The 71,863-nt window shown below is 46.5% G+C and overlaps 3 protein-coding genes and 1 pseudogene across 3 annotated transcripts; 1 reads left to right on the top strand and 3 right to left on the bottom strand.

The window, feature by feature from the left end:
* Positions 1-5,367: 5,367 nt before the first annotated feature.
* Positions 5,368-6,704, bottom strand: LOC142907508 (uncharacterized; annotated as a pseudogene).
* Positions 6,516-16,764, bottom strand: RBMX2 (RNA binding motif protein X-linked 2). The gene is made up of 6 exons (XM_076057093.1): positions 16,650-16,764; positions 14,795-14,962; positions 12,780-12,909; positions 8,337-8,579; positions 7,045-7,051; positions 6,516-6,899 (listed from the first exon to the last, which is right to left on the bottom strand). Exons 1-6 carry the CDS (start codon positions 16,652-16,654, stop codon positions 6,811-6,813), a joined length of 642 nt encoding a protein of 213 aa, XP_075913208.1. The 5' UTR covers positions 16,655-16,764; the 3' UTR covers positions 6,516-6,810.
* Positions 16,765-23,893: 7,129 nt separating this feature from the next.
* LOC116957644 (beta-1,3-galactosyl-O-glycosyl-glycoprotein beta-1,6-N-acetylglucosaminyltransferase-like) lies at positions 23,894-28,166 on the top strand. Its single transcript, XM_076056963.1, has one exon. It carries the CDS (start codon positions 24,775-24,777, stop codon positions 25,465-25,467), a length of 693 nt encoding a protein of 230 aa, XP_075913078.1. The 5' UTR covers positions 23,894-24,774; the 3' UTR covers positions 25,468-28,166.
* A 7,047-nt stretch (positions 28,167-35,213) lies between these two features.
* Positions 35,214-60,177, bottom strand: LOC116957645 (uncharacterized). Its single transcript, XM_076056962.1, has 4 exons — positions 58,825-60,177; positions 56,325-56,732; positions 39,303-39,452; positions 35,214-38,248 (listed from the first exon to the last, which is right to left on the bottom strand). Exons 1-4 carry the CDS (start codon positions 58,883-58,885, stop codon positions 38,127-38,129), a joined length of 741 nt encoding a protein of 246 aa, XP_075913077.1. The 5' UTR covers positions 58,886-60,177; the 3' UTR covers positions 35,214-38,126.
* Between the last annotated feature and the right edge of the window lie 11,686 nt (positions 60,178-71,863).

Raw genomic sequence — 71,863 nt, 5'->3', positions numbered from 1 at the left:
GTGTGGGGAGGGAGTGGGGGGGTGTGGGGAGGGAGTGGGGGTGTGGAGAGTGAGTGGGGGGTGTGGAGAGAGAGTGGGGGGTGTGGGGAGGGAGGGAGTGGGGGGTGTGGGGAGTGAGTGGGGGGTGTGCGGAGAGAGTGGAGGGTGTGGGGAGGGAGTGAGGGGGGGTGTGGAGAGTGAGTGGGGGGTGTGGGGAGGGAGTGGGGGGTGTGGGGAGGGAGTGGGGGGTGTGGGGAGGGAGTGGGGGGTGTGGGGAGAGAGTGGGGGGTGTGGGGAGGGAGTGGGGGGGTGTGGAGAGTGAGTGGGGGTGTGGGGAGTGAGTGGGGGGTGTGGAGAGTGAGTGGGGGGTGTGGGGAGTGAGTGGGTGGTGTGGGGAGGGAGTGGGGGGTGTGGAGAGGGAGTGGGGGGTGTGGGGAGTGAGTGGGTGGTGTGGGGAGGGAGTGGGGGGTGTGGAGAGGGAGTGGGGGGTGTGGGGAGTGAGTGGGGGGTGTGGGGAGGGAGTGGGGGGTGTGGGGAGGGAGTGGGGGGTGAGTGGGGGGGGGGTGTGGGGAGTGAGTGGGGGGTGTGGGGAGTGAGTGGGGGGTGTGGGGGTGAGTGGGGGGTGTGGGGAGGAGTGGGGGGTGTGGGGAGGGAGTGGGGGTGTGGGGAGGGAGTGGGGGGGGGGGGTGTGAGTGGGGGGTGTGGGGAGTGAGTGGGGGGTGTGGGGAGTGAGTGGGAGAGGCAGGGGAGAGAGTGAGAAGATGGGGAGAGTGGTTGTGTGGATTTTCTCAAAACTATTTAACAATTGTTATTACACGCTTTTATTGAACTCACTGTCTGTTGTTGTCGTTGTTGTATCCTCAAATCTTGTAACTCAATTTTAACCCACTTCCCAATGTGGTATCGACTGCAAACTTGGTATACTTATGTCATACTGATGACAATACTATATTATATCATTAAAAACATCTATATTTTTAAACATTCTTTTTATATGTTATGTTTCGGCTTGGGTCTAATTGTCCACGCTCAACTGACGTTGTGGCAAGCTTCGGGGCGGCTTCCTGGAGTTGTGGAGTTCTTCCATTACTTGTACATTTCATAAAAGCGTGTTTTAAAAAAAGTTTTTTATTTATATTACTTATTTATCTTACCAGGTTTCAGTCTCTTTTTTTTTACAGACGCGGCCTGGCTATCACAAATGATAGCTCAACGAAGTGGGCTTTTATCATCGCGTAAGAAATAATAGCAGCCAAATAATGGAAATAATTTTAACGCCTGTTTCTGGAATCATATCTTTTTTTATATTACTGGAGGAATCCAATGAGCTATAATGCTCTTCTTCTTTGGTTCTTTCGGTAAAGTCACGTAGAATGAGAATAAAATAATAAATTTATAAAATAAAATAACACAATAAAATTCTCACGACGTTTCGGCCACAACACAAGCGGCCTTCATCAGGTGAAGGGACGAGACTGTCTGTAGGACAGCGCTGGAGTGAAAAAGCCAAGCTCAGACCGCGACCTTTAAGCTGTGTGAGAAGAAACAGAGCGCCTTGACAAAGGAATTAGCATAGAAATTAGCATTGAAATAGCTGAGTGATTAGCTTGTGACTGGTCACAGAAATGGCTATGTTAAAGTCAAAGCATACACATTCACAGAGGCACCTAGTACAAATCAAACAGGAGAATTTATCATTAAAATAACTGAGGGATTAGCTTGTGACTGGTTATAGAAATAGTTATGTTAAAGTCAAAGCCTACACATCTACAGAGGCACCTAGTACAAATCAAACAGGAGAATTTAGCATTGAAATAACTGAGTGATTAGCTTGTGACTGGTCACAGATATAGCTATGTTAAAGTCAAAGCCTACACATCTGAGCTATTAACAGTAACTGGGTATGCACTACAATATATAATGAATACTATATAGTAAACCAATAAAAAAACTAAAATATAAATTACCTTAATGTTATCAATAAACTATATATATTCTCCTATCAGCTAAGCTACCAACAATACGTCGTTATATATCACAATGCTATATGGCGAAAAAATGGGTGGATTCTTACCCTCAAACTTCAGCACCACGGATAGCTACGAGCCCCGTTCAGACGGACGAGTTCATCCGTGGTCGGAACGGGGGAGAGAGACAGACGTCGTGAGAATTTTATTGTGTTATTTTATTTTATCAATTTATTATTTTATTCTCATTCTACGTGACTTTACCGAAAGAACCAAAGAAGATGAATCCTTGCAGTCACAAAAGCTTTAAATCGAAATTTAACCGCCTCTACGGCGAGGGATTCCACACCACCTCAAGATCATTCAACAACTTCTGAGCTTGGCTGTGTTCGCTCCAGCGCTGTCCTCCAGACAGTCTCATCCCCTTCACCTGATGAAGGCCGCTTGTGTTGTGGCCGAAACGTCGTGAGAATTTTATTGTGTTATTTTATTTTATCAATGTATTATTTTATTATCATTCTACGTGGTGGTGACTTTACCGAAAGAACCAAAGAAGATGAATCCTTGCCGTCACGAAAGCTTTAAATCGAAATATAATGCTCTTTTTCACAGATGTCCCGTAGAGGCACGGGTTAATAACGTTACAACAAACAATACGAACGATGGCAGTGCAAAGTATAGAAAGTGTAAGCAGGTCGCTGAATGATAGTCAAGTGAAATGAAGTGTAAAAGTACATCAATTAAACGCCAAAGGGGCCGTCCGTAAATGACGGCACGTGATTTTGGACGAATTTTTTACCTCCCCATCGTCACACGTCGTCACAAAAAGTCAGACCCCCCCTCCCCCCTCAAATATGACGTCACAAAGCTCTGCCCCTCCCCCCCAAAAAAGAAACATGCTTCAAATCGCTTTAAACTATTGTCACATTGTAGTGCGTATTCAATGTGGCGCTGCACTCTGATGTTGTAGGAGGAAACATTAACTAAAAAAAGTCTATTTAATTAAGTAGAACGTGTTGTCTATATTTATTTAAAGTTGCGAATTTTGATGTGACGTCACATTTCTAACCCCCCTCCCCCCCCTTCGTCACACATCGTCACAAATGTCTGACCCCGCCCCCCCCAGGTGCGTGACGTCATTTATGGACGACCCCAAATGCAAGTTTGGGCAAAGCAGTAAAATAAAACAGTCCCAGACCACACCATGATGTTGTATATATGCCTTTTTTTCCAAAATTGATATTAATCATGATTTTTCCGATATTTTTTTTTTAATCACTCGCGGGGTCGCTGGGAGCACCACCCCCCCACCACACTTTTCGAGCAGCTGTCTTGTCAATCTCGCAGAGATAATGACACCCTCCCCTCCCACCAACGGAAAGGGTCAGTCATAAAGTAAAATAAAACACACACACACGCCCCCCACCGGAGGAAGGATAACAGACAGGTGTTTCGTTTTGGTTAACTAATACTACCCTCGACAAGGAGGTTTAGCCTAATTATCACAACTGCGTACATTAGCATAATCACACACATTCACATAAATAATGCAATAATCTCTCAAATTTGCATAATTTATGTGCATAATTACATACATTAACATAAATCGAATAATTATGCATTTTCATCAAATTTCAAGACCCGGCATATACAACAATGACCACACTCAATAGTCCCTCAATAAAATTGCAGATTAAAAGTTTAACTATCGGTAGACGGTATGGATCAAAGTTCCAAATGACATTTGTAAAATGTGGTCGCATCAAACACAATGGGGGACGCCATGTTGCGTAAGGAACGACATGGCGGCCATGTTGCGTGGGCATTAACAAGGCGGCCATGTTTGCAGGGGTGAACAACAAGGGGGCCATGTTGCGTGGGGAACATCGTGGTGGGCAATGTTTAATAGGGTTGTAATCCTGCAAGCTGATTGGCTGGTGCAGTTGGATGGTCCCCCTTGACATTTTAAAAAGAGCTGCACATCCATAAATGACGTCACGCGGTTTTGGCCGATTTTTTTTTACCCCCCCCTTTCCCCCCTCGTCACACGGCGTCACGTAAAGTCAGACCCCCCCCTCAAATATGACGTCACAAAGTTCCGCCCCCCATCACTGCACTTCGCATCATCAGTGGCAGCCTGAAGTCCCAACTCCACTGCCGCGACTATCCGGGAGTATCAACGAGACCGTGGAAAAATTCATCCCTGCTGCTGCTCCTCCGAGACATTAAAGGCACCCCCCCACACCCTCGGATCAAATCCAGGAAGCCTTCATGGAGATATCGCAGCTCCGCTCTGGCAGGCTGTCGAAAATAACTGGCACTCGATGGTCTGAATGGCGGGCAGCTATGAACACGGCAAACAAAAACATAATTGAGGACCCAAACGTGCAGAGACTGAGATTCTATCTCTCTCATGACGGATGTGGACAACATTGAACCCCGGCTTGGACGCAGCGCAGGTAGAGATATGCACGGCGGCGGTGTCGTAACACGTTGTTCCACAAATGGGAAAAATGAAAACGGACCTTACCATTCAACGATGGCATCTATAAGTGTTGCTCCCCCACCCCCCACCCGCTACCACCCACCCCAATCCATACGAAAGAAGAATCGCTTGTGCTACCCACCGTGCAAATTTGTTACTGTTTTAGCTGCCCAGCGCTCCACTCCATTGTTGGGAGGGCAGATGTCCTCCAAATGAATACCATGTGGTAAAAGATGTTAAATGCTCAGACATCATTTGTGCAAAATTGCATTCGCTCACATGACTCCACCACCCACTCATTCCCCTCTCAACCAACCACCCACACTCTCATGCGCCAACCCACCCACACACCAACTCACCATGCTACAGGTCACAATGCATCTCGGTCTGCTGCTTCACTTTTGAATTCTCTCCCCTCATCCCTTCACCATTCGTTACACACAAAGTGCTTGCCACAAATGAACCACAATACCTTGCTCACCTCTTCAAGGAACATAAACCATAATCACGCAAATTCCGGCCATCCTTGCAGCAGCTTTGGCTAGCCATCGAACAAAGACAATCGCCGCATTGTGCGTTTTCAGATGTTCTTCTGCGGCTGTCTGGAATGCTCTTCCTTCCGATAAAAGGAAGCTATTGAGCTATGTACTTTTAAATCTAGATTTAAAACTCATGTATTTAGAATTTATTTGTGTTTAGTTTGTTTTCCTTCCACGCAACCTCCGAATTAGCATGGTTGGCTATGTACGGTGCAAAATAATTTCAACATACATATATACCGAAGCTCTTGTTCCATTTAAGGAACGTGTCAACTGTTACAAATTTGAAAGTGCCGTTTGTAGCTGGCCTCCTGACGTTTTGGGTCTTTGAAGGGCAAACGTGTTAATATCACTGCATACATGTCCAGAGCACTGTAGGAAACCACATACAAATCAGTGTATTTGCTCAAACTTTTTTATAAAAAAAAGGCAATGGTCCTTAAATAAAACTAAAGGATTCGTAACGCCATGAGGATGCGCAATCGCTACACGCGTCTCTGCTCGGTCATCGCGCGTGACGTCAGTAAGCGATGAGGACGCAGCATCCCCGCATCACCTACACAAGTCTCCTACTCGTTCATCACTCATGACGGTCGTCAGCACGCAGTGAAAACGCGGCTTCACTGCGTCACCTCCACACGTCTTCACTCGTTCATCGCACGGGACAGTAAATCAGTAAGCCGTGAGGATGCAGCATTCCCGTGTCATCTACAAGCAATTTCCAATCGTTCACCGCGCACATTTGATGTGAAGACGCAGGTGCCACCTCCACGCGCCTCTGCTCGTTCACTGCATGTAACGTCAGTTGGCAAGCCGTGAGGATGCGGCGTCAGCATACTGTCTCTTGTCTCCCTGCCTGTCCCACTCCATGTCTCTCCCCGTGTCTTTCTTCGTAGTCCTCTGTCCATTTCTCTCCCGACTGTAATTCCGGTTTATCCCTCTCACCATCTCTCTCTCTCTTTCTGCTTGCCCCTCTTATTGTCTCTCTCCATGTCTCGCCCTGTGTCTCTCTCCCTACCATGATCCCTGTGCCTCTCACCATCTCTCTGTCTCTCACCATCTCTCTGTCGCTCACCATCTCTCTGTCGCTCACCATCTCTCTGTCGCTCACCATCTCTCTGTCGCTCACCATCTCTCTGTCGCTCACCATCTCTCTGTCGCTCACCATCTCTCTGTCCGCTCACCATCTCTCTGTCTCTCACCATCTCTCTGTCTCTCACCATCTCTCGGTCTCTCATCATGTCTCGGTCTCTCATCATCTCTCTGTCTCTCACCATCTCTCTGTCGCTCACCATCTCTCTGTCTCTCACCATCTCTCGGTCTCTCATCATGTCTCCTTCTCTCCCACTCACCGTCTCTCTGTCTATCCCTCTCATCGCTCTGTCTCGCACCATCCCTCTGCCTCTCCGTCTCACCATCTCTCTGCCTCTCCCTCTCACCTCTCTGTCTGTCACTGTCTCTCTGTCTCTGCCTCTCACCTCTCTCCGTCTCACCATCTCTCAGTCTCTCCTCGCATCGTCCCTCTGTCTTTCCCTCGCACCCTCTCTATCCCTCTCACCGTAACTTTGTCTCTCCCTTCACCACCTGTCTCCCTCTCGCCTTCACTCCCTTTCTCCATCTTCACTCTCCTCTCCACAGCGCCCTCCCTATCCCTCTTGTTGCTCCCCTGTGTCCCTGCCCGTCCCTATGTCCATCCCTGTCGCCCTCCCCGTGCCTCTCCCCGCGTCTCCCCATGGCTGCTTTTTCGTATCCGGGGTCCGACTTCTCAATTTTCACATGGACAGAGGGAGGTTTGATTTCAAGGACCTCCTCCTCTTCTTGCTCCTCCTCCTCCTCCTGCTCATCTGCCCCGTGTCTTCTTGTCTTTCTTCTTTAGTTTCTTATCCTTCTTCCTCTTCTTCTTCTGCTTCTTCTCGTGGGATCCGTCTCCTACAGGGCCACAAGTTCACCCCACATGCTGTTGGTGATTGCTTTACCGGCGCACCCCAAGGAGAAAGTTCTCCAATCACCGTGCATATGTGCCAGCGATGACGCGCAGATGGGTTCACACATCCATGTTTCCACATCGCTCTGCCTCTACTCTAAGTGTCCAGTTCTCTCCCCATATCACTCTCCCCGTGTCTCTCTCCTGTGTCTCTCTCTCCCCCGTGTCTCTCTCTCCCCCCGTGTCTCTCTCTCCCCCCGTGTCTATCTCTCCCCCCGTGTCCTCTCTCTCCCCCCGTGTCTCTCTCTCCCCCCGTGTCTATCTCTCCCCCCGTGTCTATCTCTCCCCCCGTGTCTCTCTCCCCCCCGTGTCTCTCTCTCCCCCCGTGTCTCTCTCTCTCCCGTGTCTCTCTCTCTCTCTCCCGTGTTTCTCTCTCTCCCGTGTCTCTCTTTCTCTCTCCCGTCTCTCTCTCTTTCTCTCTCCCGTGTCTCTCTTTCTCTCTCCCCCGTGTCTCTCTCTCCCCCATGTCTCTCTCTCCCCGTGTCTCTCTCTCTCTCCCCCGTGTCTCTCTCTCTCTCCCCCGTGTCTCTCTCTCTCCCCCGTGTGTCTCTCTCTCTCTCCCCCCGAGTCTCTCTCTCTTCCGTGTCTCTCTGCCCTGTGTCTCTCTCTCCTCGTCTCTCCCCAAGTGTCTCTGTCTCTCCACCCTCGTGTCTCTCCCCGTGTGTCTCTCCCCCATGTCTCTCATTATACCCCGCCCCATGTCTTTCTCTTCCCCGTGTCTCTCTCATCTGTGTTTCTCTCCTCCCATGTTGCTCTCGCTCCCCGTGAATCTCTCTCCCCCGTGTCTCTCTCTCTCCCCCGTGTCTCTCTCTCCCCCGTGTCTCTCTCTCCCCCGTGTCTCTCTCTCCCCCGTGTCTCTCTCTCCCCCGTGTCTCTCTCTCCCTCGTGTCTCTCTCTCCCCCGTGTCTCTCTCCCCCGTGTCTCTCTCCCCCGTGTCTCTCTCCCCCGTGTCTCTCTCTCCCCCGTGTCTCTCTCCCCATGTATCTCTCTCCCCCGTGTCTTTCTCTCCATGTCTCTCTCTTCCCCCGTGTCTCTCTCATCTGTGTCTCTCCCCTCCCATGTTGCTCTCGCTCCCCGTGTCTCTCTCTCCTCCGTGTCTCTCTCTCCCCCGTGTCTCTCTCTCCCCCATGTCTCTCTCTCCCCCGTGTCTCTCTCTCCCCCGTGTCTCTCTCTCCCCCGTGTCTCTCTCTCTCCCGTGTCTCTCTCTCTCCCGTGTCTCTCTCCCCCGTGTCTCTCTCCCCCGTGTCCCTCTTTCCCCCGTGTCTCTCTCCCCCGTATCTCTCGCCCCCGTGTCTTTCTCTCCCCCGTGTCTCTCTCTCCCCCGTGTCTCTCTCTCCTCAGTGTCTCTCTCTCCGCCATGTCTCTCTTGCCCCATGTCTCACCGTGCTTGCGTTTCCTCCGAGGCGATTCGTCAGTGTCACTGCGCGACCTGGACGATCCCCCGGGGCAAGGGGTCTCGCTGGGGGTCTCACTGGGGTCTCGCTGGGGGTAGTGGCGGTAGGGGTGGGAACCAGGGGCCCACAGCCGTGCTCGCGCAGGGCCCGGGTGACTGGATCGGTGTCCGTGTGGTCCTTGGGGACGCGGTACTCTGAGACGTGGTCCACGCGCAGCGTGCGGCCCTTGATCTGCCGCGCGTATTCACACATGCGCACACAAGCATACACACACGTAAATAAACACAACTGCCATTCGCCACTAAGTGGCGATGACGTCACCCCGGCACCTGTGCCAAGCACAGGTTAAGGCCACGTGAAGTGTCGAACGCCCGCTGGCAGGTCACGGGGCAGACCCAGGTGCCATGGGTCGACTGACTGAGGTGACTGGCCGATGCACCACCTGTGCCCCCTACTGTGCCAACTTGCTGTGTTTTAGTTGCCCGGTGCTCCGCTCGTTGTTGCGAGCGTCACTCCTCTGTCCTCCATTGTTGCTGGAGGGTGACTGCCTCCAACTGCCCAGTAGCGTCCTTCACGAGCCTCCTCCACAGAGGCCGATCTTGACACCGCTGGTCTTCGGCAAGTCCACTCAGCTCCACATCCTCTTGGACCACATCACTCCCATCTCTTCTCTCTATCCGGCCGAACAAAGGCTGTTTAGTCATGCGGTGGCTGGACATGCGGGCTACGTGACCCAGCCAATGCAGCCTTGCCTGCCGGAGGAACTCACCGATGGGACTTTGTCCAGGTCTTAAGGATTTGCAAGCTCCTCACACAATCCGGCCTGGTTAAACCCACGATAGATCGTAGGCAGGCCAGCCTAAATGTTTCTAACCAGCGAAGATGTCCCAATAGGAGGGTCCACGTTTCCCAAGCGTAGAGAAGGGAGGGAATAACTGTGGCCATGAAGACCCGAAGCGACAAGACCAGGTAGCTTGCACACAGTATTACGCAGCCGATGAAAAGATCATGCATCTCGACTGATTCAGTGAAACCTCTGCTATCAAACCGGAACCATTCATGAGCACACTGCCCATGCATGGGAAACGCTCCACTATCTCCACAACTGCTCCATCACCAAAGGAAAGCTGAGGGGGTGGAGTGTTCGATGGTACAAAATACCCAGGCAGGTGCTTAGATTTTGTCGGACTGATGGTAAGACCTCACCTCTTTGTGGCACATTCCAGGTTCAGCACCAGTGCCTCCAAATCCTCCTCCGTTTGAGCAGCAATCACCAGATCATCAGCATACATGGCATGATTGACCAAAAGGGAGCCATTCTTCAACCGCACATGGGCATTGATCAGCCTCCCATTGCATTTGTACCAGATGGATATTCCTCCGGTACAGCCATAGAAAGCTTCTCGAACTATGTGGTCAAATTTTGATTTAAAGCTTTCGTGACTGCAGAGATTCATATTCTTGGTTCTTTCGGTAAAGTCACGTAGAAGGGAAACAATAAAATAATCAAAATATAAAACAATAAAATTCTCACGACGTTTCGACTGCAACACAAGCAATCATCATCAGGTGTGAAAACCACAGCAAGAAAATTGATTTTGTTTCCCTTCTACGTGACTTTACCGAAAGGTCCAAGAATATGTGGTCAAAGATGATGTTAAATAATGTGGGAGCTAGAGAACATCCCTGTCGCACCGCTAGGTGAACAGGGAATGGCTCAGACTTCTGGCAACGTAGCTTTACCCGGGTCTGCTCACCATCATGAAGGCCCTGAATGATTCTGAGCAGACAGTCAGGGACTCCAAAAGCATGAAAAAATGCGCACAGCCCAGGCCTGTTGATGGTATCATCGGCCTTGACCAGGCCAATAAAGCAAAGATGTCGGTCTTGTTGGAATTCCCTACGCCTCTGCTGTCGCAGACAGAGAATATGGCATCCGTGCAGGACCACCCTGGTCTGAAACAACATTGGGACTCCACAAGCCTCTCCTCAGCGTGCCTGGCAAGACGATATTGAATAATCCTTGCCAGGACCTTTCCCGGCACAGTAGTTGTTACAATCTGTGCAGTCCCCCCCCCACATCCTTCCAATCCTGCGGAACCCGTCCTGTGGTCCAGACAGTTGTGATGATTTCATGTAGGGCAGTTTGCGCACAAATGCAACCCTCCATCAGAATTTTGCTTGGGAGATCGTCTCTGCCCGGCGCTTTTTCTGGTGTCAGATCGCCCCTCGCACATCCTCCACAGATGGCATCTCAGCCAACCATTCAGAAGGGGTGTCTACTTCTGGCAATATTTGAGGCACGGCAGCCCTCAAATATTTACAGGCCCACTCCTGTCCAGTAGACAATGGGAGTGGGTCTGTCGTTTTCTCTCAACCAGCCGGAACACCTGCTCCTTCAGCCAGGGTCTCTGGGGAGGTCTGGACTGCATACTCAATGCAGTCGTTGCAGCTGCATGAGCCAGTCCTGAATTTTACCCATTTCCCCTCAGCATCAGGAGGGGGGGCATGATGCTAACCCCAGCTGCAAGCGATGTTGAAACGCCTGCTTGCAACTATCCTCAGCTAGCTGAGGCCAGGCCACTGTGGGTTTGAATGGAGTCCTATATGGACACCCACCACCGGAGTGGAATAATGCCAGGCACATCTTACAGATGACAAGTCGATGGTCAGTAGGCAGATCAGCTCCATGGTCGTTCCTGGTGTCAAGGACATTGGCTCACATCCGCTGGTGCACAATTATATAGCTCAGCAGATGTTCTTGCTTGGACCCGGCATGCATCCATGATGTTGTGTGGATGCACTGATGCTGAAACAGCGTGTTTGTAAATACAAGCCCATGGGCTGCAGAAAAGTCTCGCAGCCTCCTACTGTTGTTATTGAGCCGATCTGGCCCATGCCTTCCAATCACTCCAGACCAGATGCCAGCATCATGACCCACTCGGGCATTAAAGTCACCCAACAAGATGACTCTATCCCGAGGGGCCACTTTAGCTGGCACCTGTGACAGGAGGTCATTGAAGACTCATCGGCTTTGCCTGCATCCCTTCACTGATGTTCATCTTCGGTGGGGGCATAAGTAACCACGACCACCACTCCTCGCCTCTGGTTCATGGGAAGGTGAGCCCAAAGTAGCCTGGGGGTTATAGCTTCCCACACCTTACCGCCATGCTCCCACGCCCCATTAATTGCTTTGTTCAGAAGAAAAGCTACTCCCTGTTGTTTGGCAGTCTCCTGCCCTGAGTAGAAGACTGTCCACCCCTCATGATGACTGGAGCCAGAACCAGTTTACCGGACCTCCTGTATTCCACAAAGGTCCAGGCGGTACCGGTCCATCTCCCGACAAATGAGTGGCAGCCTCTCCTCCGCAACGGGAGTCCGAACATTCCACGTGGTTTGGCCATAAGGCGCCATGAACGCCTGCCCCATTGTCTCTAGCACGGGCTTATTTGGTGTTTCCACCGTGGTGCTTAGTCGAAAAAAGTGCCAGGCGGAGGGGTTACCAGCCCCTCGCATGCACCGATCTATCTACATCCCCCACTCACACCAACATGGCCCGCATACACACATAGCCTGCACCACACACACACACTCAACCTGCACCACATGCACAGCCTCTACCACACGCACACCATCTGCACTGTACACAGTGTAGTGCACTACACACTATGCTATTCAAGCCACAATGCACCATAGACTACACACACACATGCTACAGTACACCCCCGCTACAGTAAACCCCACGCTACAGTACACCACACTATTTGTAAACATACACAGAAGAACACACACACAGATACACAAACACACAGAAACGAGGACAAAGATAATCTGAACCGGTGCTGGGCCTCTAGGTCGATTCGGCCTCAAATGTGTACCTGGTGCAGTGTGTAAACATCTCCACTGGGGAGACAAAGGTGGCCGGGCGTGGTGCAGGCCAACCCACCCTCTCGTGTGCCATGCCGGCCTTCATAGGTGCTACTCGCTAACAGCACTTGCCCCAACAGTATGTTAAGGCTAAACGGGGTGATCTTTGTCTCTGTGATTGAGTGTGAGTAGGTGAGTCAAGTTTATGAATGGGTGGGTGAGTTAAATGTATGAGTGGGTGGGTGAGTTAGGTGTATGAGTGGGTGGGTCAGTGAGTGAGTGGGTTAAGTGCGAGGGTGTGTGTGGGAGTGTATGAGTATCTGAGTAGTAGTGCGAGTAGTGTGGGCGAGTGAATTACTGTGTGGATGGTTGAGCGAACAATTCAATGGGTGTGTGTGTATGAGCCAGTGGGTGAATGCGTGATTGCGTTGAGCACGGTGCTTCAAATAACAAAAACACACGCACGCAAATGCACAACAAAACGAACGCAACCAGACACAGAAACAATCGAGCCATGTCACAAAAATGCAACGATCATCACCACCACTGACACCACCACCGTACCTTGATGCCGTTGAAGTTATCCACTGCTAGATTGGTGCTGCGCTGATCCTCATAGCAGATGAAGGCGAAGCCCTTGGACTTCCCCGTGGCCTTGTCCCTCACTAGGTTCAGGTTCACCACCTCCCCGTACCTGAGTCGCACAGCAGCAGAATCAGCGGCGTCATTACAAACAGCATCGGCCTCAAAAGCATAAACTATTAAACTATAAAAACGAAACTGCTTTTTTATTTATTTTACCAGGTAAAGGCCCACCGAGCTGCATAGCTCTTTGACAGCGATGACGTTGAAGATAAATTTTGATTTAAAGCTTTCGTGACTGCAGTAATTCATATTCTTAGTTTTTTCGGTAAGTTTGAGTTATGGTCGAAACGTCGTGATAATTTTTTATTGTTTTATATATTTTATTATTTTGTTGTTTCCCTTCAACGTGACTTTACCGAAAAAACTAAGAATACGTTGAAGATAGTTCAACGAAGTGGGCTTATCATCATCATCATCATGTGGACATTTGAATCAATTGGCGGGACCCCGGGGGTCCCGCAAAAATCGGGTCAATAATAATAATTATTATTTTTTTCAGTCCGCCCACTCGTGGTCCCGACAGCAACGCGCCGCCCGCCCAGACTCGCGCCAGCAAGCGCCACCAGCAGGCGGCGATCGACACGACGGGCGCCACCCCCCACCGGCCAAACGCGAGCCCCGGGGGGCGTCCGCCGCGGTCGCGCGCGGCGACGACGAGGCCCTCCGGTCAGCCGTCGATCTTCAGCTCCTTTGCCAAGGGCGAGCCCGCCCCCCCCCCCCCCCCCCCCCAGGCAGTGAATTTAACGCGTTTATGTAATTTTTCAACTTTTTACGAAACTTAGTGCCCCCAAATAGCTCTCGACGAGGCCAATCGATTTGACGCTAGTTTTGTTGTCGGTAAGGCAGCAAGACTCGTGTCGCTACGCGGGTTTTCCCACCCCGGGGCAGTGATGGGACCCCGGGGTACCGCCAATTGCTTCATTTATCGCAGTAGCCGCAGACTCTAAACATGTGACCCTTGATTCTAAATGGTGAGGGGAAGACACCAAAAGACCCGGAAAAAAAATCCAAGTGACCACGGGGAGAGAGAGAGACACACACAGATAACAAATATATACAGGCGCCAAGGTCGGGATTGAACCCACGACCTCCTGCATACCAGGCGAGGTAGTTAACATCGTCTAGCCACCGCAGTACCCCCGGAGCCAATACAAACAGCAAAGGCATCAGCAGTACCAGAATCATAATCATCAGCAACATCATCTGCATAATCATTCGCACTGTACGTAACCAACCGTGTTAATTGGAGGTGCAGGGGTAGGACAACAAACTAAACACAAAAAGCAGTTCTCAGGAAATGAGTTTTTTTAATGTAGTATAGTGGTGCAGTGTATAGTAGGGCAGTGTGTAACAGTGTCGTATGTAGTGTATATAGTAGTATGTTGAACTTCTTTAGCACCGTACGTAGCAAACCGTGCGGATCTACCGGACGTTTTTTTTAAAGAGCTTTATAGCTCATCGGATTCCTCCAGAATGAATATTCTCACTGTGAGAAGATGCAGATGTCGTCACGCTACACCAGTGGCTGTTAACATTTACCGCAGCCTTGCGCTCCTTTGGTTCTTAATCATAAAAAATAAATAACAACATTAACAAGTACACCGGGGGTTCGATGAAACAAATCTGAAACTTTCTTGATTTGAAGCTCTCGTGACTGCAGGAATCCACACTCTTTGCTTCTTTCGGTAAAGTCACGAGGGTAGACAAATAAAATAAATCACGACGTTTCGGGCGCGACACAAGCGTCCGTCATCGGGTGGGAAATCACGCTTTCACCACCTGATGACGTGACTTCACTGAAAGAACTGTAGAGTAATGGAAATCTGTAACTTCACCCTCTCGCACGCGCCTCCAGAAAGGGAATTATATCGCACCCCAAAGGCGGGTGCCTGATGCACCACTGCTGTGCTGTGCGGTGCCTGTCCGTCTCTCACTGCGAGAAGATGCAGATGATGTCGCCCTCCGAGAGCTCGTACGGGAGCCCCCCGACGAAGACCCAGGCGCTGCCGCGGTAGTCGGCGTGCCACGACGCCGCCTCGCTCACGCCCTGCGCCGCCTCGCGCGCGTTCATCGCGTTCACCCGGCGCACCTGGGTTAACGGGCTGGGGCGGTGGGGGTCACGGGAGGGGTCACGGAGGGGTCACGGGGAGGGGGGTCACGGGAGGGGGGTCACGGGGGGGTCACGGGGGGGTGGTCACGGGAGGGGGGTCACGGGGAGGGGGTGATGGGGGAGAGAGAGACACGGGGGTGGTAGAGATACGGGGGGAGAGGTGGAGGGAGACACGGGGGGGGGGAGACACGGGGAGGGGGGAGACACGGGGGGGGGGAGACACGGGGAGGGGGGAGACACGGGGGGGGGAGACACGGGGGGGGGGAGACACGGGGGGGGGGAAACACGGGGGGGGGGGACACGGGGGGGGGAGACACGGGGAGGGGGGAGACACGGGGGGGGGGGGAGACACGGGGGGGGGGGAAACACGGGGGGGGGGGACACGGGGGGGGAGACACGGGAGGGGGGGACACGGGGGGGGGAGACACGGGGGGGGGGAAACACGGGGGGGGGGGACACGGGGGGGGGAGACACGGGGAGGGGGGAGACACGGGGGGGGGGGGAGACACGGGGGGGGGGGAGACACGGGGGGGGGGGAAACACGGGGGGGGGGGACACGGGGGGGGAGACACGGGAGGGGGGGACACGGGGGGGGGAGACACGGGGAGGGGGGAGACACGGGGGGGGGGAGACACGGGGGGGGGGGAAACACGGGGGGGGGGGGGACACGGGGGGGGAGACACGGGAGGGGGGGACACGGGGGGGGGGGACACGGGGGGGGGAGACACGGGGAGGGGGGAGACACGGGGGGGGGGGGGGAGACACGGGGGGGGGGAAACACGGGGGGGGGGGGACACGGGGGGGGAGACACGGGAGGGGGGGACACGGGGGGGGGGGACACGGGGGGGGGAGACACGGGGGGGGGAGCCATGGGGGGGGGAGTCACGGGGGGGGGGGACACGGGGGGGGGGGGAGACACGGGGGGGGGAGACACGGGGGGGGAGACACGGGGGGGGGGGCACGGGGGGGGGAGACACGGGGGGGGGAGATACGGGGGGGGGGACACGGGGGGGGAGACACGGGAGGGGGGGACACGGGGGGGGGGACGGGGGGGGAGCCATGGGGGGGTGGGGAGACACGGGGGGGCGGACAGTGGAAGGGTGTGAGAGGTGAGGCGTAGAGAGCAGCCGGAGGTGAGGGTGAGGGGTGGCGGAGAGAGGTGAGGGGTGGTGAGGGTGAGGGCTGGCGGAGAGAGGAGGTGAGGGCTGGCGGAGAGAGGAGGTGAGGGTGAGGGGTGGCGGAGAGAGGAGGTGAGGGTGAGGGGTGGCGGAGAGAGGAGGTGAGGGTGAGAGGTGGCGGAGAGAGGTGAGGGTGAGGGGTGGCGGAGAGAGCAAAGAGGTGAGGGTGAGAGGAGAGGGCGGTGAGGACGAGGGTGAGAGGGCAGAGGAGGCGAGTGAAGAGAGGTGACGATGTGAGGGTTGAGAGAGCAGAGGAGGCGAGTGAAGAGGTGAGAGCAGGCAGAAGAGGTGAGAGCAGGCAGAGAGGAGATGCAGCAGCAGCAGCGGCTCTAGAGCGCGCAGCCTGCGACGCTAGGCCTTAGGGCTCGCGTAGGCGTCTGGAGATCAAAACCACACGGAGGCCTCGGCGATGGACAGTCTATGCGACAACATTAAAGCTTATTACTATTGCTACTCCTGTGCTGTGTCGTTGTGGGAATCTCTGCACTTTGTAAAACTCACTTCATGGTGGCGGACGGGACAGACAAGAAAAATAAAAAAAATAAAGCATCGATTAAACGACTCCTCGTCAACGATTCACTGCCGGCGATTCCCGTGCTGAGAATGGAAGTCGTGAATCGATTCTTAATTTTAAAGCATGCGCTGACATTGATTGGTTCGATTATCACCCGTGACCGCGTCGCATTGAAGTCAACAGGGATAATCGGCGCCTTCGATTCCACAACTGAAGGAATCACTACGACTCGATCTTCTAATGGCTGATGTAGTCAATTGTGTAGTGTATAGTGCAGTGTGTAGTAGTGCAGTGTATAGTGTAGTGTATAGTAGTGTATAGTTCAGTGTATAGTGTAGTGTATAACAGTGCAGTGTATAGTAGTTCAGTGTGTAGTGTAGTGTTTAACAGTGCAGTGTAGTTTATAACAGTGCAGTGTATAGTAGTGATGTGTAGAGTAGTGTAGTGTATAGTGTAGTGTATAGTGTAGTGTATAACAGTGCAGTGTATAGTGTAGTGTATAGTAGTGCAGTGTATAGTGTAGTGTATAGTAGTGTATAGTTCAGTGTATAGTGTAGTGTTTAACAGTGCAGTGTAGTTTATAACAGTGCAGTGTATAGTAGTGATGTGTAGAGTAGTGTAGTGTATAGTGTAGTGTATAGTGTAGTGTATAGTGTAGTGTATAGTGTAGTGTATAACAGTGCAGTGTATAGTAGTGATGTGTATAACAGTGCAGTGTATAGTGTAGTGTATAGTAGTGCAGTGTGTAGTATAGTGTATAGTTCAGTGTATAGTGTAGTGTTTAACAGTGCAGTGTATAGTAGTGATGTGTAGAGTCGTGTAGTGTATAGTGTAGTGTATAGTGTAGTGTACAACAGTGCAGTGTATAGTGTAGTGTATAGTAGTGCAGTGTATAGTGTAGTGTATAGTAGTGTATAGTTCAGTGTATAGTGTAGTGTTTAACAGTATATAGTGTAGTGTATAACAGTGCAGTGTATAGTGTAGTGTATAGAAGTGCAGTGTATAGTGTAGTGTAGAGTAGTGTATAGTAGTGTAGAGTAGTGTATAGCAGTTCAGTGTCTAGTGTAGTGTATAGTAATGTATAGTGTATAGAATGTGTAGTGTATAGTAGTGTATAGTAGTTCAGTGTGTAGTGTAGTGTATAGTAATGTATAGTGTATATAAAGTGCAGTGTATAGTAGTGTATAGTAGTTCAGTGTGTAGTGTAGTGTATAGTAATGTATAGTGTATAGAAAGTGTAGTGTATAGTAGTGTATAGCATAGTGTATATCTTAATTTGAAGCTTTCGTGACTGCAGGAATCCATACTCTTTGGTTCTTTCGGTAAAGTCAGGTAGATAGATAAATAAATAATAATATCACGACGTTTCGATCGCAACAAAAAACTGTCGTCCTCAGGCGGAATGAAATAACCCAGCAGTGGAACTGCTGAACCAGAAAGAAACACAGCGAGAGAGCTGTTACAACAAGAGGTTATATATGTGTAGAGGTGTTAACTACACGCTGTTGCGTAACCTGCATTGCCACCAGGGCAGTGCAGCGTTACCCCTGGGTACAACGGTTGGGGTCAGTCGAGGTGAAACGGATCGTGGCCAGGGTTTGGTGCGAACCAATCAGACGGTTCCACGTGGGAATGTATGATTGGTTCTACCTGGCCACGAAGGGGTATAAGACGGGTGACCCAACGGACCTCGGGGAGTTCTCTCCCTGCACGAAGATAGAAGACTGGGCTGAAGCCTAGCTAGGACCCTGGACCAGCCTTTCAGCCCTTCTAAGGGCTAAGGCTCGGCATACCCAGTGGTCAGGACCCACCGGGCCAGCGGTGGGTCAGATAGCCTCCCCTAGGTCCTAGCCGGAGGACTAGGATAGCGGTAGACGTGTGAGTCCCGCCAAGTCCGGAGGTTGTACCTCCTTAGGTATCAAGGAGGTTAGCGGTAGACGTGTGAGACCCGCCAGGTCCGGAGGCTGTACCTCCCTAGGGTATCAGGTGAGGGGACCGAATATCCCTCTGTGTGTGTTAAGCGTTGTATAAGGAAATAATACAATGAACAGAGTGTGCCTCCTAAAGAAGTCTGCTCGTCTGTACAACACTATATATGTGGCGAAGGGCAAGCAGGCGGGGTCTGAGCTGGGAAGGAATTTTATCCCCGCACACAAGCACGTCAGTTGTGTTAATGGGGGACATTTAAGGAGAGAGATTAGCATGAAATGAGCTTCCGTTGCCGCATAAAAGTATTGTCCCCGCATATGCGCACAACAGCAGTGTTAATGGGAGATTAGCACTATGTTGATGGGAGAGATTTGGCAGAGAGATTAGGGGGATTAGCAAGTTAATGTCATGTCTATGGGTAACACAAGCTGCGGCGCTGCCAACTGCGCTGTGAGAGGCAAGCGCGTCAACGCAAGAGGACCACCGCAACGGTGGTCGCGCCAGTGAGACACACAGCCCATCACACAGCCAGAACCATCGATACACCGAGGCTAAGAGAGCAGAGGTGGCCATGTTAGTGAGACCCCAGCCCGTTAATGCAGAGGCACCCAACAGGGCAATGCAACTCAGAGAGTTGGAGATAGCCAAACGGCAGGGAAGAATGGATGCAACCACAGCAAGTTACGACTTTGCTTGGTTAATAACGTCCTTCCAACGATTGCTCAGCTTATACCCATCTTCTCAGTTGAAATTGTCTCGGTGTTTATATATCTGGATGGCTTCATGGACAAATCTTTGATGGTAGCCCGAAGATTTGCAGAGTACCTTGGTCTCGGAAAAAAACAATATCCTGTGAGCCCACTGCTTTATAACAATGATCAGCCATGGTAGAGGTGTTGGTTCTGCCGTGTTTCAAATCTGCCTTGTGTTCGCGAACACGGTCCGAGACATGTCGTTTCGTTTCCCCAACGTAACTGCTGCTGCAGACACAACTTAGTTTGTAGACACCAGGGTATTGCATGTCAGGAATTACATCCTTCACAGATGGGATCAAATCACGGGTTTTGTATACTGTATTGAATCGGACCTGAATCTTGTGTTTGTTCAAGATTTTGGAAATCTTTTTGGTAACATCTGCTATGTATGGCAAGGTGATGGTTTTGATTGGGTCCTCAGATGGTTGTCTCCCCATGGTTGGGGAGGCAAATTTGTGGATTGTGCGGTCTGAGTATCCAGTCATCTTGAGGGCTTGGTGCACGTGCTCCAGTTCACTGGCTAGGTGGCGCTGGTCAGAGATGCAGCGAGCCCTATGGTATAGTGTTTTGATGAGGGAGTTCTTCTGGACCAGATAGGAATCCGTGTGAGTGGTTTTGCTGTAGACGGAATGTCCCAACGACCCATCAGGCCTCTTCTCGATCAAAACATCCAGGAATGGTAGCCTGCCGTAATTTTCCACTTCCACGGTGAATTTGATAGATGGGTGTATGGAATTGATGTGATTGATAAATTGGTTCAGTGCTGACTGGCCATGTGGCCAGATGACGAAAGTATCATCTACGTATCTCTTCCACAGGGAAGGAAGTAAGGTGGATGTCAGGATGGCATCTGTTTAAAATTTCTCCATGAAAACATTCGCTACCACTGGTGATAAGGGAGAACCCATAGGGGTACCTTCATTTTGTTTATAGAATGTACCATTCCAGATTAAGTAAGTGTTGGTAAGGCAGTGCCTCACCAAAGTTGGTACATCAGGATTCAGTCCCTGTTGGACCAAGTCTTCAATGATTGCTATGGTGTCAGGTACAGGTACCTTGGTGAACAGACTACATCGAAGCTGACAAGCAAATGATCTGGAGACAGTGAAATGAAATGTCCTTGATTAGAGAAACCAAGTGAGCTAAGTTAAGTATGCTGAAGTGGTCTTGCCCATGAATGGAAGCAGGGTCTCAGACAGAAACGGACCAGTTTGTAGGTAGATGAGTTGATGGTGGAAACGATAGGATGAAGTGAAGTGCCTTTTTTATGGATTCTTGGAAGGCCATAAAATCTTGGAGCCGAAGGTTTTAGAGAGAGCTGCTTGGCCGGTTCAATTAGAGAGGTCGAATTAGTGATGATATTGTTGTTTTTTGTAGCCAGGCGGTTGGTAGGATCTTTGTTGATTTTGATGTAACTGGCATCATTAGGAAGGTCCTGGATTTTGTTGTTGTATGTGGTTTTCTCCATGATGACCGTGGCATTGCTCTTATCGGCTGAAAGGATGACAATGTCATCTCTCTTTTTCAATTGAGCGAGTTCAGAGCGCTCGTCCCTGCTGATGTTGCTAATGTGTTTCTTAGTGTTTTTAAGGATGGCGGCAATTTCAGATCTTGCCACATCTGCTGGGATGTGACCTAAACTTTTGTGAGCAACGTCAACCTGGGCAATGATATCATTCACTGGGATGTGTTTGGGCGTGACTGCAAAATTCAGCCCTCTAGCTAGTGCCGATTTCAGGCTATCGGAAATTGGGCTGTTACTCTAATTGTTGACAATCTTGATTTAAAACTTTCGTGACTTCAGGGATTCATATTCTTGGTTCTTTTGGTAAAGTCACGTAGAAAGGAAACAATAAAATAATAAAAATATAAAACAATAAAATTCTCACAACCTTTCGACTGCAACACAAGCAATCATCATCAGGTGTGAAAACCACAACAAGAAAATTTGAAAAAAGTAGCGTTTTTTTAACATTAGCACCATGGAGAGCGATTTGGCAGTAATTCAGATGGACGAGTCCATCTACGTTCGGAAAAGAGGAGGGGGGAGACGAAAATAATGGATGCGGTCTGAAAGCCACCGTAAGCGTGAACAATCAATTAAGACCCGAAATGGTTTATCAAATCCTTCCAATGATTGCTAAGCCAGAATCCATCTTCTCGGTTGAAATTGTCTCTGTGTTTGTATATGTGGATGGCCTCATGAACGAATCTCTCATGGTAGCCAGATGGCTTGCAGAGAACCTCTGTCTTGGAGAAGTCAATGTCATGTGAGCCTACTGAATTATAACAGTGATCTGCCACGGCCGAGGTGTTGGTCCTACCGTGTTTTAGGTCTGCTTTGTGTTCACGGATGCGGTCCGTGACATGTCGTTTGGTTTCTCCAATGTAACTACTACCACAGAGGCAACTTAGTTTGTAGACGCCAGGGTACTGTATGTCCGGAATCACATCTTTTACAGATGGAACCAGATCACGGATTTTATGTAATGTGTTGAATTTGACCTGGATCTTGTTTTTATTCAAGATTTTGGAGATTTTTTTGTGATCCCCGCAATGTAGGGTAAAGTGATTGTTTTGAATGGCTCCTCACGAGGGTCCTTCATGGTTGGAGTAATAGCTTTGCGGATTGTGTAGTCGGAGTAACCATTAGCCTTAAGAGCTTGGTGTACGTGCTTGAGTTCACTGGCTATGTGTTTGTGGTCGGATATGCAAGAGTTTGTTTGCTTACCTGAGACCAACAGGATGTGAAGATTTTTCATAAACCTCAAAGCGGTGTTGGCCCTAGCGAGGCCAGTGAAGCGGTGGTAGTTGTCTGCGCGTGGAGGGATCACTCCAACAGATTCCTCCACGGCGTTGGGGGTTCTCAGGTTCCCCGCGCGGTTTTGGTGCCGAGCGGATTGGTGAGATCCAAACCTCTCGATGTGGAGCAATTCAGGCGGCCTTTGTTGGCCGTTTGGAAAGTCCTTCGGGGATGGTTCTCATTGATGCCATGGAGTTACCATTGCGAGCTCGCGACACAAAGCATAGGTCAGGCAATCTAGATTTGAAGTTTTCGTGACTGCAGGGATCCATACTCCTTGGTTCTTTCGGTAAAGTCACTTGGATATAAAGTAAAATGAATTATTTTAAAATAAAATAAATTATTTTATACCTACGTAACTTTACCGAAAGAATCAAAGAGTATAGGTCAGGCATTTAGCATTTTTAAAACCTCTATCATCGTGGTGGTTGAGGGGGCCCCAACGCGTAGCTTTGGCCTCTAAGAGGGCCCCCACCACACTCGTTACTCGACTGGCGAAGACGTCTCTGAACGGAACCAACTGCAATTTCCACCACGATCAAACCACCACCAATTAGAAAGCTGCGTATCGATTTGCATTACATGATAGCTTTCTGATTGAGATGGTCTGGCCTTACCCCCCCCCCACCCCAAACAAAAATAGTGTGAACGTGAGCCATGTCCAAGACGTCTTTCTCTCTACGCCTTCGTTTCTGCTGGTACTCAACCGAAAAAACTTGGCATCTGTGAGCATGAGATTCGCGGGATTTCACTGGATCCCTCGCGATCCCATCCACTGATGTAGTGAACCCTAGTTGGAGTCTTCACCTAAACTTTAGAAACTGGTAGTCTCTCCTGCCAGAGTTGTTGTTAGGGATTACCTCATTCAGAATCAATCAGAAACTTTATTTATCCTGGAGAAATACGATGAGGGGCCGTCCATAAAAGACGTCACACTCCTAGGGGGGGGGGGGGGAAGGGGGGTCAGACATTTGTGACGCTGTGTGACGAGGGGGGAGGGGGGGGTTGAGAAATGTGACGTCACATCAAAATGCGCAACTTTAAATAAATATAAACAATATTATTATTATAGCAACACTAATTTGTATTAATCTTCATTATTAACTATTTTATTATTTACATTTATTAAGGTCACCTTTTATTTATTCCATGAAGGAGCATTTTGCTTCTCCATGAGAGAATGGAGAAGCATACATTTTGTAAATTTCTGAATTATTGTTTTTAAACATTTTTATTTTAATTATGCTACCAGGGCTTTTTATTACGTGGAATTAATATTTTATTGTTATAATTGTATGTACTACAAAGTTTCAAGTTTTTTTAATAGTTATAATTACTTTTAATATTTTATAATTATAAGAGAATTTAAATATAATATTCTGAACATCTGCAGCTTTAGTTAGACGAATATTTTCAAGTGAATTTTATGCTAAATTTCAGCTTTCCAACGCCTCCGTTTTAATAAATATAGTCAACACCTTCTACTTAATTAAATATACTTTTTAATAAATGTTTTCTCCTACAACATCAGAGTGCAGCGCCACATTAAATACGCACTAAAATGACAATAATTGAAAGTGATTTGAAGCATGTTTTATTTTCAAAATGGAAATATGTTTTTTGGGGGAGGGGCAGAGCTTTGTGACGTCATATTTGAGGTGGGGTCTGACTTTTCGTGACGCCGTGTGACGAGGGGGGGAGGGGGGGTAAATAATCGGCCAAAACCGCGTGACGTCATAAAAAATTGATGAGCACGTTTCGGACGGGGTGATCAAACACCAGCTCCTCCTGTGTCCTTCGTCAGGAGCTGCAGAGAAGCCTGGGTTCGGCCCTGGTCCAACAAAGGGGTCGAGTAAATTGGTACCACCTTTTCTCACCTCCACTGCTGAGGCGCCTCATGGGTGCTACTTTCATCATTGTAGAGGCTCTCAAGAAATGCGAGTATTAGTGGTAATCCATGGCGACTGGAAACGTTTTTGTCTTTGCGATGTTCAGTTATCATTTTCAGTTCATTTTGAAGTAGCGTGTGAGCCAAGAAGCTCTTAAATCGGGTTTCATCAACAAAAACAACACTGCTTCTCCATCAAATGCAACAAGTCACAGTAAAAGAAATCAATAATAAACAATAACAGACAAGATAAATAAAAAATGATAGCAAATCATAATCGCAAAATAAAAATAAAAAATTTAATGAAAAATTCTGTTAAATATAGATTATCATCAAATACCACGCTGTATCTCTGAAAAATTACACTCATTTAAACTTCTTATGCTTCGAATGAGTTAGGTTCCAGAGGTCTGTTCGTAAGTCGATTTTTTCGTAAGTCTAACTTTACTCCTGTCAATTCCAAACATGTTGTACGGCATGAACACTAAACATGGGGAATGGCTTTAAAAATGGAATAATCTGTTAATTTATATGCCACTGGTTCTTCATGTTCTGTAGATGTAGATGCCACTGGTTCGTCATGGCATGCAGATGTAGATGCCACCACCGCCATCTATTGCGCTGAGGTTGAACTTACGACTCTCAGTCCAAACAGGCAACTGGACATACGAACAAACACGATGGCATTATAGTGCAACAACAACGCCCTAACGTGCTCACTTTGGCTGCAGGTGGCCATGGCGGAGCGTGTTCCATGGAGGTACTTCATCAACCTGTGCGGCCGTGACTTCCCCATCAAGACGAACCTGGAGATGGTGCGGGCGCTGCGCACCCTCAATGGCCGCAACAGTCTGGAGACAGTGCGCATGCCCAGGGGCAAGAGGGCGCGCTGGACCCTCAGCTACAAAGTCGCGGGCAACGAGATCCACTCGACGGGCCTAACCAAGCGCCCGCCGCCCATCCCCACACCCATGTTCGCGGGCAGCGCATATGTGGTGGTGACGCGCGCCTTCGTGGAGCACGTGCTGAGTGACTCGGCAGCGCGGGCCCTCATCGAGTGGGCAGGGGATACCTACAGCCCCGACGAGCACCTGTGGGCGACCCTCCAGCGGATGCCCGGCGTGCCCGGCTCAACGCCCGCGCACCGGATACACGACGTGACGGACGCGGCCGCGCTGGCGCGCCTAGTCAAGTGGTCCGCCTTCGAGGGTGATGTGGCCGGCGGCGGGGCGGCCTATCCGCCATGCCGAGGCACCCATGTCAGGGACGTCTGCGTGTATGGCGCTGGCGACCTGGCGTGGGTGCTGCGCCAGCACCATCTCTTCGCCAACAAGGTGGACACGGCCGTCGACCACGTGGCGGTGCACTGCCTGGAGCACCACCTGCGGAAAAAGGCGCTGGCAGAGGCGGCGCTCGTCATAGGAATCTAGAATGGGAGGGGGAGGAAGGTTGATGGCCGACACGTATAGTTATTTAATATAAAACTATAGAGCATATGGCTATATTATTTTAGAAGGTAAATTATTGAAAGACAAATTAAGCATGGGCACGGAAGTACAACTATTTTGTTTCATCAATCCTATGTATTTATTAACATTATACAGTGAGGGAAAAAAGTATATGATCCCCTGCTGATTTTGTACGTTTGCCCACTGACAAAGAAATGATCAGTCTGTCATTTTAATGGTAGGTTTATTTGAACAGTGAGAAACATAATAACAACAACAAAATCCAGAAAAACGCATGTCAAAAATGGTATAAATTGATTTGCATTTTAATGAGAGAAATAAGTATTTGACCCCATCTCAATCAGAAAGATTTCTGGCTCCCAAGTGTCTTTCATACAGGTAACGAGCTGAGATTAGGAGCACACTCTTAAAGGGAGTGCTCCTAATCTCAGCTTCAAGGTGACAACAGGTGGTGCGATTATTCGCAAATGGAAGAAACACAAAAGAACTGTCAATCGCCCTCAGCCTGGGGCTCCATGCAAGATCTCACCTTGTGGAGTTGCAATGATCATGAGAACGGTGAGAAATCAGCCCAGAACTTCACGGGACGATCTTGTCAATGATCTCAATGCAGCTGGGACCGTAGTCACCAAAAAAACAATTGGTAACACACTATGCCGTGAAGGACTGAAATCCTGCAACGCCCGCAAGGTCCCTCTGCTCAAGAAAGTACATATACATGCCCGTCTGAAGTTTGCCAATGAACATCTGAATGATTTAGAGGACAACTTGGTGAAAGTGTTGTGGTCAGATGAGACCAAAATTGAGCTCTTTGTTTTTCTGCTAAGGGGACAGGACAACTTCACCGCATCAAAGGGACGATGGACGGGGCCATGTACCGTCAAATCTTGGGTGAGAACCTCCTTTGCTCAGCCAGGGCATTGAAAATGGGTCGTGGATGGGTATTCCAGCATGACAATGACCCAAAACACACGGCCAAGGCAACAAAGAAGTGACTCAAGAAGAAGCACATTAAGGTCCTGGAGTGGCTTAGCCAGTCTCCAGACGTTAATCCCATAGAAAATCTGTGGAAGGAGCTGAAGGTTCGAGTTGCCAAACGTCAGCCTCGAAACCTTAATGACTTGGAGAAGATCTGCAAAGAGGAGTGGGACAAAATCCCTCCTGAGATGTGTGCAAATCTGGTGGCCAACTACAAGAAACGTCTGACCTCTGTGATTGCCACCAAGGGTTTTGCCACCAAGTACTAAGTCATGATTTGCAGAGGGGTCAAATTCTTATTTCCCTCATTAAAATGCAAATCAATTTATAACATTTTTGACATGCGTATTTCCGGATTTTTTCTTGTTATTCTGTCTCTCACTGTTTAAATAAACCTACCATTAAAATTATAGACTGATCATTTATTTGTCAGCAGGGGATCAAATACTTTTTTTCCCTCACTGTAGATGTTTTTTTTTATGATTGAGAACCAAAGTAGTGCAAGGCTGCAGTAATGGTTAAGAACCATTGCTATAGATTATAGTTCAGTGGTAGGGCCCCACTGAGCAATGTAGCTCTTTGGTCATAAGCTACCTGGCCATCACAAATGATGGCTCAATAAAGTGGCTTATCGTGTGGAAATTTATATCAGCAGCCAAATGAAAACTAAACCATTTTTCTTTTACGAGGTAAGGCCCACTGAGCTGTGCAGCTATTTTTCAGAATCACCCTGACTACCACAAAAGATAGCTCAACGAAGTGGCTGATATCAATGTCGTGTGAAAATGTACAGGACCCAGAGAATAATCCACGTGACCACGGAAGAAGAGAGAGAGACGCAAACGCCAAATATACAACAGGCATCAAGGTCGGGATCGAATTCACGACCTCCTGTATACCAGGCAATATAATGAACATTACCTTGCTATCTTGGCGCCCCTATGGGTAGGAGTAGTGTTAGGGGTTGGTGTAGTGATAGGGTAGGCACAGGCCTGACCGTAGCTGGGGAGCAAAGTATAGGAAAGGTAATCAAATCATTTCGATTTAAAGCTTTCGTGACTGCAAGGATTAATCTTCTTTGGTTCTTTCGGTAAAGTCACGTAGAATGAGAATAAAATAATAAATTGATAAAATAAAATAACACAATAATATTCTCACGACGTTTCGGCCACAACACAAGCGGCCTTCATCAGGTGAAGGGACGAGACTGTCTGGAGGACAGCGCTGGAGTGAAAAAGCCACGCTCAGATCGCGAGTTGTTGAAAGTGCTGGACAGTGTACGTAGGAGTGTCGTGGTAAACACACTTCTTCAATGTTGCATGGAAGGCGGGTACAGTATATCTGGGTTTTCATACTGGGGTCATTGTTCCCATTTAAAACAAATAGGACCAGAGGGTGTGCTCCAACTACAGAGGAATCACACTCCTCAGCATCCCAGGTAAAGCTTATGCCAGAGTGCTGGAGATGAGGCTTCGTCCGGTGGTCGTGCCTCAGATTCAGGAGTATCAATGTGGATTATACTCTTTGGTTTTTTTCAGTAAAGTCACGTAGGTAAAATAAAAATTAGAGAAAACAATTAAATCACGACGTTTCGGAGGCAACACAAGCTTCCGTCTTCAGGTGTAACAGTCACAGCAAGATCGCTGCATCAAGTGGGGAGGCTCTGAGAGCCTCGAGCTTAAATACAGGTTAAGGGGGGGTGGGAGGGGCCAAGTAGGGGACATTGATGGGGTGCGGGGCTAAGTTAATCCGTCTTTTGTTATGTTGATGGTGCGGGGGATGCAGTGCGTCACTCCATGGGGGCAATATCAAATGGAAACAAAAATGGAAAAGTTCGGAAAGAATGTGCTGTGTGCTTATAAGGTAGCTAAAGTTTTGACTTGGTTTATGACATCTTTCCAGTGGTTGCTTAATTTAAAACCATCCTCTCGGTTGAAGTTGTGGCTATGTTTGTATATCTGGATGGCTTCATGGACAAATCTTTGGTAATAACCGGGAGGTTTGCATAGTACTTTGGTATCGGAGAAAACAATCTCATGAGAACCTGCTGTCTTGAGACAATGATCAGCTACGGCCGACGAATTCGTTCTGCCGTGTTTCAAATCTGATTTGTGCTCGCGAATTCGGTCAGAAATATGCCGTTGTGTCTCCCCAATATAGCAGTCACTGCAGATACAACTCAATTTGTAAACACCGGGTTACTGTAAGTCAGGGAAGACATCCTTTACGGATGGGATCAGATCACGGATTTTGTGTACTGTATTGAATCTAACCTGGATCTTGTGTTTGTTTAGAATTTTAGAAATCTTTTTGGTAACGCCTGCTATGTATGGCAGTGTGATCATTTTGATCGGAGTGTCAAGTGGTTGTTTCTGTATGGTGGGAGAAACAGCTTGGTGGATGATACGGTCAGAGTAACCGTTCATCTTGATGGCTAGATGTACATGTTTTAATTCACTGATCAGGAGGTGTTGGTCAGAAATTCAATTAGCTCTATGGTATAATGTTTTGATGAGATAATTCTTTTGAGCCGGGTGGTGGTGGGAATCAGGCTTCAAGTAGGAATCTGTGTGGGTGGTCTTCCTGTAAACAGAATGTCCCAAAGAGCCATCAGTCCTCTCAAACAGAACATCAAAGAATGGCAGCTTGCCATCTTTCTCCACTTCCATGGTGAATTTGATGGATGGGTGTCTGGAATTTATGTGGTCTAGGAAATGGTTCAAAGCTGGGAGGCCATGTTGCCAAATGACGAAAGTGTCATCCACATATCTCTTTCACAGGGAAGGACTAAGGGTGGATGTCTGGATGGCGTCTGATTCAAATTTCTCCATGAAAATATTGGCTATCACTGGTGACAAGGGGCAACCTATAGGGGTACCCTCATTTTGTTTGTAGAAGGAGCCATTCCAAGTAAAGTAGGTGTTGGTGAGGCAGTGCCTAACCAGCGCAGGTACATCAGGGTCCAGTCCATGTTGGACCAAATCTTCAATTATTGTTATGGTATCAGGTACTGGGACCTTGGTGAACAGAGATACCACATCAAAGCTGACGAGGATATCGTCAGGAGATAGTACAAAGTCTTTGACCATAGAAACCAATTGGGTTGAGTTAAGTACTGCTGAGGTGGTCTTGCCAGTGAAGGGAAGCAGAGTATCTGACAGAAAACGGGTTAGCTTGTAGGTAGGGGAGTTGATCGTGGACACGAATGGTCGTAGTGGGGTACCTTATTTATGGATCTTGGGAAGACCATAGAATCTGGGAGGTCTTTCAGCGGACGGTTTTAGGGAGGGACGTTTGGTTGGCTCCTCCCCACCCCCCCTTTTAACCTGTATTTAAGCTCGAGGCTCTCAGAGCCTTCCCACTTGATGCAGCGATCTTGCTGTGACTGTTCCACCTGAAGACGGAAGTTTGTGTTGCCTCCGAAACGTCGTGATTTAATTGTTTTCTTTAATTTTTATTTTACCTACGTGACTTTACCGAAAAAAAACAAAGAGTATGAATCCTTGCAGTCACGAAAGCTTCAAATCTAGAATGTGGATTATGTCATGATCATAGAACAATGGACCAGCGCTTTTCCCTCTCAGATATTTGTGGGGTCATGGGAGTATACTTCTCCAGTTTATCTCTGCTTTGTAGATTTGGAGAAAGTACATGACCGTGTTCCCTACAATGTCATGTGGGAGGTGCTGCGGGAGTATGATGTACCGGTGCCGCTTTTTGTGTGATATCTGGTCCCTCTATTCCCGGAGTGCGAGCTATCGTCATATTATTGGTGTTAAATCAAAGTCGTTCACTGTGGGTGTTGGACTCCCCCAAGGGTACGTCTTGTCTTTGCTTCTGTTTGTGATTTTCATGGACAGGATATCAAGGTGCAACCGAATTATGGAGATTATTCAGTACAGGGGTATGGAGTTAGCATTACTACTTTTTACAGATGATGTTGTCCTCTTTGCCTCGTCAGTCTGTCATCTCCAGCATGCACTTGAACGGTTTGAATGCCGAATATGAAGCGGCTGGGGTGAGGATCAGCACCCCCAAATCTGAGGTCATGGTTTGCTACCGGGAGACAGTGGATTGTTTTGTCCAGGTGAGGGGGGAAGAGCTGCCCTTCGTGGAGGAGTTTAAGTACCGCAGAGTCTCTTTCACGAGTGATAGTTAGTGGGAGTGGGAGATCAGCCAGTGGATTAGTGCGGCGTCCATAGTGTTGCGGGCACTGTACTGTTCCATGGTAGTGAAGCATCAGCTGAGTTCTCGAACGAAGCTTTCGGTTTACAAGTTGAACTACATTCCCACCCGAACCTATGGTCATGAGCTTTGAGTAATTACTGAAAGTATGATATCATTGCCACAAGGGGCCGAAATTAAGTTTCTCTGCAGAGTTCACTCTCTGGGATCGGGTGAAGAGCTCGATAATCTGGGAGAGCCTCAGGTGGTTCGGGTACCTGGTAAGGATACTCCCTGATAAACTCCCCCTGGAACTCTACCGGGCACTTTTTACTGGGCAAAGACCCCCGGGTCGGCCCAGGACACGCTGGCAGGACGATGTCGCTCGGCTGGCCTGGCAATCACTGGGAATTCCCCAGGAAAAGCCATAGTCTGTCGCCAGTGAAAGAGTATGGCCCGCCCTACTCAACATGCTGCCACCGTGACCCTCACCAGGACAAGCGGATTGAGAAACGAACGAACGAAATGAGCTGACTGAGGAGTAATATCAATTTCAAATGCGCCCACTCGTAAATCTGATCATTCTCACAAAATTACCGAGCACTACACGTTAGTGTTGCCACGACAGATTTTTCACGATAAAATACGACGTAATTCATGACACAACGAGATCGCGATATCTGTTTCTTATAACTTCGTCAGTGTGCTTTTGCATGTTGTATTGTTTTGTTACTTTGCTTGTATGTCAAGTACAAAGTAAACATTCCTTGAACTGCACTTGACCCAACGTACATTAATTCATCCATCACGCACTAGCCGGCAAATTACTGTTGGCGATAAACATGTGACCTCTCTTGCGACAGTGTTCGCATGACCTGCTCTTGACGCCATACACCGGCATCTCGGGTGACTTGTTTGATGCACGGATCACAGGGGGCGACCATGGGAGGCTGCACTACCCCTTTGAGGGTCGCAGTTTCTCACTTAGAATGTCGACCGCCAACCCACTTGTGCAATTTGCTGCAGGAGTTTGCGCATCAAGATTCGCAGGGGTGACGTGTCCACAAAATGGACAGAGCCGTCTCCCTCTCGAACTGAGCATCTCGATCACTCAGAGACCAGTCGGTCACATATTGCCAAAGGTGATATTTCTGACGAAAGTCGAACCATTAGATGCCAAGAAAAGTGTCTTTGGACATCGCGTGCAGAAGAAGGAATGAGCAGCCGATCCGAAATCGGCTTGAAGCAATGTCCAGGTCCTCTGCACCATACCATCAAGAAAACACAGCACTGGTAGACTCTCAATTTGGTGCGCAGACTTAAACATTTATGAGGCCAAATGTGATTCAGACCGTTAATTATTCATGAGGTCAGGCCGATGGGGCACGTGACATCAGTTCTACATCATCCATCAGTGGTCAGAGATGGCGACGGTGTGTGAGTGTGAGCTGTGTGAGTGTGAGCTGTACGTAAGGATGAGTGAGAATGAGCTGCGTGTGAACTGCGTGTGAGTGTATGTGAGTGAGTGTGAGTGAGCTGTGTGTGTGTTTAAATTTAGATTGGCGGGTGCAGGGGGGGTTTAATCGTTTAGTCGGTTTAATCATTTATTCGGTTTAATCGTGTGTCCTTTCTCCATCTCTCCATCATCATCATCCCTTTCCTTCATCTCTCTCTCGTGAGTGTAAATATAAATGTACGTGTCTGTATTCATTACAGTATTCATTACAATACAAATGCACGTTTATTTATTCTAATTAAAGGTTTGTTAACTTCGTTTATTGAGTTTTAGTGAGTTTAAATGTGATTAAGGCCTAGTCCATCGGCACCTCGCCAAAAGTCCTCAGCTTTTTCTATGGTATTTTTTTTGTTAATTTGTGTACATTCATGCACTTTCAAATATAAATGTCCGTGTCTATATTTATTATAATACAAATGCACGTATATTTATTCAAATGTAAGGTTTATTTACTTTATTGAATTGAAAATTATCAAGGCCTAGTTCGCCAGTGCCTCGTCTAAAGCCCTAGGCTTCATGCTTTTCGTATTGTGTATTTATTATCCTTTAAGGTTTATGAATTAATGAATATAAGGAAGCTACTGGGGCAGATTGAAAACTATTTTTATTAAAAGTTTTTTTTGCGTGTTCAGTTTGTTGTCCTTCCCCCGCACCTCCGATTATCGCGGTCGGCTGTGTACGGTGCGAAAGAAGTTCAACGTAGGTCTGTGAGCTGCTCACACGAGGCGGCCTGGTGACACCCAGGACAGGTCGTAGGCAGGCCTACCGGGACGTTTAAAACCGCGCAGATATTCAACTCAACACTCACAAACACCCACACACAAACAATGACAACAACAATCGCATTTTGCCGCTAAGTGGCAGTGATGTCACCACGACGCTTGTGCCAGGCTATGTGTACGACCCAGGTGCCACGGGTCGACTGACACACAAACACACTCAGACGAAGACCCTCATTTAGCCTTAACGTGCTTTTGGGGCAAGTGCTGTTCCCGAGCAGCATAAATGGGGGCCGGCATGGTACAAGAGGAGGTATGTGGGTAGCACCAGGCCCAGCCGCCTTTGTCTCCTGGAGTCACAGGGAGCAGCACCCAGAGCCCTGCCGACTGCCGTGGTCGTGGTGGTGATGAGTGACGCGTCGCTCATACTCATGTGAGGTGCACGGAGAGTCTGTGGCGGAGTGCTTGAGCAGACCGAGAGAGCCACGGCAGAAGGACTACGACGCCATGGCCGAGGTGACGGTGGTGTAGGAGGGCTGGCTCTGCAAGCGTGCTGCAAGCTTATGACTCGGACGACGAGAAATCAGACACAGGCCGACAAGACGGAACTGCAGACCACGCTCCGCTCACTGTCCTCCAAGCTCGAGGATATGAGCACATGCAACGACCTGATCGGCAAGCACGGAGCCGCCTTCCAGCGCTCGCTCAACGACCTGGAAACCCTTAAGCTGCCGCCCGAGTGCAGCGAGAAGCTAAAGGCCATCAGTGAGCGCGCCACCATCTTCCGCTTCAACTCCAATGCTATGATCAAGAGTGATCTCTTGCTCCGATGACACATTGAGGGCGGTGCTCATCTCCAAAAAGTCAAGCACACGGGCGAGAAGCCATGCATGTGTGACGAGTGCGGCAAGAAGTATTTTTTATCGCTTGTGTGTTAAACTGTGTTTACCCTTGATATGTTAAAGATGGCAGTTCTCCTGCTGTGTATCCTACTGCTGTCCTTCCCGGCCATATCTAGTGCCACACTCAACTCTACCACCGGCAACCCTCGTTATTTCGCGTCATTACTTGTTGCTGAATTTGCCACTGCACCTGCTAATGAAACAGCTTATAGACACTTCTACACTCCATCATTGTATCCTATTAAACCCTATCTCTGTCCCATTACTTCACCAGCACTCCTTCCAAACTTCATTGTGCTCTTAAAAATGTCGCCATCTGCGAGCTGCTGCAATTCGTCCAAGGTTTGTAGCTCTTCAGCCTTTCACAGAAAATACCTGTGCAAACTTAATTATACTTTTCTTATTTGTGGGAAGTATTGAGCTTCATCCTGGCCCAAATGTAAAGAACTCATCATTCTGTAGATTTCTCTGGCAGAAAATGTGTTGATGTTCTACACATCAACATCAGAGGGCTTGTGATTAAATTAAGTCAACTAAAACTAGAAATGGCAAATCTGGACCTGGACATTTTTTTGCCTTGCACAAACATTTCTCACTCCTGCTGTAAATGACTTGCAGATTACGATTGACAACTACAACCTTTTTCGCCTTGAGTGAGGGTCTAAAGGAGGTGGAATTTCCATCTATGTTCGTAATATGTTTACCAGCTCACTCCTTGTTAAGAAAATGTTTCGTTGAAGGTCTGGCTCTCAGAATAACTCTCCCCAATAATCAACAGATATTGGTAGCGTGCTGCTATAGACCGCCTAGTGGTAATGATGTTGAAGCTGCGTCTGCACTGAGAGAGCTTCTTGGGGGCCTCCCTAAGATGAAATAGTTTTAGTGGGTGATCTGAATTGGAATTGGCTAAACCGTGGTCAGAAATTTTGCAGATGAACTTAACCTTTTTCAATCAATAAATGTCCCCACGAGACCCAACCTAAAAAATCCCGGAAAGTCATCTCTGCTTGACGGCCACCGTGATACTATACAACGCATGTTGTATAGTATCACGGTGGCTAGAAGATCTGAACTACCTTGCCTGGTATATAGGAGGTCATGGGCTCGATCGTTACCTAAACACCTGTATATTTGGAGCTTGCATGTCTCACTCATTCCCTCGATCACGTGTTTTTTGTTCTACGTGTCCTCTAGTTTTTCCCTCCACATTTAGTATCAATGATATGCATTTCGAGTATTTGACAGTTGCTATCAATTTCCAAATAATGATAGGCCACTTCGTAGACCTATAATTTGTGATGGCCAGGTTGCTTCTGTAAAAAAAAAAATCTATATAGCTAAGTGGGCCTTCCCTGGTAGAAAAAAAATGGTTTAGTCGAGTAGACATTTCTAATATTAAAGAGTCGTTACAATAAAGAGTGCATAATCATATAAAAACTTTATTTAATTAAAGCATTACAGATGCAACTATATTTCAATGGGACATTTTTTTGCCAGTAGCAAAGTATGTAAAATAAGAATAGGCTTTACCCTGTCTGGCAATAACACAGAAGCTATGTTAAGATGTACATACACCAAATATATACCTTTTGCAAGTAATCAAGTCTGCATTAACCACACGTATTTGTAGCTAAACAAATACAAATGTTGTGATAATATATGCATTGTGTTTGAAACTGATTGGCCTACACTAAAGAAATACTTCTTGATGGCCTTGTCTCACGAGTTCAAACATCAGTGTGGTGTTTGAACATCTTAACACCTCGATGTAAAGCTTTCGTGACTGCAGGGATTCATATTCTTGGTTCTTTCGGTAAAGTCACGTAGAAGGGAAATAATAGAATAATACAAATAAAACAATAAAAAACGTCGTGAGAATTTTATTGTTTTTGTATTATTTTATTATGTCCCTACTACGTGACTTTACCGAAAGAACCAAAAATATCTTAACACCTGTTTTATTTTACACGTAGACATTATACCAATATTATCCATAACAGGTTTTTGTTACGTAAACAAAACAAATTGGCATATTTTGTTCACGTGACAAACCTTACTATTTGGCTGTGTCAGGTGGTGGCCGGTTTAATAGCACATTTATATTTACGCGATCCGAAAAAAACTCTTATGGACCTCTTTTATAGCCAGAAAGGGTAGAAACCTATTCTTATTTTTCGTAACTCAATTTTTTTGTATATTTTATATATATTGGAGCAATTTACGGGCATGACACAACACATTGTGACGCACACGTAACACAGTAAACATAAGCCACACTGGTTATGAAAAGCAGGGCATAAGAAAGATGGGGAATGAGCTCGCTGCCCCAAAGCATGGGGTGGGGGAGGTACCACCAAAAAGAGTCCAGGTAGTTGTTTTTTTTTAACAGGGGAAGGGATGACAGGGCGAGAGATATAATCAAAACATGCCTGACATAAATAAAATACAAGAGGTGACCTGAACGAGCATTTTTTTTCTCTCCACCCCTCCATTGCAATCTGCAGTGGTTATGCCCCTTCATCCTCATTCCCTGTCTCCCGACACTCCATCCTGTTTAGCTAATTTCAGATTTTGTATAAGTGGTGGAGACCCATCTGGCCTCGAATCCCGCCCTTCTTTCCCTTGAGCTTATGACTCGAATGCTCCACACCAAAATGTGCCATTGTTTCCGGGTGGGTGGTTCGTGGTTCTTCCAGTGAATCAAAATAATCTTCCTAGCTATGATGTTGAAGGTTTAGAGGAGATCGTGTTGGTGTCTTCAGGCTGTGGGAGGCCTTAATCCCGATGAGGGTCTGCTCTTGATGGGGACAAACATTTGCCAAAAAGGTCATTAAATAACCTTGCTATCTCGCCGTGACGTAGAAGACGTGGAGATAATTTTGCACTGAGCCTGAAGGATATCTGGGGCAGTCTGAAGAAATGTTCATACATTTCGCCCTGCTATCATTGGTTTAGTATTATAACTCTCATTTCTTATTAAACGAATACATGAAATCATGTTGAGCGTAAAAAATGACGCAAAAAATCGTGCGAAATCCAGAAATTCCCCATGCTATATCTGTTTTCCCGGTGACTTTCCGCAGATATGCTTAATAGAAAAAAAAGCAGACTGTGGATAAAATAAATTTTCACGATAATGTATCTCACGCGCGCATGCTGCGCATGAGCAAAGTGAGGAGTGCGAGACGAGGTAGGGTATTCTTCGTGTTGGTGAGCTCACGTGCATTGCACCCTCGTAATTGACCATGCAAGAAAGCAGAATTTGATTACAATGCTGATGAGTAATGTTTAACGTGTAATAGTAGTAAGGCTTTGCGACCAATATTATCCATAATATAGGTTGTTTTTGGGGGGGGCTAGATTGCGTAAATTATAAACGTGTCGTTCATTTGTAAAATGTTGTGGGTTTTACTCCTCAACAGACACACACATACCGGTGACTTCTGAACAAGTAACTAATTCCGCACATTTTGTTTTCGTGAAAAAAATCTGGCTTTAATTGGCTATTATATTCACGTGAACTAACCCAAATTTAAAAAAAAACCTCAACTACTGCTAAATAATAATGTTTTTTAATATAAAAACAGTAGTCCCTCGGTTAGCAGTGACATCGGTTAACGGTCTTTTCGGTTTACCTTTCACCTCCCAAAGGACCCCCATGGTTTCGACTGAACGTTACAAATGTTGACGAACGGTAACATGTTTCCGTTATATGTGCACGTGGTGGTTCTAAATTTGGCCATTCGGAGCGCTCATTAGTGGGGGCTGAGCCACGCCATCAGCCAATGAGTGACATTATCCATTTTCGGTTTGAGCGTTGGAAACAGCTCTCTAATGCAGACCTCAGTGATTTTTTTACTTATTTTTTAAGTGTATAAGTTAATTTATAGCGATTGCAATGGCTCAGAGTACGAAAGTAAATCAGCCTCAAAACGAGGCAGGACATTATTCAGGTCAACTTGGTGACATTAACGATTTTCAAACGTGCAATTCCTATATTCCATTGACAGTTATTTCGGTTAGCGGTAGTTTTTGTGGAACGGATAAAAAAAAACATAGCATGGGACATTTTTAAAGTCAAACCAGAGTATGAAAAGTAATAATCTTTTTTTTACCGTTTCTGTAAATAACAAAACGGCAGTTGTGTTAAGATATTCAAAAAGCAAATAGATATTTTTTTGCTAGGCATCTACATGAACTACTTGTGGTGAACATGCAAACAAACCAAGGGACTAGTGTAACAAGAAAAAAAGCACTGCTCCAGATCGCCATTTGGGTCTCGGTTAAGCTGCTTGCGTGCTTGCAAAGCTCAGGGCTCCACCTCCCTAAACTGCGACCGGTTTAATAGTCGTGTATAGCTCCTCGTCCACGCCAAGCTGTGCTGGGTGTGCAGTATTCCGTGTCGACCAGGGAATCGTGATGCATGTCCACGATTTCGTACGTAACTTCAGGCGTCGCTTTGGCTGGAAGGAGATGTGGAAAAAGTAAACACGCATTGTTGTTATTGTCGCATGCTTCATATTTGGAGTTTGCGTTGCTCTCTCTCTCTCTCTCACCCCGTGGTCGTGTGGATTTTTATCCGGGTCCTCCGGTTTTTCCCCTACCATATCTAGAATCAACATCACTACGCGTTCAGAGTATTTGCGTGCAATACATTTCCACATGATGATACGCCACTTTTTTGCACTATCATTTGTGACCAAGTTGTTTCTGAAAAAAAGAGATATATCAGCTCAGTGGGACTTACCTGATAAAATAAAAAGTAGTTTAATTTATAAAATGTTCTCCACAGGGATCTCACCTTAGCAGCCGATTTCCTTGAAGCTGGGAGAATAAAACCATAGATTACATCGCATTATTAAAATATACCCAGGGAAATATTGCTCAATCAAGTTGGCTTATCACCATCATGTGGAAATGTATTGTAGCAGACAAATACTCTGAACGCGTCTTGACGTTGATTATAAATGTGGAAGGGAAAAACCAGAAGACCTGGATAAAAATTCACGCGACCACAAAGAGAACATGCAAACTCCAAATATATAGGCCATCAGACTGACACACAGAACCAGTGACTCACAGAAAGGCCCATAGGCTCACACAGAGACCCATAGACTCACACAAGTCCTCACTACTAGCATACATGAGAATAGGCAACAAAACAGGTGTTAAGATGTTAAAACACCAAACTGAAACCTTTTGCAAGGAATCATGTGTGCATTAACCACAATACTTGTGGTTAGAATGCAAACAAAAACATACTCTGATAATATATGCATTGTCTTTGAAACTGATTGGTCCACACCAGAGACAGCTTTCTTTCGAGCCAAGTCTCAAACGGTGTTAGAACAGAAGACGCCAAAAGACGCATTCCTACTTCAACACTCACAAGTTGTGTTGGAGAGTAACCCCACAGCATTTACAATTCGAGCACGGTGACGCTTCTCTGGCGATTACAACAACAGCTAGCTTCATCAGGCGACAGCCACTCTTACTAGCAAAAACACCTTTCTTTACCTGTGGTGTGGTTTTGTCTCCACTTCATGTGTCCGAAAGCAGCCACAGAGACCATCGAGATCAAAACAAAGCAAACGGATGTTGCAGCGAGACTTCTAAGGGCCCACTCGTGGGTGCAAGGGCAGATGGAGGTCGTGGCAGAATGGAGGCCTGTCGAGATATGCAAATCACGATTAACCCCTGCAACAGGAAGGTCAGGTAGCACGGTGGTCAGTGCACTTCGAGTCATGGCCGGTGGTAAGTTCGTATGGTTTGGTTCTCCTATAAAACGTAAGTATTTGTGTTCATAAAGAACACCGCGTTATGGAAAAATCGCGTTATAATAAATAATATAGTGGGTAAAACACAGTCTGCGATAACATGCAAAATACGTAAACACAGGCCGAACAAAGACCGATGCACATGGTGGGTAGCATCTTGAAGCATCCAGCAGCATCCCAATGCCTTGTGATGATGCTGCTACGCCGAGGCAGCCGTTACAACCACTTATTCCTAGTCGCTGTGACGTAGTTCATTCACCCAATTGCGTTATATCCAATTCACATCCGCGTTATAAAAAAAAGTTTCCTAATACATTCAGCGCATTATATATCCAATTCACGTTATGAAAACTACGTGTTATATGAGAACAGACTGTATTACGGTTGCATGTCAGTTCAACCTATAGCAGTCAATAAAAGTAGAACCACTTCATAGGAATTCATCAGTGGTCATTTACGGACAATAACCTCCACTGTAGGAATGTGGAGTTGACATAACTTGGCTCCGAGCCACCGTCACTGCTTGTTTGAGCAGAGGGCACACAGAGCGATGTTTAGAGTGAACGTTACCACCCCGGTACATGCTGCGTATCCTCAGGTACTTTTGCTTTCATCACACATTATCCTTTTAGGATCACTTAGTTGAGCTATCATAACGTGTGGCCAGGTCGCTTCTGAAAAAGAGCTACACAGCTCAGTGGGGACTTACCAGGTAAAATAAAAAAAATATTTTAGTTTTTTTAGTTCAATATTGGGTCGAGTTGTTGAAGTAATCAGTGGATTTAGATTGCACTCGTTTGTAAAGTTTCATGTGTCATGTGGTAGGTTTAGCCAATTCCAATTTAGGTCAACTATAATCTATCACACACGCCCCAAAAACCTTCCACAACCTCTACAGCTACCCAAAGCAGCCCCAAACCCTCCTGTGTCTGGTACGAGAGAGAAGAAGGGGCCCAGGGCATAAAGATGTAAGGGATGTCAGGGGAAGGATTCCCATCAAAAGGAGGGGGAGTGGGACGGTGACAGTGGAAGGGGGAGGAGCAGGCAAGGTGATATAAGAGAGAGAATGGGCGGAAAAAGGGGAGAATTGGCGGTAACCGGATCGAGAAGGCTGGGACGCGTGTGGACTGGGGGAAGCAATAAAAGACGAACGTCCTGAAACCTTGTGTCGGCTCTCCTTTACATCTGGTCAGATGAAGAGGCGCTACGTCCGTTGCAATCCGTTCTGGACGACGATGCGTTCACCTCTTACACCTCCCTTCCCGCGCATAGCAAGACCACACAACAGGTGGCCTACGAGACTTTGGGGGAGATCTACTGCCCAGCTGAGGGCGCATTTAGACGGTTCCAGGACTGCCAGCGGGGGTCTAGAGAGTCCCCTTTAGCCTACAGGGGTACACTGTTCATGTTGGCGAGGAGGGCTTTCCCTCGCCTCGCTGACGAGGCGCTCGAGAATCTCGTGGTTGAGCACCTCACCACCTATCCTTGCTGCGCCAGCATTGTAATGCCAGTGGTGATGCCGGAGGAACATACCTCGCTGTGGGCCGCCCGGATCCTACAAGCCCATGAACAGGTCATGGGCCGGGCACTACCCGTGGGCCAGGTGGCTGGCGCGGCGGGGAGGAACACCCGGGTTGTTACCATGGTAATACTGGGGCCAGCGACGCCAATCGCCGAACCTGCACCATCGCCACAGGCTGCCTACGTGGCAGCTGGGAACGGACCTCCAACGTCTGAGCCAGAGCCATCGCTGCTGGAGGTCTACGCGGCGCCGCGCCGCTGGCAGCCACCTCTACAACACCGCGCTGAGCCACCCTGATGAAACGCTCGGTGGGTCTGCCACCATTGCAGTTGAGAGGGGCACGTGGCGAGGGGGTGTTGCACGGAGCCGGAGACAGCCAACTCCACCTGGTGCGACACACCCCAAAGGAGGGAACCCCATCTTCAGCCCGTTCAAATCCATCCCCCGTCACCTCGCCATACACCGCAGGATAGTGAGCTGCCGCCTGGTCAGATGCTGCCAGATTAAAAAAAACGGCCTTTAGTCCCCATCAAGACTATGTTCATCACAGCAAATGGAGGGAGTATGGAATTCCTGGGCCAGGTTGAAGCCCCAATACAGATTGGGCAGCTTTCGGTAGCAGGACCCATCCTTGTCTCCGCAACGGTGCCTGTGCCCTGCTTGTTGGGGACAGACTTTCTGAGGCAAATGCCTATGAAAATCGATCTGGCCAATGGGTGGGTGGAAGTCCAGGAAACGCATCTCCATTTCATAAAGGTGGAGGGGGCCGGCCGGGGGGTACCCTACGTGCAGGCTCTGGTCAGCGAGTCTGTCTCCATTCCCCTGGCAGCCCAGATGCTGATTCCGCTGTGATATCGGTCCTCTCTCGTGACAGCCCGGCCAGACTCACCCATCCTGGTGTCTCCGGCGCCAGTCGCCACGGATCGCCACACACTGGTTGGGGCTGAAACTATTGTCCAGGGGAACCAGCATATGTTCATTCAAGTGCTGAACACCTCGAACAGAGCAGCGACGGTGCAGGCGGGAACAGTTCGGGCCCACGTTACTCCTTTTTCAGTAGGAGCCCCCGGAACGGGGCCAGAGCTTGTGAGAAGCATCAGCCAGTCCGAGGACAGAGGGGACGACTCGTGGATGAACCAGCTGGCAGGGGCTGAGCCAGATTTGCCGCCTGCCCAGAACCACCAGCTGCACTCATTACTGCAGGAGTTCTCCGACGTGTTCAGCCGGGGACCGTTCGACCTAGGACACACACATCTGTTGCAGCACAACAGCAACACGGGAGATGCCACACCCCTGCGCCAAAACACATTTAGAATGAGCCCAATAGAAAAAGGGCACATTCAACAAGCGATACAGGAGATGCTGCGGGCGGACATAATTTCCCCATCCTCGAGTCCCTGGGGGGCACCGGTGGTCCTAGTCAAGAAGTCAGATGGGTCACTGAGATACTGCGTGGACTTCCACTGCCTAAATTCCGTCACGCTTGCCGGCGCATATCCCCTACCACGTATCGACGACTCACTTGATGCACTGGCAGGAGCATCATTTTTCAGTACACTGGATTTATTGTCCGGTTTCTGGCAGGTCCCACTGGACGTTGACTCCCGGCCTAAAACAGCATTCCGGACACCAGAGGGCCTATTCGAGTTCTACTGCCTGCCTATGGGCCTCCAGACTGCACCGGTGATGTTCCAATGCTTAATAGAGTTGGCCTTCGCAGACGTCCAATGGGATACGTGCCTAATCTACCTGAACAACGTCATTGTCTTCCGCCGATCATTTGATGAACACATTGGCTGATTGCGTCAGGTATTCCTGTGGTTCATGACCGCGAACTTGAAGCTCAAGCCATCAAAGTGCCACCTTATGTGGTCGTCGGTACGCTACTTGGGTTGGAGTGGCTACAGACCCGGAAAAGACGGCCTACATGAGGGCCTGGACTGTTCCCATGACGGTTCCAGAGGTATGCAGGTTTGTGGGCTTTGTGTCTTACTACCGCCAGTTCATACCCAACTTTGCAACCATTACGAAGCCCTTGCACGTGTTGACAGTGAAGAACCAGAGGTTTTATTGGGGACTTTTGGAGGAGGAGGCATTCCAGCAGCTGCGCTCACGTCTGATAGATGCACCACCATTGGCCTCTCCGGATTTTGGCCTCCCCTTTATCCTGGACATGGACGCCAGCGATGTGGGCATCGGCAGCGTCTTGTCACAAATACAGCAGGGTCGGGAGGTGGTTATTGCCTATGGCAGTCGCATGATGTCATCAGCGGAGCAGCACTACTGCGTCACACGTAGGGAGCTCTTGACGGTCGTCCACTTCGTTGGGTTGCTACCTGTGTCGAATACGCGCGGCGGAAGCCACCACCCCGGGTAACCCGGGCGCCCCTGCAGCCCATCACGGTGACCAGGGTCAACGAATTGGTCGCGTTGGACATCCTGAGACCACTGCTGGTCACGTCACGGGGAAATAAATACCTGTTGGTTGGGGTCGAGTACTGCATGAGATGGCCGATGGCGTGGGCCCTCCCGGACCAAACGGCACATACCATTGCCGGTGCCTTTGTGGGGGGCTATGTTCTTGATAAGGGGGCACCAGAGCGGTTGCTCACAGATCAAGGCAGAAATTTTCCCTCGCAGCTACTAAAGGACGTCTGCTTCATCCTGGGCACTAAAAAGGTCCGAACATCTCCATATCATCCCCAGACTGATGGGATGGTGGAGCGGCTTAAATGCACCATAGCGGCCATGTTATCCCAAGTGGTGGACGAAAACCACTCCCACTGGAACCTCACATCGCGTCGGTCTTAGCAGCGTACAGGGTGGCCCCGCACGCAGCGATGGGGTTCTCGCCGTCATTCCTTATGTACGCCTATTGAGGTGCAGCTGACGAACATTCCTGCGAGAGCCGACGCATGGGCAAAGGCACTAAAGACCTCCCTCATTTATTTTGAGGGAAGCCTGCCAAGCAGCCCGAGGCCGCATCGGCCACCAGCCAAGGGAGCATTGTACGGATACAGGAGAGGACATTGACAGCCAAGCCCTTTAAAGTCGGGGACCAGGCATGGCTACACTGTCCTCAGGTGCCAGTCGGCCTCTCACAGAAACTGCGCCGACCCTGGAAAGGGCCGGTCAAGGTTCGTTAAAGCACTCCGACCTCAGTGCGTCCAAGTCCAACTTGGTAAGCGACGATGGTTTGTGCATCCCACCCGCCTTAAGCCATACATCTCTCCACCTCCATCACCGCCATCATCATCATCATCGCAATTGTCACCGCCATCATCATCACCCTTACCCAGGCCAAGGCCGCCGGCCACCACTCGCCAACATGCAGGGGGTTCGGTGCCCTGTGTTCCCTCTTCACCTACAGCCCCCCCATGCGAGGCATGACGGAGAGGCAGCATGACTGGGGGTCGCAGGGGCTGGAGAGATGGCAAGATGGCAGCACCGGACAAGGTGACACCGGCACCACTGAACCGGAGACCGCGACGAGAGGGCCTCCGGAGGAGGGAGCCGCTGCGGTCATCTGCGGCCTGTGGATGTCCGGGCTGTTACGGGGCTCTGGCTGGAGACCCGGGCAGACTGTTCAATTGATGTTGTTGTTGTGTTATATTAAATTGAATGGTTGCAGGGGGGTTAAGGCCTGTCGTCACTGTAAGTGGGGGAGGGGGGTGGGAGCTCATGGGGAGACTTCAATGGTCGATGGGGTAGGCAGAACCGAGGACTTTTTTTCCCGGGGGGGGGGGGAGGAGGGGGAGTGGGACAGTTGACAGTGGAAGGGAGAGGAGCAGGCTAGGAGATATAAGAGAGAGAACTGGTGGGAAAAGGGAAGAATTGGCGGTAAGTGGATCGAGAAGGCTTGCAACGAGAGTGGGCTGGGGGAAGCAATAAAAACGAACCCCCTGCAACCTTGTGTCGGCTCTCCTTTACAAAGAGATAAAATGTCTCTGCTGACTTTAAGGTAATCAAAGCACAGAATCAAATATGTAGCAGCAGGGAGTAGGCAGCAGGCAGCAGCAGCATGGCTTTAGAGCCGCAGATGTGGTCATAGACCAACTTAGTTCTTTAATCGTAACCCTCCACCACCCGACACGGCCAAACAGTAAAAAATGTGTCACGTTTACAAAGGACAAATAGTTAACTATATATTCTTAGTTTTTTCGGTAAAGTCACGTTGAAGAGAAACAACAAAATAATAAAATATATATAAAACAATAAAAAATTCTCACGACGTTTCAACCATAACTCAAACGGTCATCTTCAGGTGTGTTGGTTTGCATAAATTTTTTTTAAACGGCGCATTTATTTATTTATAAAAAAAAAAACGTTAGCGTCACGCGCAGCGATTTGGCAGTTTACCCAGGACTAGTCCATCTATATTTTGAAAAGAGGAGGGGGGAGACGAAATTTTTTATAATGTATGCTGTCTGAAAGCCAATGTAAGCGTGAACAATCAATTAAGAACTGAAATGGTTTATTAAATCTTTCCAATGATTGCTAAGATAGAATCCATCTTCTCGGTTGAAATTGTCTCTGTGCTTGTATATGTGGATAGCCTCATGAACGAATCTCTCATGGAAGCCAGATGGCTTACAAAGAACCTCTGTCTTGGAAAAGTCAATGGCATGTGAGCCTACTGAATTAGAACAATGATCTGCTACGGCCGAGGTGTTGGTCCTACCGTGTTTAAGGTCTGCTTTGTGTTCACGAATGCGGTCCGAGACATGGCGTTTGGTTTCTCCAATGTAACTACTACCACAGAGGCAACTTAGTTTGTAGACACCAGGGTATTGTATGTCCGGAATCACATCTGTTACAGACGGAACCAGATCACGGATTTTATGTAATGTGTTGAAACGGACCTGGATCTTGTGTTTATTCAAGATTTTGGAGATTTTTTTTGTGATCCCAGCAATGTAGGGTAAAGTGATGGTTTTGAAAGGCTCCTCAAGAGGGTTCTTCTTCATGGTTTGAGTGATAGCTTTGCGGATTGTATAGTCGGAGTAACCATTAGCCCTAAGAGCTTGGTGTACGTGCTTGAGTTCACTGCTTATGTGTTCCTGGTCGGATATGCATTGGGCTCTATGATACAGAGTCTTGATGAGAGAATTCTTCTGTGATGGATGGTGGTGGGAATCCGGTTTCAGATAAGCATCCGTATGGGTAGCTTTCCTGTAGACAGAGTGGCTCATTGAACCATCAGGTCTCTTTTTAATTAGGACATCCAAAAAAGGTATCTTGCCATCTATTTCGACTTCCATGGTAAATCTGATGGCTGGGTGTATGGAATTGATGTGGTCGAAGAATTGGTCTAGAGCAGGCCGGCCATGTGGCCAGATGACAAAAGTGTCATCCACGTACCTCTTCCATAAGGTTGGGCGCAGAGTGGCAGTCTGGATGGCGTCAGTCTCAAATTTCTCCATGAAAATGTTAGCTATAACCGGAGAAAGGGGGGAGCCCATTGGGGTGCCCTCAGTTTGTTTGTAGAAAGTTCCATTCCAAGTGAAGTATGTATTGGTTAAACAGTGTCTCACCAGGGGGGGTACCTCAGTGTTTAGTCCTTGATGAACCAAGTCTTCAATGATTGCAATGGTGTCAGGTACAGGAACCTTGGTGAATAAGGAAACTACATCAAAACTGACAAGCAGGTCGTCTGGGGACAGGGAAATACCCTTGATTGTCGATACCAGGTGAGTAGAATTTTGTACCGCAGAGGTGGTCTTTCCAGTGAAAGGACGCAGGATTTCAGACAAAAAACGAGCTAGTTTGTAGGTGGGGGAGCTGATAGTAGAGACTATGGGACGAAGAGGTGTATCAACTTTATGTATTTTTGGCAAGCCGTATAATCTTGGTGGCCTGGCAGCAGAAGGTTTCAACGAAAACTGTTTAAATTGATCAATTAATGCGGTTGAATCAGAAATTATTTTGTTGGTTTGTGTGACGAGGCTGTTGGTGGGATCTCTTTTTATTTTTGTATAACTACCATCGTCGAGTAATTCTTTAATTTTGTTGTTGTATTCTATTTTATCCATGATGACAGTAGCATTGCCTTTGTCAGCTGAGAGAACTACAATATCATTCCTCTTTTTTAATTTATATAATTCAAAACGCTCATCTTTGCTGAGGTTGCTAGCTGGCATCTTAACGTTTTTGAGGGTTGCAGCGATTTCAGATTTTGCTACGTCTGCAGCGATGTGACCCAGGCCCCTGAGAGCAACGTCTACTTGGGCAATTATATCATTAACTGGTATGTGTTTAGGTGTGACTGCAAAGTTTAGACCTTTAGCTAAAACGGATTTCAGACCATCGGAAATAGAACTGTTACTGCGATTAATTACGACTTTATTAACGTCTAAATTTTTGGTGTGTGGGTCCGGTCTTTTGTTGAAGAGGAGGTTAAATTTGGAAATCAGGTTTTCCTTACATTTGGTCGACATAGTAGCAGCTGAAGAGGCAGTCATATTGTCTACATGTTCCCAATCCGATGTGGACATTATTGCCGTCAATGATAAGTGTGATTTGTAGAGTGTCTTGTCTAACTGATCTAGTTCTGTGCGTATAAGTCTGATTTTTTCTGAGATAAGAGCTAAGCTAGTTTTGAAAAGAATTCGTTTCGCATTAGAAGAAGTTACAGCAGCAGAGGTCAGTGTAAATGCGATTGGTATTACCCCAGAGTCACGGCATCTCTTCAGGAAGGTGAGAGACTCGATCAGCTGAGCTTTCTTATCCCGGAGTTTGTTGAAGGATCTTAAAGTTATGTGAAAACCCTCCCCGTAGAGGCGATTAAATTTTGATTTAAAGCTTTCGTGACTGCAGTAATTCATATTCTTAGTTTTTTCGGTAAAGTCACGTTGAAGAGAAACAACAAAATAATAAAATATATATAAAACAATAAAAAATTCTCACGACGTTTCGACCATAACTCAAACGGTCATCTTCAGGTGTGTTGGTTTGCATAAATTTATTTTTAAACTGCGCATTTATTTATTTATAAAAAAACGTTAGCGTCACGCGCAGCGATTTGGCAGTTTACCCAGGACTAGTCCATCTATATTTTGTAAAGAGGAGGGGGGAGACGAATTTTTTTATAATGTATGCTGTCTGAAAGCCAATGTAAGTGTGAACAATCAATTAAGAACTGAAATGGTTTATCAAATCTTTCCAATGATTGCTAAGATAGAATCCATCTTCTCGGTTGAAATTGTCTCTGTGCTTGTATATGTGGATAGCCTCATGAACGAATCTCTCATGGAAGCCAGATGGCTTACAAAGAACCTCTGTCTTGGAAAAGTCAATGGAATGTGAGCCTACTGAATTAGAACAATGATCTGCTACGGCCGAGGTGTTGGTCCTACCGTGTTTAAGGTCTGCTTTGTGTTCACGAATGCGGTCCGAGACATGGCGTTTGGTTTCTCCAATGTAACTACTACCACAGAGGCAACTTAGTTTGTAGACACCAGGGTATTGTATGTCGGGAATCACATCTTTTACAGACGGAACCAGATCACGGATTTTATGTAATGTGTTGAAACGGACCTGGATCTTGTGTTTATTCAAGATTTTGGAGATCTTTTTTGTGATCCCAGCAATGTAGGGTAAAGTGATGGTTTTGAAAGGCTCCTCAAGAGGGTTCTTCTTCATGGTTTGAGTGATAGCTTTGCGGATTGTATAGTCGGAGTAACCATTAGCCCTAAGAGCTTGGTGTACGTGCTTGAGTTCACTGCTTATGTTTTCCTGGTCGGATATGCATTGGGCTCTATGATGCAGAGTCTTGATGAGAGAATTCTTCTGTGATGGATGGTGGTGGGAATCCGGTTTCAGATAAGCATCCGTATGGGTAGCTTTCCTGTAGACAGAGTGGTTCATTGAACCATCAGGAAAGCTACCCATACGGATGCTTATCTGAAACCGGATTCCCACCACCATCCATCACAGAAGAATTCTCTCATCAAGACTCTGTATCATAGAGCCCAATGCATATCCGACCAGGAACACATAAGCAGTGAACTCAAGCACGTACACCAAGCTCTTAGGGCTAATGGTTACTCCGACTATACAATCCGCAAAGCTATCACTCAAACCATGAAGAAGAACCCTCTTGAGGAGCCTTTCAAAACCATCACTTTACCCTACATTGCTGGGATCACAAAAAAGATCTCCAAAATCTTGAATAAACACAAGATCCAGGTCCGTTTCAACACATTATATAAAATCCGTGATCTGGTTCCGTCTGTAAAAGATGTGATTCCGGACATACAATACCCTGGTGTCTACAAACTAAGTTGCCTCTGTGGTAGTAGTTACATTGGAGAAACCAAACGCCATGTCTCGGACCGCATTCGTGAACACAAAGCAAACCTTAAAAACGGTAGGACCAACACCTCGGCCGTAGCAGATCATTGTTCTAATTCAGTAGGCTCACATTCCATTGACTTTTCCAAGACAGAGGTTCTTTGTAAGCCATCTTGGCTTCCATGAGAGATTCGTTCATGAGGCTATCCACATATACAAGCACAGAGACAATTTCAACCGAGAAGATGGATTCTATCTTAGCAATCATTGGAAAGATTTGATAAACCATTTAAGTTCTTAATTGATTGTTCACGCTTACATTGGCTTTCAGACAGCATACATTATAAAAAATTTCGTCTCCCCCCTCCTCTTTTCAAAATATAGATGGACTAGTCCTGGGTAAACTGCCAAATCGCTGCGCGTGATGCTAACGTTTTTTTTTATAAATAAATAAATGCGCCGTTTAAAAATAAATTTATGCAAATCTAACACACCTGAAGATGACCGTTTGAGTTATGGTCGAAACGTCGTGAGAATTTTTTTATTGTTTTATATATATTTTATTATTTTGTTGTTTCTCTTCAACGTGACTTTACCGAAAAAACTAAGAATATGAATTACTGCAGTCACGAAAGCTTTAAATCAAAATTTAATCGCCTCTACGGGGAGGGTTTTCACATAACTTTAAGATCCTTCAACAAACTCCGGGATAAGAAAGCTCAGCTGATCGAGTCTCTCACCTTCCTGAAGAGATGCCGCGACTCTGGGGTAATACCAATCGCATTTACACTGACCTCTGCTGCTGTAACTTCTTCTAATGCGAAACGAATTCTTTTCAAAACTAGCTTAGCTCTTATCTCAGAAAAAATCAGACTTATACGCACAGAACTAGATCAGTTAGACAAGACACTCTACAAATCACACTTATCATTGACGGCAATAATGTCCACATCGGATTGGGAACATGTAGACAATATGACTGCCTCTTCAGCTGCTACTATGTCGACCAAATGTAAGGAAAACCTGATTTCCAAATTTAACCTCCTCTTCAACAAAAGACCGGACCCACACACCAAAAATTTAGACGTTAATAAAGTCGTAATTAATCGCAGTAACAGTTCTATTTCCGATGGTCTGAAATCCGTTTTAGCTAAAGGTCTAAACTTTGCAGTCACACCTAAACACATACCAGTTAATGATATAATTGCCCAAGTAGACGTTGCTCTCAGGGGCCTGGGTCACATCGCTGCAGACGTAGCAAAATCTGAAATCGCTGCAACCCTCAAAAACGTTAAGATGCCAGCTAGCAACCTCAGCAAAGATGAGCGTTTTGAATTATATAAATTAAAAAAGAGGAATGATATTGTAGTTCTCTCAGCTGACAAAGGCAATGCTACTGTCATCATGGATAAAATAGAATACAACAACAAAATTAAAGAATTACTCGACGATGGTAGTTATACAAAAATAAAAAGAGATCCCACCAACAGCCTCGTCACACAAACCAACAAAATAATTTCTGATTCAACCGCATTAATTGATCAATTTAAACAGTTTTCGTTGAAACCTTCTGCTGCCAGGCCACCAAGATTATACGGCTTGCCAAAAATACATAAAGTTGATACACCTCTTCGTCCCATAGTCTCTACTATCAGCTCCCCCACCTACAAACTAGCTCGTTTTTTGTCTGAAATCCTGCGTCCTTTCACTGGAAAGACCACCTCTGCGGTACAAAATTCTACTCACCTGGTATCGACAATCAAGGGTATTTCCCTGTCCCCAGACGACCTGCTTGTCAGTTTTGATGTAGTTTCCTTATTCACCAAGGTTCCTGTACCTGACACCATTGCAATCATTGAAGACTTGGTTCATCAAGGACTAAACACTGAGGTACCCCCCCTGGTGAGACACTGTTTAACCAATACATACTTCACTTGGAATGGAACTTTCTACAAACAAACTGAGGGCACCCCAATGGGCTCCCCCCTTTCTCCAGTTATAGCTAACATTTTCATGGAGAAATTTGAGACTGACGCCATCCAGACTGCCACTCTGCGCCCAACCTTATGGAAGAGGTACGTGGATGACACTTTTGTCATCTGGCCACATGGCCGGCCTGCTCTAGACCAATTCTTCGACCACATCAATTCCATACACCCAGCCATCAGATTTACCATGGAAGTCGAAATAGATGGCAAGATACCTTTTTTGGATGTCCTAATTAAAAAGAGACCTGATGGTTCAATGAGCCACTCTGTCTACAGGAAAGCTACCCATACAGATGCTTATCTGAAACCGGATTCCCACCACCATCCATCACAGAAGAATTCTCTCATCAAGACTCTGTATCATAGAGCCCAATGCATATCCGACCAGGAACACATAAGCAGTGAACTCAAGCACGTACACCAAGCTCTTAGGGCTAATGGTTACTCCGACTATACAATCCGCAAAGCTATCACTCAAACCATGAAGAAGAACCCTCTTGAGGAGCCTTTCAAAACCATCACTTTACCCTACATTGCTGGGATCACAAAAAAGATCTCCAAAATCTTGAATAAACACAAGATCCAGGTCCGTTTCAACACATTACATAAAATCCGTGATCTGGTTCCATCTGTAAAAGATGTGATTCCCGACATACAATACCCTGGTGTCTACAAACTAAGTTGCCTCTGTGGTAGTAGTTACATTGGAGAAACCAAACGCCATGTCTCGGACCGCATTCGTGAACACAAAGCAGACCTTAAACACGGTAGGACCAACACCTCGGCCGTAGCAGATCATTGTTCTAATTCAGTAGGCTCACATGCCATTGACTTTTCCAAGACAGAGGTTCTTTGTAAGCCATCTGGCTTCCATGAGAGATTCGTTCATGAGGCTATCCACATATACAAGCACAGAGACAATTTCAACCGAGAAGATGGATTCTATCTTAGCAATCATTGGAAAGATTTGATAAACCATTTCAGTTCTTAATTGATTGTTCACGCTTACATTGGCTTTCAGACAGCATACATTATAAAAAATTTCGTCTCCCCCCTCCTCTTTTCAAAATATAGATGGACTAGTCCTGGGTAAACTGCCAAATCGCTGTGCGTGACGCTAACGTTTTTTAAATAAAGAAATAAATAAATGCGCCGTTTAAAAAAAAAATTATGCAAACCAACACACCTGAAGATGACCGTTTGAGTTATGGTCGAAACGTCGTGAGATTTTTTTTATTGTTTTATATATATTTTATTATTTTGTTGTTTCTCTTCAACGTGACTTTACCGAAAAAACTAAGAATATGAATTACTGCATTCACGAAAGCTTTAAATCAAAATAGTTAACTACTTTAGCCTACCGGTGTGTTGAAGAGTGACTCAACATCATTTAAAATTTGAGTACGACGTTTCGCTGGTAATTACATCCAGCATCATCGGGCAATTCGACAAAATGGTAAAGCCATCACTTGCTCCAAGTCTTAAATAGAGCAGCAGGATGACGTCGTAATTTAACTCATTCAGGTGCAGTGATATGAGGCAGAGGGGGGGGTATTGTAATTATATGATCGATTGGTAATCAGTCAATGGTTATGATTAGTAATTAGTTGTAATGTGTGTTATTGTGATTATATGCTACGTTAGTAATCCGTTAATAATTTTTCCCCTATAAGGAATTGTAATATGCATTATTTAATCATACGCTTCCAAGCCGCACTAAGCCTGTAGCTGTCAGAGCGATTAAAGTTATTTCTATTTCTCTCAATGTCAATGGATTCTCTAATTAGTCTTTGCCAGTAATAATTAGTTTTACACAACACTTCAACGTTATCAAAATCAATTGAGTGTCCTTGTTGACAAGCATGTTCTGCCACTGCCGACAGTTGTGTTTGAGATAATTTAATATTTCCTTGGTGTTCTTTTAGTCTTATGCTGATGTTACGTCCCGTCTGTCCAATATAGCATCTGCCACATAAACAATTAATCCGATATACACCTGTTGATAATTTAGGTAATTTGTCTTTAGTGCAAGATACTAGTTTTTGAATTTTGTGTACTGTACCAAATCCTACTGTAATGTTTTGCTTTTGCAAAACACGGGCTAATTTGTCAGTTACTCCTGAGATATATGGAATTTTAATTGTTTTAACAATCTGATTGCTTTCAGCAGTGTTGCTTTGCGATCGTGATTTGGCATTCAGTGCTCTGTTAATTTGAGTATTATTGTAGCCATTCTGTCGTAATGCTTCTTTAACGTGTTTGATTTCTCTCACTAGACTTTCACCATCTGACACTGTTTTAGCCCGATGTATGAGCGTCTTGATAAGAGAGGATTTCTGAGCTGGATGATGATGCGAATCTGCATTCAGATAGGCATCAGTGTGCGTTTGCTTTCTGTAAACGCTGTGTGTTATTTTACCATTTATGCCATGTCAAAGCAAAATATCTAAGAACGTGAGTGTGTTATTCACCTCCATTTCCATGGTGAACTGGATGGCCAGGTTTTGTGTATTGAGATGATTTAGAAAAGCATTAAGTGTATCTTTACCATGTGGCCAGACAACCAAAGTGTCATCCACATATCTAAATCAAAAATATGGTTTTAATGTGTTCGAGGCAATTGCTCTTATATCAAAGTTTTCCATGTACAGATTTGCTATAGCAGGAGATAAAGGAGAGCCCATTGCTGCTCCTTCCTTTTGTTTAATGAAATCCCCTCTCCATAAGAATTAAGTGTTATTTAAACAATGGTCAGCAAGTTTCGGAATATCTTTTGGTAAACCTGTATTCTTTACTACTGTATCAAGTAATTTAAGCGATTCGTTCACTGGGACCTTAGTGAATAGAGAAATCACATCAAAACTTACTAGAATATCAGGATTAAGTTTAATATCTTTAATCACATTCACAAGATGTTCTAAATTTATTATGAATGAAGATGTCCTACCGATGTAGGGCTGTATTTGTTTAGTTATATATTTTGCTAATTTATATGTGGCAGAGCCAATTTTACTGACTATGGGTCGTAATGGGATGCCGATTTTATAAAGCTTTGGTAGCCCATACAGTCTAGTGGTAGCAGGTTTAACGAGGTATTTATATTTACGCGATCTAGCCCCCAAAAAACCTCTACTGGTTAATATTGGTCACGAAAGCCTACTTGTTAAAATAACAGCTGATGTTTGAGGCAATGACCCTTCTTCAGAACACAGGAAGAGACGAGAGCGGTATCCCAATAAAATATCCCAATTCAACTTGTCAGGCTAAAATGCGCATTTAATCACTAGACAACGGTATATGTGGATTCATAAAAAAGGTTTTTGGGTAAAATCCCATAAGTATGAATGTGTCGTAACCCTCCACCACCCGACACAGCCACTAAGGTTTGTCACGTAAACAAAACGCACCAATTAGTTACTACTTTAGCCCAGTGGTGTGTTGGAGTGTAAATTCACAACCTTTGCAATATGAGTATGACGTTTCTCTGGTAATTACATCCAGCATCATCGGGCGATGTGCCATGTGCCAGAATCGGTCGATGATGCTGGTTGTGGATTTACTCTCCAACACACCGGTGGGCTGAAGTAGTAACTAATTAGCATGTTTTGTGTACGTGACAAACCTTACAGGCTGTGTCTGGTGGTGAAGGGCTACGACACATTCATACTCGCGCAATATAAGTAAAAAACCTTTATTATTAATAATATTGGACGCGAAGGCCTACGTGTTAGGAGTAGGACAACTCAATCACAAACACGTTCATCATTTCGTGATTTGTACTGCCATGGATGGTATGCTTCCACAAAAAACAAAGATCCCCCCTACAGCCGGCACAGACTATTGGAGCAAGTGCTGTTAGCGAGCGCCTGATTAAGGGCGGCACAGCACACTCGGAGGTGGCGAGTGCCACGCCAGACCACCTTTGTCTCCCGAGTGACGATATTTAGACATCGCACCAGGTACTCGGTTGAGGCTGAGTCGACCTATAGGGGGGAGGCCCAGGACCCGTTCAAATAATCATCACTGCTGGTGGTGGCCATGAGCGGGAATTGAACTAAGGAACTACATTTGTAAGGTTTGTCACGTGATAAAAACATGCGAACACACCAATGTGCTGTACTAGAAATTAATTGGCACGTTTTGTTTAAGTGACAAACCTTACTAATTGTCCGTGTCGTATGGTGGCGGATTTAATGACGCATTTATATTTACGTGATCTAACCCAAAAAAAAATATTTTGGATAATTTGCTATATAGGCTTTCTTTTTTAAAGAAACCGTGTTATGGATTCATGTGTTCAGTTTTTTTCTTCAGTTTTTTGGTTATTTGTGCTTTTGGACCACTGTCAGTGTCAGCGCACCTCCGATTAGTGTGGGTTGGCTACATATGGTGTGAAAAAAGTTCAACAATAAATACGTACATTACCATCCTAATTTGTTTAGAAATACCATATTGTGATGTCACCAGATGCCTAAATGAATTTGAAGTTCGTTTAATACAAATACCTGGTGAATTGATAGTGTAACTTCATATGGCCATGACGGGAATGTATTGGCTGATTTGCAATGCCATATTCGCAACATCTTGTAGAAATATAATCCTGTTCCATTCGTCCCTAAAGTACATTTGATGAATAACGGATCATACGAGGTTTTTCTTTTTCTCTACCCATATTTGGACAAACCGATCACTGCTTCTTCCTTCGTGGCCAACGGCGATGGCAACTCAAATCGTAAGACAGAGACTACCTGCTTACCCAAGTTTGTGCGCTCTGTTGACAGAACGATCTTCATGAACACTGTTCTTTTTCTTTAACATACTCTCTATCACTTTGGCACTGTCATACCAAAATTAACGCGTTTACAGTTGTGACCATTGTCCGCAACATTGTCCAGGAATATCATTAATTTGCGGAGTGCCGGAGTGTGAGGACAGACTTCTGCCCATGACGTCGCCTTACCTTCCTGGATGTCCAAGTAGGTTCCGTGATTATCAAAGTGAACCAAATTGTTGCTTTGCTTTGTTGGCCGCTCGAGGATGTCACAGTGGTAGACGTTTTTGTCGACAGGCCTCAGGTCGCTGATGCTGATGTTAGCCTGGCCCTTTCCAAGGTCTCCCACGAGCCCCAGCCGGTCCGTGAAAGTCCCTTCAGTGAAGTTCGTCTCGCTCGTGAATATGATTGTACTCATGCGACTCACCCTCCACTGCACATAGACCTGGCTCGTCCGATTAGTCAGCGAGAAGACGCAGGGCAGCATTACAGTGCCGCCTTCTATGCCTATGACGGCCCTCTTGGTGTACACTGATGCTCTGCTACCGAATTTGGAGCACTGGAAGCTCACGTCTGCCTCTAAGCGGGCAGCAACAGCTGGAAGTGGAAACAGGGGAATGCATTCGAGGTCAGCACTTTAACACGTACGCCAATTCTTCGTAATACGTTTTTGGAATAGATCGCGTAAATGTAAAATGTATTGCTATACCTGCCACCACCCGACGTGGCCAATCAGTAAGGTTTGTCACGTAAACAAACAAACGTGCCGATTTTTTACGAGCTCAGCACCAACCAGTGTGTTGGAGAGTAAACCCACAACATTTACAATTCGAGTACCCTCACGTTTCACCAGTAATTGCAATAACCAGCCTCATCAGGCAATAGCAAGAATTGTGGGGAAATCCTCCCCCTGTTTCGATCTTAAATAGAATTAGATGAATGTGATGTCATCACTTGTGAGACAATTAGGAGAGAAGAGGGGGCCGCTCGAGGGCCGCTCGAGTATACATTAACCCCCCGTTAATGTATACATATACATTGAAATGGATATTCTATTGTGGTTGAGTTATTATTTATAAGCCACTTCATTGCGCTATCATTTGTGATAGCCAAGTCGCTGCTGAAAAAGAGCTGCACTGCTCAGTGGACCTTACCTGATAAAATAACAATCTAGTTTAGTTTTAGATCTGGTTTGAACATGAACGGTTACCACATCCCGTGCTTTTACATGCGCTTCTGTAGCCGTCTGGAACGTCCTTACATTCTATATTAGGAAGCTGCTGGAGCTATGCACTTTTATATAATCCAGATTTTAAACTCACATTTTTACAGAGCTGTTTTTTTTGTGTTTAGTTTGTTGTCCTTCCCCTGTACCTCTGATTCGCACGGTTGGCTACGTACGTAGTGAAATAAGTTCAACATACATAAGCAACAAATATAATTAATGTAAAGGGGTCATTGTGGTCAGGGATACGGATGCCACAACACCTCAGCATCACCTTTACAGTTGACCTCTCCTCTGACACGGTTTTCCATTGCTCGCAAACCTCTGGGTGCCACTCTCAACTAAAACTATTAAAAAATATATTTTATAAGGTAAGGCCCACTACTGATATATATATAACTCTTTTTCAGAAGCAACCTCGCTCAATTAAATGGCTGATATCATCATCGTGTGGACATTTATAGCAGCAACGAAATACTGTAAACGCCGGAGAAAAAATCCACACAACCACAGGGAGAGAGACGCAAACTCTAAATATACAGCAGCAGCAGGCGTCAGGCCCCGGATCGAACCCACTACCACCTGCACATCAGGCGAGGCAGTCAACATCTCCTAGCCACCGTGTTTTCGTTAATGCAATAATTTCATCGCAAACTTCCTTAAATCGTAGGAAATTTAAAATAGAACCTCATGATACATTTCACCTTAGCATTTTATTATTACATAACATAGCGGATTTCACTCTCAGTGCAACTGTATACCAGGTGAGGTAGTTAAAATTATTTTTTTTATTTTACCAGGAAAGGCCCACGAAGCTTTATAGCTCTTTTTCAGAAGCGACCTGGCCATCCCAAATGAGAGATCAACGAAGTGACTTATCATCATGTGGAAATTTGTAGTAGCCAAATGCTGTACTTTACACGCGCGTTTCTAAATGTGGAGGGAAAAACCGAAGGACCCAAACAAAAAGCCACGTGACCAAACTCAAACTATAGAACAGGTGTCAGGGTCATCATTAGACCTCCGTTGCCAGTACCAAAATATAATAAAAGGGTTTTTCCCCTTTTTTCTGGCAACAAAACTGAAACCTTTTAACAAGGAATCATGTGTGCATTAACCACAATACTTGTGGTCAGTTTCAAGGACAATGCATATATTATTAGAGTGTGTTTTTTGTTACCAGGCGCGGTGCTTCTCCAATGTAGAGCGGATGAAGCTGTATGCCCAAATGGTCAAATTCGTTGTATTTATGTGCATACAGTATTATGTATGTTTTTTTTATGTTTGTACATTTTGTATGCACGTTATGTATGTTATCTGACTCCCGTGAAAAACAAAATCATCTGCTAATCAGATCGTCGCATTTAAACCGTCGCGAGACGCACGCGCGCCTGAATCCGTGCGGGCTCGCGAGCCGTGCGGTGCCGTGCAAGTGGGGAGGGGAGCCGTGCGGTAACTACTCACCACCCTGCGCCCCGCGCACCCACAGCCCCAGCACCACCATGCACGCGGCCAGAGGCCCCATTTCCGCTTGCCTCGGCAGTCTGCTATCAGTGGTCGCTTGCACGTCTCCCTTTTAAACCCGGGCGGTGGGGAAATCGGAGACGTAGACAATCACGGGAGGCGTGGCGACGTAAAATGTAACGTGGCCGGGCGGTGGTGGCTATGTACCCGTGGTGTGCCCCGGTGGCTAGAAGATGTTATCTGTCTCGCCTCGTATGCAGGAGGTCGTGGGTTCGATCTTGAACCTGACGCCTAAATTTCGATTTAAAGTTTTCGTGACTGCAATGATTCATCTTCTTTGGTTCTTTCGGTAAAGTCACGTAGAATGAGAATACAATAATAAATTGATAAAATAAAATAACACAATAAAATTCTCACGACGTTACCAGACAGTCTCGTCCCTTCACCTGATGAAGGCCGCTTGTGTTGTGGCCGAAACGTCGTGAGAATATTATTGTGTTATTTTATTTTATCAATTTATTATTTTATTCTCATTCTACGTGACTTTACCGAAATAACCAAAGAAGATGAACCTGACGCCTGTTGTACATTTGGAGTTCGTGTCTCTCTTTCTCTCCATGGCCGAGTGGATTTTTCTCCAGGTCCTCCGATTTTTCCCCTCCGCATTTAGAACCAACATCACGCATTTAGAGTACCCGGTGCGGTACGTAAACATCGCCACCATGGTGCTGGCCACCCACCCCCTCGTGTGCCACTACGCCGGCCTTCATATGTGCTCCTCGCTAACAGTACTTGCCCCAATAGTCTGTTAAGGCTATACCGGGGATCTTTGTCTTTGTGTTGTTATCTGGCTTTGGAGAGGCCAGGAGATCGATGATCGGTAGTGTTTAGTGTAGTAGTCGCGAATTTTCACTGAGCGACGACAGTGGGCCGCGCGTGAAGGCTGCTGCCATCTCTCACTCACGGTCCACCGCTAAAGCTGAATGTGAAATTGTAGCCGTTGCTCTGCATCTTCGTCAGCCGTACATAAGAAGAGACTCATAGATACCAACCCAGACCCATAGAGACGCACAGAGACCCATAGAGACTCACAGAGACTCGTAGGACCCACTGGGACTTACAGAGATTTGTGGAGACTCATACCCCAAGACTCGTGTAGACCCAGGCTCAGAGACCCAGAGATTCATAGCCTCATAGAGACCTATAGAAACCCATAGAGACGCAAAGACCCATAGACTAATAGAGGCATCACGATACATTGCTGCTGACGCGAAGTTATCTGGCTTGGCCACCTCAATGTGAAATTGTAGTCGTTTCTCTAAATCTACATCAGCCCCGTACGACAAGAAGAAGAGGGATGGAGGAGGTCACTGGACAGACCCAGGTGCCATGGGGTTGACTGCTGTGCCAGGCTGGGTGCACGAGGAGGAGGAGGCCACGAGAGAGACCCGGGCGCCATGGGGTTGACTACTGTGCCAGGCTAGGTGCACCAGGTGGAGGTCACGGCCATGTGCCAACAAATATCTGAGCCAGTCATTAGCCTCCCCCACCCCCGTCAACCCACCCTTCATATGATATACCCACTTCATGTGACATATCTTTTGTGATGGCCAGGTCGCTTCTGAAAAATAACATCATAGCTCAATGGGCCTTACCTGGTAAAATAAATTGTTCAGTTTTATTTGTAATTTGTTTAGTGATTTGTTTACCATTCCTATAATTTGCACTCCTATCTTGTTTTTGTATTGTTTGTTGTAACTTTTTGACTCATCCCTACTGGACATCTGTGAAAGAGCTTGATAGCTCATCGGATTCCTCCTGCAGTATGAATATTTTGATTCAGTTGCAGCGAATATCTGAATCAGTCAAGAGCCTCCAGTAGATCAAATATCGCTTATTTCGATAATTTGGCTGCGCTAAACTTCCACATGATGATAAGTCCACTTCGTCGAGCTATCATTTGTGATCAGTATGATCGATTTGTTTGTGGGGAGTGGTGGTGTAGCGGTTAGCACGCTGCGCTACAAACCCGGCAACCCGAGTTTGATTCCCGCTCACGACCACCAACACCAGTGACAGCGATTATTCGAGCCGGTCCTGGGCACCCCTAGGTAGACTCAGCCTCAAAATGAGTACCTGGTGCGGTGTATAAACTCTGCCGATAGGGAGACAAAGGCGGCCGGGCGTGGTGCTGGCCACCCACCCCGTCGTGTGCCACAGTGCCGGCCTTCATAGGTGCTGCTACTCGCTAACAGCACCCGCCTCATCAAACTGTTAAAGGCTATACGGGAGATCTTTGGCTTTGTTTAGTTTGTACTGTATTGTTCCCCCTTTTCTGGTACGCATTGTTTCCTTCCTCCTCTCGTAGCTAAAGAAACCCCACAAACGCAGTGGAACTGGCATTGCATCGTACCAAATCCTCGCAAAACGCTGAGGAATTACTCACGGAGCGCAGGTGCTCGCGCGGTTAGCCTCTTGCAGGGCTGTAGAGGCAAGCGATGTTTATGACACACCACCACCACCACACCACGTGACTCATTTGAGGCTATCACGTAAAGTGTCGAATACTCGCTGCTGGCAGGAGGAGGAGGTCACGGGACAGACCTAGCAGGTGCCATGGGTTGACTGACTGAGATGACTGAGATGAATGGCAGATGCACCAGCTGTGCCCCGATTGTAGCAGCTAGCTGCGTTTTAGCCGCGACTGCTTACAACTACCCAGTAGCTGCAGCGTCGTCAAATTGGCATCACAAACACAGCAGCATCAATAACATCTCCCCTTACTGCTGAGAAAACTTGGCAGGACTCTCTTGAAACGGAGCCTTGAGACTTGGTGAGGGTTTCTTGGTTAAACAAGGGGGCGCTGCAGTGGCTAGGATATGTCAACTACCTCGCCTGGTGTGCAAGGGGCCGTGGGTTCGACTCTGATCCTTGACGTCTGTTGCATATTTGGAGTCTGCGTCTCTCTTCCTCTCCCCGTGGTCGCGTGGATTTTTTTTATCGGGGTCCTATGGGTCCCCCCCCCCCCCCACATGTAGAATCAACGTCACGCGTTTGGAGTATTTGGCTGCGAAAATGTCCACATGATAAGCCACTTCGTTGAGCTATCATTTGATTATGGCCAGGTCGCTTCAGACAATAGAGCTACATTGCTCAGATGTCCTTACCTAGTAAAATAAAAAAAGTAGTTCATAATTAAGCAGGGAAGAAAAATATATTGTACATGCAGCCAACGACTTACGAACACCCGACTGACGAATGGGGCTCGGAACCCATTCGAGATTGAGAACTCATGTTTTATAAATGCTTCTAATTTTCGGAGTTGGCTATGTACAGTGCGAAAGGAGTTCAATATAATATATACAATCTATATTCTTTGGTTCTTTCGGTAAAATCACGTAGGTAGAAACATTTAATAAAATAAAAAATAATATATCACGACGTTTCGATCGCAACACAAGCGGTCGTCCTCAGGCGGAAAAAAATAATCCAGCAGTGGAACTGTTGAACCAGAAAGAACAACAGCGAGAGAGCTGTTACAACAAGAGGTTATACGTGGCGAAGGGCAAGCAGGCAGATTCTGAGCTGGGAAGGAATTCCATCCCCGCATGCAAGCAAGTTAGTTGTGTTAATGGGGGAGCGATTTGGCAGTTATTCAGATGGACGAGTCCATCTATGTTCGGAAAAGAGGAGGGGGGGAGACGAAAATAATGGATGCGGTCTGAAAGCCACCGTAAGCGTGAACAATCAATTAAGACCCGAAATGGTTTATCAAATCCTGCCAATGATTACTAAGCCAGAATCCATCTTCTCGGTTGAAATTGTCTCTGTGTTTGTATATGTGGATAGCCTCATGAATGAATCTCTCATGGTAGCCAGATGGCTTGCAGAGAACCTCTGTCTTGGAGAAGTCAATGTCATGTGAGCCTACTTAATTATAACAGTGATCGGCCACGGCCGAGGTGTTGGTCCTACCATGTATTAGGTCTGCTTTATGTTCACGGATGTGGTCCGAGACATCTCGTTTGGTTTATCCAATGTAACTACTACCACAGAGGCAACTTAGTTTGTAGACGCCAGGGTACTGTATGTCCGGAATCACATCTTTTACAGACGGAAACGGATCACGGATTTTATGTAATGTGTTGAATCGGACGTGGATCTTGTGTTTATTCAAGATTTTGGAGATCTTTTTTGTGATCCCCGCAATGTAGGGTAAAGTGATGGTTTTGAATGGCTCCTCAAGAGGGTCCTTCTTCATGGTTGGAGTGATAGCTTTGCGGATTGTGTAGTCGGAGTAATCATTAGTCTTAAGAGCTTGGTGTACGTGCTTGAGTTCACTGGCTATGTGTTCCTGGTCGGATATGCATTGGGCTCTATGGTGCAGTGTCTTGATGAGGGAATTCTTCTGGGATGGATGGTGGTGGGAATCCGGTTTCAGGTAAGCATCCGTATGGGTAGCTTTCCTGTAGACAGAGTGGCTCATTGAACCATCAGGTCTCTTTTTTATTAGGACATCCAAAAAAGGTACAGTAGCTTGGCATCTTTTTCGACTCCATGGTAAATCTGATGGCTGGGTGTATGGAATTGATGTGGTCGAGGAATTGGTCTAGAGCAGGGCGGTCATGTGGCCAGATGACAAAAATGTCATCCACCTACCTCTTCCATGAGGTTGGGAGCAGAGTGGCAGTCTGGATGGCGTCAGTCTCAAATTTCTCCATGAAAATGTTGGCTAGAACCAGAGATAGTGGGGGGCCCATTGAGGTGCCCTCAATTTGTTTGTAGAAAGTTCCATTCCAAGTGAAGTATGTATTGGTTAAGCAATGTCTCACCAGGGGGGGTACCTCAGTGTTTAGTCCTTGATGAACCAAGTCTTCAATGATTGCGATGGTGTCAGGTACAGGAACTTTGGTGAATAAGGAAACGACATCAAAACTGACAAGCAGGTCGTCTGAGGACAGGGAAATACCCTTGATTGTCGTTACTAGGTGAGTAGAATTTTGAACCGCAGAGGTGGTTTTTCCAGTGAAAGGCCGCAGGATTTCAGACAGAAAACGAGTCAGTTTGTAGGTGGGGGAGATGATAGTAGAGACAATGGGACTAAGGGGTGTATCTACTTTATGTAATTTTGGTAAGCCGTATAATCTTGGTGGCCTGGCAGCAGAAGGTTTCAACGAGAACTGTTTGGTTTGATCAATTAATGCGGTTGAATCAGAAATGATTTTGTTGGTTTGTTTGACAAGGCTGTTGGTGGGATCTCTCTTTATTTTTGTATCGCTGCCATCATTGAGTAATTCTTGAATTTTGTTGTTATATTCTATTTTATCCATGATGACAGTGGCATTGCCCTTGTCGGCTGAGAGGATGACAATGTTATACCTCTTTTTAAATTTATATAATTCAAAACTCTCCTCTTTGCTGAGGTTGCTAGCTGGCATCTTAGCGTTTTTGAGGGTTGCAGCGATTTCAGATGTTGCTACGTCTGCAGCGATGTGACCCAGGCCCTTGAGAGCCACGTCTACTTGGGCAATGATATCATTAACTGGTATGTGTTTAGGTGTGACTGCAAAGTTTAGCCCTTTAGTTAAAACGGATTTCAGACCATCGGAAATAGAAATGTAACTGCGATTAATTACGACTTTGTTAACGTCTAGCTTTTTGGTGTGTGGGTCCGGTCTTTTGTTGGAGAGGAGGTTAAATTTGGAAATCAGGTTGTCCTTACATTTGGTCGACATAGTGGCAGCTGAAGAGGCAGTCATATTGTCTACATATTCCCAATCCTATGTGGACATTGTTGCCGTCAATGATAAGTGTGATTTGTAGAGTGTCTTGTCTAACTGATCTAGTTCGGTGGGTATAAGTCTGATTTTCTCTGAGATAAGAGCTAAGCTAGTTCTGGAAAGAATTTGTTTCGCATTTAAAGAAGTTACAGCAGCAGAGGTCAGTGTAAATGCGATTGGTATTACCCCAGAGTTGCGGCATCTGTTCAGAAAGGTGAGAGACTCGATCAGCTGTGCCTTCTTATCCAGGAGTTTGTTGTAGGATCTCAAAGCTATGTGGAAACCCTCCCTGTAGAGGCGGTTAAATTTTGCTTTAAACCTTTCGTGCCTGCAGGGATTCATATTCTTGGTTCTTTCGGTAAAGTCACGTAGAAGGGAAACAAAAAAATACTAAAAATATAAAACAATACAATTATCACGACGTTTCGACTGCAACACAAGCAATCATCATCAGGTGTGAAAACCACAGCAAGAAAATCGGAAAAAAGAGGCGTTTTTTTTTAAGTTAGCACCACGGAGAGCGATATCGCAATTATTCAGATGGACGAGTCCATCTATGCTCGGAAAAGAGGAGGGGGGAGACGAAAATAATGGATGCGGTCTTTTAGCCACCATAAGCGTGAACAATCAATTCAGACCCGAAGTGGTTTATCAAATCCTTCCAATGATTGCTAAGCCAGAATCCATCTTCTCAGTTGAAATTGTCTCTGTGTTTGTATATGTGGATAGACTCATGAACGAATCTCTCATGGTAGCCAGATTGCTTGCAGAGAACCTCTGTCTTGGAGAAGTCAATGTCATGTGAGCCTACTGAATTATATCAGTGATCTGCCACGGCCGATGTGTTGGTCCTACTGTGTTTTAGATCTGCTTTGTGTTCACGGATGCGGTCCGAGACATGTTGTTTGGTTTCTTGTAGACGCCAGGGTACTGTATGTCCGGAATCACATATTTTACAGATGGAACCAGATCATGGATTTTATGTAATGTGTTGAATCTGACCTGGATTTTGTGCATATCCGACCAGGAACACATAGACAGTGAACTCAAGCACGTACACCAAGCTCTTAAGGCTAATGGTTACTCCGACTACACAATCTGCAAAGCTATCACTCCAACCATGAAGAAGGACCCTCTTGAGGAGCCTTTCAAAACCATCACTTTACCCTGCATTGCGGGGATCACAAAAAAGATCTCCAAAATATTGAATAAACACAAGATCCAGGTCCGTTTCAACACATTACATAAAATCCGTGATCTGGTTCCGTCTGTAAAAGATGTGATTCCGGACATACAGTACCCTGGCGTCTACAAACTAGTTGTCTCTGTGGTAGTAGTTACATTGGAGAAACCAAACGACATGTCTCGGACCACATCCGTGAACACAAAGCAGACCTAAAACACGGTAGGACCAACACCTTGGCCATGGCAGATCACTGTTATAATTCAGTAGGCTCACATGACATTGACATTGTCATCCTTTCTGCCGACAAGAGCAATGCCTTTTCATCATGGAGAAAACCACATACAACAACAAATTCCAGGACCTTCTTAATGATGTCAGTTACATCAAAGTCAACAAAGATCCTACCAACCGCCTGGCTACAAAAAAACAACAATATCATCACTAATTCGACCTATCTAATCGAACCGACCAAGCAGCTCTCTCTAAAACCTTCAGCTGCTAGACCATCCAGATTTTATGGCCTTCCAAAAATCCATAAAAAGGCACTCCACTCCATCCTATCGTTTCCAACATCAACTCATCTACCTACAAACTGGTCCGATTTCTGGCTGAGACCCTGCTTCCATTCATAGGCAAGACCACTTCAGCATACTTAACTTAGCTCACTTGGTTTCTCTAATCAAGGACATTTCACTGTCTCCAGATGATTTGCTTGTCAGCTTCCATGTAGTCTCTCTGTTCACCAAGGTACCTGTACCTGACACCATGAAAATCATTGAAGACTTTGTCCAACAGGGACTGAATCTTGATGTACTAACTTTGGTGAGGCACTGCCTTACCAACACTTCCTTCATCTGGAATGGTACATTCTACAAACAAAATGAAGGTACCCCTATGGGTTCTCCCTTATCACCAGTGGTAGCGAATATTTTCATGGAGAAAGTTGAAACAGATGCCATCCTGACATCCACCTTACTTCCTTCCCTGTGGAAGAGATACGTAGATGATACTTTCGTCATCTGGCCACATGGCCAGCCAGCACTGAACCAATTTATCAACCACATCAATTCCATACACCCATCTATCAAATTCACCGTGGAAGTGGGAAATGATGGCAGGCTACCATTCATGGATGTTTTGATGGAGAAGAGACCTGATGGCTCGTTGGGACATTCCGTCTACAGGAAAACCACCTACACGGATTCCTATCCGGTCCAGAAGAACTCCCTCATCAAAACACTATACCATAGGGCTCGCTGCATCTCTGACCAGTGCCACCTAGCCAGTGAACTGGAGCACGTGCACCAAGCCCTCAAGATGACTGGATACTCAGACCGCACAATCCGCAAAGCTGTAGCCCCAACCATGGGGAGACAACCATCTGAGGACCCAATCAAAACCATCACCTTGCCATACATAGCAGGTGCTACCACAAATATTTCCAAAATCTTGAACAAACACAACATTCAGGTCCGATTCAATACAGTACACAAAACCCGTGATTTGATCCCATCTGTGAAGGATGTCATTCCTGACATGCAATACCCTCTTGTCTACAAATTAAGTTGTGTCTGCAGCAGGTTACATTGTGGAAACGAAACGACATGTCGCGGACCGTCTTCGCGAACACAAGGCAGATTTGAAACACGGCAGAACCAACACCTCTACCATGGCTGATCATTGTTATAACGCAGTGGGCTCACAGGATATTGTTTATTCCGAGACCAAGGTACTCTGCAAACCTTCAGGCTACCATCAAAGATTTGTCCATGAAGCCATCCAGATATATAAACACCGAGACAATTTCAACCGAGAAGATGGGTATAAGCTGAGCAATCGTTGGAAGGACGTTATTAACCAAGCGAAGTCGTAACTTGCTGTGGTGCTTCCATTCTTCCCTGCTGTTTGGCTGTTATCTCCGACTCTCTGATTTGCATTGCCCTAGGAATGTTAAACAAATCACTAAACAAATTACAAATAAAACTGAACAATTTATTTTACCAGGTAAGGCCCATTGAGCTATGAAGTTATTTTTCAGAAGCGACCTGGCCATCACAAAGATATGTCACATGAAGTGGGCATATCATATAAAAGGTGAGTTGACGGGGGTGGGGGAGGCTAATGACTGGCTCAGATATTTGCTGGCACATGGCCTAGCACATTAGGGTACAGCTTCCTCTGCTCTACATTTGAAAAGCACCCCGCCTGGTAACAAAAAACACACTAATAATATATGCATTGTCCTTGAAACTGACCACAAATATTGTGGTTAATGCACACATGATTCCTTGTTAAAAGGTTTCAGTTTTGTTGCCAGAAAAAAGGGGAAAAACCCTTTTATTATATTTTCGTACTGGCAACCGAGGTCTAATGATGACCCTGACACCTGTTCTATATTTTGAGTTTGGTCACGTAGCTTTTTGTTCGGGTCCTTCGGTTTTTCCCTCCACATTTAAAAATGCGCGTGTAGAGTACAGCATTTGGCTACTACAAATTTCCACATGATGATAAGTCACTTCGTTGATCTCTCATTTGGGATGGCCAGGTCACTTCTGAAAAAGAGCTATACAGCTGCGTGGGCCTTTCCTGGTAAAAATAAATAAATAAATAGTTTTAACTACCTCACCTGGTATACAGTTGCACTGAGAGTGTAATCCGCTATTTTATGTAATAATAAAATGCTAAGGTGAAATGTATCATGAGGTTCTATATTAAATTGCCTACGATTTAAGGAAGTTTGCGATGAAATCATTGCAGTAACGAAAACACGGTGGCTAGGAGATGTTGACTACCTCGCCTGGTATGCAGGTGGTCGTGGGTTCGATCCCGGGCCTGGCGCCTGCTGCTGCTGTATATTTAGAGTTTGCGTCTCTCTCCCTGTGGTTGTGTGGATTTTTTCTCCGGCGTTTACAGTATTTCGTTGCTGCTATAAATGTCACAGGATGATGATATCAGCCATTTAATTGAGCGAGGTTGCTTCTGAAAAAGAGTTATATATCTCAGTAGTGGGCCTTACCTTGCAAAATATATATTTTAATAGTTTTAGTTGAGAGTGGCACCCAGAGGTTTGCGAGCAATGGAAAACCGTGTCAGAGCAGAGGTCAACTGTAAAGGTGATGCTGAGGTGTTGTGGCATCCGTATCCCTGACCACAATGAGCCCTTTACATTAATTATATTTGTTGCTTATGTATGTTGAACTTATTTCACTACGTACGTAGCCAACCGTGCGAATCAGAGGTACGGGGGAATGACAACAAACTAAACACAAAAAAAACAGCTCTGTAAAAATGTGAGTTTAAAATCTGGATTATATAAAAGTGCATAGCTCCAGCAGCTTCCTAACATAGAATGTAAGGACGTTCCAGACGGCTACAGAAGCGCATGTAAAAGCACGGGATGTGGTAACCGTTTATGTTCAAACCAGATCTAAAACTAAACTAGTTTGTTATTTTATCAGGTAAGGCCCATTGAGCAGTGCAGCTCTTTTTCAGCAGCGACTTGGCTATCACAAATGATAGCGCAACGAAGTGGCATATAAATAATAACTCAACCACAATAGAATATCCATTTCAATGTATATGTATACATTAACGGGGGGTTAATGTATACTCGAGCGGCCCTCGAGCGCCCACCTCTTCTCTCCTAATTGTCTCACAAGTGATGACATCACATTCATCTAATTCTATTTAAGATCGAAACAGGGGGAGGATTTCCCCACAATTCTTGCTATTGCCTGATGAGGCTGGTTATTGCAATTACTGGTGAAACGTGAGGGTATTCGAATTGTAAATGTTGTGGGTTTACTCTCCAACACACTGGTTGGTGCTGAGCTCGTAAAAAATCGGCACGTTTGTTTGTTTATGTGACAAACCTTACTGATTGGCCACGTCGGGTGGTGGCAGATATAGCAATACATTTACATTTACGCGATCTATTCCAAAAACGTATTACGAAGAATTGGCGTACGTGTTAAAGTGCTGACCTCGAATGCATTCCTCTGTTTCCACTTCCAGCTGTTGCTGCCCGCTTAGAGGCAGACGTCAGCTTCCAGTGCTCCAAATTCGGTAGCAGAGCATCAGTGTACACCAAGAGGGCCGTCATAGGCATGGAAGGCGGCACTGTAATGCTGCCCTGCGTCTTCTCGCTGACTAATCGGACGAGCCAGGTCTATGTGCAGTGGAGGGTGAGTCGCATGAGTACAATCGTATTCACGAGCGAGACGAACTTCACTGAAGGGACTTTCACGGACCGGCTGGGGCTCGTGGGAGATCTTGGAAAGGGCCAGGCTAACATCAGGATCAGCGACCTGAGGCCTGGCAACAAAAACGTCTACCACTGTGACATCCTAGAGCGGCCAACAAAGCACATCAACAATTTGGTTCACTTTGATAATCACGGAACCTACTTGGACATCCAGGAAGGTAAGGCGACGTCATGGGCAGAAGTCTGTCCTCACACTCCGTCACTCTGCAGGTAGTCTCTGTCTTAGGATTTGAGTTGCCATCGCCGTTGGCCACGAAGGAAGAAGCAGTGATCGGTTTGTCCAAGTATGTGTAGAGAAAAAGAAAAACCTCGTATGATCCGTTATTCATCAAATGTAATTTAGGGACGAATGGAACAGGATTATATTTCCACAAGATTTTGCGAATATGGCATTGCAAATCAGCCAATATATTCCCGTCATGGCCATATGAAGTTACACCATCAATTCACCAGGTATTTGTATTAAACGAACTTCAAATTCATTTAGGCATCTGGTGACATCACAATATGGTATTTCTAAACAAATTAGGATGGTAATGTACGTATTTATTGTTGAACTTTTTTCACACCATATGTAGCCAACCCACACTAATCGGAGGTGCGCTGACACTGACAGTGGTGCAAAAGGACGAATAACCAAAAAACTGAACACATGAATCCATAACACGGTTTCTTTGAAAAAGAAAGCCTATATAGCAAATTATCCAAAATATTTTTTTTGGTTAGATCACGTAAATATAAATGTGTCCTTAAACCCGCCACCATACGACACGGACAATTAGTAAGGTTTGTCACTTAAACAAAACGTGCCAATTAATTTCTAGTACAGCACATTGGTGTGTTGTCATGTTTTGATCACGTGACGAACCTTACAAATGTAGATCCTTAGTTCAATTTCCGCTCATGGCCACCAACAGCAGTGACGATTATTTGAACCGGTCCTGGGCATCCCCCCCTAGGTCGACTCAGCCTCAACCGAGTACCTGGTGCGATGTCTAAATATCGTCACTCGGGAGACAAAGGTGGTCTGGCGTGGCGCTCGCCACCCCCGCATGTGCCGTGGCGCCCTTAATTAGGCGCTCGCTAACAGCACTTGCTTCAATTGTCTGTGCAGGCTGTAGGGGGGATCTTTGTCTTTTGTGGGAGCATATCACCCATGGCAGTACACATCACGGAATGATGAACGTGTTTGTGAGTGAGTTGTCCTCCTCCAAATATACTAGTTTAACACGTAGGCATTCGCGTCCAATATTATTAATAATAAAGGTTTTTGACTTATGTTGTGCGAGTATGAATGTGTCGTAGCCCTCGACCACCAGACACAGCCTGTAAGGTTTGTCACGTACACATAACGTGCTAATTCGTTACTACTTCAGCCCACTGGTGTGTTCGAGAGTAAATCCACAACCAGCATCATCGGCCGATTATAACACATGGCAAATCGCCCGATGATGCTGGCTGTAATTACCAGAGAAACGTCATACTCATATTGCAAATATTGTGAATTTACACTCCAACACACCGGTGGGCTAAAGTAGTAACTAATTAGTGCGTTTTGTATACGTGACAAACCTTAGTGGCTGTGTCGGGTGGTGGAGGGTTACGACACATTCATACTTACGGGATTTTACCCAAAAACCTTTTTTCATGAATTCACATATACCGTTGTCTAGTGATTTAATGCACATTTTAGCCTGACAAGTTGAATTGGGATATTTTATTGGGATACCGCTCTCGTCTCTTCCTGTGTTCTGAAGAAGGGTCATTGCCTCAAACATCAGCTGTTATTTTAACAAGTAGGCTTTCGTG

The sequence above is a fragment of the Petromyzon marinus genome, chromosome 79 (assembly GCF_048934315.1).
Source record: "Petromyzon marinus isolate PM22_M1 ecotype Great Lakes invasive population chromosome 79, UKy_Petmar_22M1.pri1.0, whole genome shotgun sequence".
In the NCBI taxonomy this organism is placed as follows: domain Eukaryota; kingdom Metazoa; phylum Chordata; class Hyperoartia; order Petromyzontiformes; family Petromyzontidae; genus Petromyzon; species Petromyzon marinus.
Note: the sequence above shows the minus strand (reverse complement) of the source record. Positions and strands in the feature narration are given on the sequence as shown.

What these genes read in the sequence shown, in the direction of transcription:
- RBMX2 (XM_076057093.1), bottom strand. An exon ending in ATCATCTGCATCTTCTCGCA is followed by an intron (nt 12,910 to 14,794) that starts GTGAGAGACGGA and finishes TGTGCGACTCAG; the next exon opens with GTACGGGGAGGTGGTGAACC. An exon ending in ATAACTTCAACGGCATCAAG is followed by an intron (nt 8,580 to 12,779) that starts GTACGGTGGTGG and finishes TACGCGCGGCAG; the next exon opens with ATCAAGGGCCGCACGCTGCG.
- LOC116957644 (XM_076056963.1), top strand. Translation starts at nt 24,775, where the DNA reads ATGGCGGAGCGTGTTCCATGGAGGTACTTCATCAACCTGTGCGGCCGT.
- LOC116957645 (XM_076056962.1), bottom strand. Translation starts at nt 58,885, where the DNA reads ATGGGGCCTCTGGCCGCGTGCATGGTGGTGCTGGGGCTGTGGGTGCGC. An exon ending in GGTGCGCGGGGCGCAGGGTG is followed by an intron (nt 56,733 to 58,824) that starts GTGAGTAGTTAC and finishes TTCCACTTCCAG; the next exon opens with CTGTTGCTGCCCGCTTAGAG. An exon ending in CTACTTGGACATCCAGGAAG is followed by an intron (nt 39,453 to 56,324) that starts GTAAGGCGACGT and finishes ATATCTCGACAG; the next exon opens with GCCTCCATTCTGCCACGACC.